The sequence below is a fragment of the Lolium perenne genome, chromosome 5, assembly GCF_019359855.2.
Source record: "Lolium perenne isolate Kyuss_39 chromosome 5, Kyuss_2.0, whole genome shotgun sequence".
Lineage (NCBI taxonomy): Eukaryota > Viridiplantae > Streptophyta > Magnoliopsida > Poales > Poaceae > Lolium > Lolium perenne.
In genome coordinates this window covers 174,003,794-174,075,882 of record NC_067248.2, presented here as the reverse complement: position 1 = coordinate 174,075,882, position 72,089 = coordinate 174,003,794, and the positions used below count along the sequence as shown (strand labels likewise).

The 72,089-nt window shown below is 44.4% G+C and overlaps 2 protein-coding genes and 1 long non-coding RNA gene across 18 annotated transcripts; 1 reads left to right on the top strand and 2 right to left on the bottom strand.

The window, feature by feature from the left end:
• Nucleotides 1-12,507: 12,507 nt before the first annotated feature.
• Nucleotides 12,508-17,802, bottom strand: LOC127300659 (probable disease resistance protein At1g61300). 9 transcript variants are annotated; one of them, XR_007851467.2, is made up of 7 exons: nt 17,553-17,801; nt 17,366-17,478; nt 17,060-17,251; nt 16,902-16,956; nt 13,886-16,744; nt 13,691-13,801; nt 12,508-12,970 (listed from the first exon to the last, which is right to left on the bottom strand). XR_007851467.2 is itself a non-coding variant. In XM_051330807.2 (6 exons), exons 4-5 carry the CDS (start codon nt 16,733-16,735, stop codon nt 13,799-13,801), a joined length of 2,853 nt encoding a protein of 950 aa, XP_051186767.1. In that variant the 5' UTR covers nt 16,736-16,744; nt 16,902-16,956; nt 17,060-17,251; nt 17,553-17,802; the 3' UTR covers nt 12,508-12,970; nt 13,772-13,798. The 9 variants fall into 9 exon arrangements, 4 of the variants coding, with proteins under 4 accessions (XP_051186767.1, XP_051186769.1, XP_051186766.1 ...); XR_007851469.2 differs by having other exon boundaries at nt 16,902-17,059; nt 17,197-17,251; XR_007851470.2 differs by lacking the exon at nt 17,366-17,478 and having other exon boundaries at nt 13,691-13,798; nt 17,553-17,802.
• Nucleotides 17,803-29,194: 11,392 nt separating this feature from the next.
• Nucleotides 29,195-35,078, top strand: LOC127300658 (uncharacterized). The gene is made up of 3 exons (XR_007851465.2): nt 29,195-29,276; nt 29,391-30,403; nt 33,333-35,078. It is a non-coding gene; the product is annotated as an uncharacterized lncRNA (long non-coding RNA).
• Nucleotides 35,079-36,952: 1,874 nt separating this feature from the next.
• On the bottom strand, nt 36,953-41,742 carry LOC127300657 (uncharacterized). 8 transcript variants are annotated; one of them, XR_007851462.2, is made up of 6 exons: nt 41,253-41,718; nt 40,784-41,175; nt 40,617-40,713; nt 38,589-40,489; nt 37,628-37,681; nt 36,953-37,524 (listed from the first exon to the last, which is right to left on the bottom strand). XR_007851462.2 is itself a non-coding variant. In XM_051330803.2 (6 exons), exons 2-6 carry the CDS (start codon nt 40,806-40,808, stop codon nt 37,490-37,492), a joined length of 324 nt encoding a protein of 107 aa, XP_051186763.1. In that variant the 5' UTR covers nt 40,809-41,175; nt 41,253-41,713; the 3' UTR covers nt 36,953-37,489. The 8 variants fall into 8 exon arrangements, 1 of the variants encoding a protein (XP_051186763.1); XR_011745293.1 differs by having other exon boundaries at nt 37,628-38,805; nt 40,363-40,489; nt 41,253-41,713; XR_007851461.2 differs by having other exon boundaries at nt 37,628-38,735; nt 40,363-40,489; nt 41,253-41,713.
• Between the last annotated feature and the right edge of the window lie 30,347 nt (nt 41,743-72,089).

Sequence of the window (72,089 nt, the reverse complement as noted above, 5' to 3'; positions counted from 1 at the left end):
CCAAAAATAATTCAAGAAAAGAAACTTGATTGTACATAGAGGATGACATGCGGGTCCCAATTAGCAGCAGCGGTATCACCGTTTGAGAGGCTGCACGGGATCGAAAGAAAAAGGCAAGTGACCAAATATCAGGAGCCAAAAAGAATCCAAGAAAAGAAATTTTATTGTACGTAGAGGAAGACCAGCGGGTCCCATTTTTGCAAAGCAGCGGTCTCAACGTTTCCAAGGCGGCACGTAACCAAAAGAAAAATGAAGTAGCCGAAATCGGGGGTGAAAAAATCCAAGAAGAAAGATTTCAATTGGGCCGCATCTTGACATCCGGGCCTTCGAACTATCCCGCTTGGCCTTTTGACTCGTACAATTTCAGCCCACTCCAAAACAGAAAGTTCCGAATTTTCTAAAAAAACAGGAAAGTCCTATGCTTCGCAAAGACAAAAAAACAAGGAGATTCAACATATAAGTTTGTTTATGTAAAAATAAAGATTTAATTATCTGTTTGAAATAGCTCAGAGCGCAATACATTGTTTATTGTCTGCAAAATAATCAAGATATCATATGTTTCTTGTACGGGGAGGCTGACATCGGGACCCATGAGCCAACAAATCGTCAACGTTTTAAAGGCGGCAGGATGGAAAGAAAAATAAACCATAAATCTGTTGGTAAAAAATCCAAGAAAAGAAACATGATAGTTCTGAGAGGATGACATGCGGGACCCATGAGGCAGCATCCTCGGCGTTTATTGTTCTTAGAGGTTGACATGTGGGACCCGTGAGCCAGCCGTCCTCAACGTTTTAAAGGCTGCACGTGATCGAAAGAAAAAATAAGCCAAAAATCGTTTGGTCAACAAAATCCAAGAAAATAAACATTTACCGTTCGAGAGGATGACATGCGGGACCCATGAGGCAGCAAAAGATCCTCAACGATTCCAAGGCGGCAGGGAAATATCCGTAAATTAATTAGGGGTTCAAAATAAATCCATCAAAGGAAACTTTTATTGTTCATAGAGGATGACATGTGGGACCGACCTGCCAACAGCGTCCTCATCGTTTCAGAGGGGGCGGAGATCAAAAGAAAAAGGCAAATAGCCGTAAATTAGGGGTTAAAATAATCCAAGAAAAGAAATTTTATTGTACGTAGAGGATGACATGCGGGACCCATGAGCCAGCAGCTTACTCAACGTTTCAAAGGCGGCATGAGATCGAAAGAAAAAGGCAAGTGACAAAATATCAGGAGCCAAAGATAATCCAAGAAAAGAAACTTTATTGTACGTAGAGGATGACATGCGGGTCCCATTTAGCAAGCAGCGGTCTCAACGTTTCAAATGCGGCTTGAGATCAAAAGAAAAGAAAGTTGATTGTACATAGAGGATGACATGCGGGTCCCATGAGTCAGCAGCCTTACCCAACGTTTCCAGGGCGGCAGGGGATCAAAAGAAAAAGGAAATAGACAAAAATCGTAGGGTGAAAAAAAAATGAAAGAAAATAAACTTTTATAGAACATAGAGGATGACATGCGGGTCCCATGAGCCAAGAGTTCCTCAACGTTTCAAACGTGGCATGAGATCGAAAGAAAAAGGCAAGTGACCAAATATGAGGAGCCAAAAATAAATCATGAAAAGAAAGTTTTATAGTACATAGAGGATGACATGCGGGTCCCATTTAGCAAGAGCGGTATCACCGTTTGAGAGGCGGCAGGGTTCAAAAGAAAAAAGAAATTGCCAAAAATCAGAGGGTGAAAAAAACAAGAAAATGAACTTTTATAGTACATAGAGGATGACATGCGGGTCCCATGAGCCAGCAGGTTCCTCAACGTTTCAAACGTGGCATGAGATCGAAAGAAAAAGGCAAGTGCCCAAATATGAGGTGCCAAAAAAAACTCCAAGAAAAGAAAGTTGATTGCTCATAGAGGATGACATGCGGGTCCCATTTAGTGCAGCGGTCTCACCGTTTGAGAGGCGGCAGGGGATCGAAAGAAAAAGGCAAGTGACCAAATATCAGGAGCCAAAAATAATTCAAGAAAAGAAAGTTTTATAGTCCATAGAGGATGACATGCGGGTCCCATTTAGCAGCAGCGGTATCACCGTTTGAGAGGCGGCAGGGGATCGAAAGAAAAAGGCAAGTGACCAAATATGAGGTGCCAAAAAAAAATCCAAGAAAAGAAAGTTTTATAGTACATAGAGGATGACATGCGGGTCCCATTTAGCAAGCGTGTATCACCGTTTCAGAGGCGGCAGGGGATCGAAAGAAAAAGGCAAGTGACCAAATATGAGGTGCCAAAAAAATCCAAGAAAAGAAAGTTTTATAGTACATAGAGGATGACATGCGGGTCCCATTTAACAGCAGCGGTATCACTGTTTGAGAGGCGGCAGGGGATCGAAAAAAAAGGCAAGTGACCAAATATGAGGTGCCAAAAAAAACTCCAAGAAAAGAAAGTTGATTGCACATAGAGGATGACATGCGGGTCCCATTTAGCAGCAGCGGTATCACCGTTTGAGAGGCGGCAGGGGATCGAAAAAAAAAAGGCAAGTGACCAAATATGAGGTGCCAAAAAAAACTCCAAGAAAAGAAAGTTGATTGCACATAGAGGATGACATGCGGGTCCCATATAGCAGCAGCGGTCTCAACGTTTCCAAGGCGGCAAGGGATCAAAAGAAAAAGGAAGTAGCCAGAAATCAGGGGGTCAAAAAAAATCCAAGAATAGAAAGAATTTTGGTTCATAGAGGATGACATGCGGGACCCATGATCCTGCATCGTAAACGGCTCGATCGGAGAACGTTGAACGAGATGGCGCGATCGAGAAAAAAAACAATGCCAGAGAGGCTGCCATCTGGGCCCTACATCCCTCGGCGGTGCGGATTTGCGTTGACTCGGCCGGCGAACCCGAGATTTCGAGATGCACCACGTCCCGGGCCACCATACGCGACGTTTTGGCCGCTTTCGTCGGGCTAGGTGGCCTCAAAAACGAGAAAAAAAAAGTTTTGACATGCACCACGGAGGGACCCAAAATCGTCGGCCATGGTACACCAGCAACCACGGCGCGACTTCAACTTCGTCGGCCATGGCAACTTTTCTTGTAGTGTAATAGGTTAGTTCCAGAAAATGCACGAATGTGACATAAAGTGTGCATAAAACATGTAGATATCATCAATAATGTGGCATGGAACATAAGAAATTATCGATACGTCGGAGACGTATCAGCATCCCCAAGCTTAGTTCCTGCTCGTCCCGAGCAGGTAAACGATAAACAAAGATAATTTCTGGAGTGACATGCCATCATAACCTTGATCATACTATTTGTAAGCATATGTAGTGAATGCAGCGATCAAAACAATGTATATGACATGAGTAAACAAGTGAATCATATAGCAAAGACTTTTCATGAATAGTACTTCAAGACAAGCATCAATAAGTCTTGCATAAGAGTTAACTCATAAAGCAATAATTCATAGTAGAGGCATTGAAGCAACACATAGGAAGATTAAGTTTCAGCTGTTGCTTTCAACTTGTAACATGTATATCTCATGGATATTGTCAACATAGAGTAATATAATAAGTGCAATATGCAAGTATGTAGGAATCAATGCACAGTTCACACAAGTGTTTGCTTCTTGAGATGGAGAGAAATAGGTGAACTGACTCAACATAAAAGTAAAAGAATGGTCCTTCAAAGAGGAAAGCATCGATTGCTATATTTGTGCTAGAGCTTTGATTTGGAAAACAAGAAACAATTTTGTCAACGGTAGTAATAAAGCATATGTGTTATGTAAATTATATCTTACAAGTTGCAAGCCTCATGCATAGTATACTAATAGTGCCCGCACCTTGTCCTAATTAGCTTGGACTACCGGGATTATCGCAATGCACATGTTTTAACCAAGTGTCACAAAGGGGTACCTCTATGCCGCCTGTACAAAGGTCTAAGGAGAAAGCTCGCATCGGATTTCTCGCTATTGATTATTCTCAACTTAGACATCCATACCGGGACAACATAGACAACAGATAATGGACTCCTCTTTTATGCATAAGCATGTAGCAACAATTAATTTTCTCATTTGAGATTGAGGATATTGTCCAAAACTGAAACTTCCACCATGGATCATGGCTTTAGTTAGCGGCCCAATGTTCTTCTCTAACAATATGCATGCTCTAACCATAAGGTGGTAGATCTCCCTTACTTCAGACAAGACAAACATGCATAGCAACTCACATGATATTCAACAAAGAGTAGTTGATGGCGTCCCTAGTGAACATGGTTATCGCACAACAAGCAACTTAATAAGAGATAAAGTGCATAAGTACATATTCAATACCACAATAGTTTTTAAGCTATTTGTCCCATGAGCTATATATTGCAAAGGTAGAGGATAGAAATTTAAAGGTAGCACTTCAAGCAATTTACTTTGGAATGGCGGAGAAATACCATGTAGTAGGTAGGTATGGTGGACACAAATGGCATAGTGGTTGGCTCAAGTATTTTGGATGCATGAGAAGTATTCTCTCTCGATACAAGGTTTAGGCTATTTGAAACAAACACAAGGATGAAGCGGTGCAGCAAAACTCACATAAAAGACATATTGAAAACATTATAAGACTCTACACCGTCTTCCTTGTTGTTCAAACTCGATACTAGAAATTATCTAGACCTTAGAGAGACCAAATATGCAAACCAAATTTTAGCATGCTCTATGTATTTCTTCATTAATGGGTGCAAAGTATATGATGCAAGAGCTTAAACATGAGCACAACAATTTCCAAGTATCACATTATCCAAGACATTATAGCAATTACTACATGTATCATTTTCCAATTCCAACCATATAACAATTTAACGAAGAAGAAACTTCGCCATGAATATTATGAGTAAAGCCTAAGGACATACTTGTCCATATGCTACAGCGGAGCGTGTCTCTCTCCCACAAAGTGAATGCTAGGATCCATTTTATTCAAACAAAACAAAAACAAAAACAAACCGACGCTCCAAGCAAAGCACATAAGATGTGATGGAATAAAAATATAGTTTCAGGGGAGGAACCTGATAATGTTGTCGATGAAGAAGGGGATGCCTTGGGCATCCCCAAGCTTAGACGCTTGAGTCTTCTTGATATATGCAGGGGTGAACCACCGGGGCATCCCCAAGCTTAGAGCTTTCACTCTCCTTGATCATGTTGTATCATCTCCCTCTCTTGATCCTTGAAAACTTCCTCCACACCAAACTTAGAACAACTCATTAGAGGGTTAGTGCACAATCAAAATATACATGTTCAGAGGTGACATAATCATTCTTAACACTTCTGGACATTGCACAAAGCTAGTGAAAGTCAACAGAATCGAAATATCCATCGAACATAACAAAACTGGCAATGCGAAATAAAAGGCAGAATCTGTCAAAACAGAACAGTTCGTATTGACGAATTTTATCGAGGCACCAGACTTGCTCAAATGAAAATGCTCAAATTGAATGAAAGTTGCGTACATATCTGAGGATCACTCACGTAAATTGGCATAATTTTCTGAGTTACCTACAGAGAATTTTGCCCAGATTCGTGACAGCAAAGAAATCTGTTTCTGCGCAGTAATCCAAATCTAGTATGAACTTTTCTATCAACGAATTTACTTGGCACAACAAAACACTAAACTAAGATAAGGAGAGGTTGCTACAGTAGTAAACAACTTCCAAGACCCAAAATAAAAATATAGTACTGTAGTAAAAAAACATGGGTTGTCTCCCATAAGCGCTTTTCTTTAACGCCTTTCAGCTAGGCGCAGAAAGTGTGTATCAAGTATTATCAAAGGGTGGTGCATCTACAGCGGGGTTTGGAGTTTTCTCAGCCAAGCATAGTATATTGGATACATAAGTTTTAGCATCTCCCTTTTCATTAGTCTTAGGCTTGCTACTCTCATCAAACAAATTTTCAGGAACAAGCGAAGCATAGTTATTTTCTAGTGCATCATTCATCGCTAGAAGCTTACATGGTATTGGTGCTTTGATCTCCCCACCATCATTAATATTATTAGTGTACTTTATTCTATCCATATCCATCTTTTCAAGGAGACTAACAAAATTGGTATAACAACCAAGCATATCATATTTAGCAAAGACCTTTCTAGCCTCCCTTGCTATTCCACCAAATTCTCTAAGAAGGGTTTCTAAAACAAAATCTTTCTTTTCCCCATCTTCCATATCACCGAGTGTGAGAAACATGTGTTGGATTATAGGATTGAGATTAACAAATTTAGTTTCCAACATGCGAACTAGAGCAGCAGCAGCAATTTCATAAGTAGGAGCAAGATCTACCAAGTGTCTATCTTCAAAATCGTCAACGGTACTAACATGGTTGAAAAATTCTTCTATATTATTTCTCCCAACTATAGACCCGCGTCCTACCGGCATGTTTTTTACGGTAAAATTAAAAGGGAACATGATGAAATAAGTAAAGTAAATACAAGTAACTAATTTTTTTTTTGTGTTTTTGATATAGAGTGCAAGATAGTAAATAAAGTAAAACTAGCAACTAATTTTTTTTGTATTTTAATTTAGTGCAGCAAACAAAGTAGTAAATAAAACTAAGCAAGACAAAAACAAAGTAAAGAGATTGGGATGTGGAGACTCCCCTTGCAGCGTGTCTTGATCTCACTTAACGGCGCCGTAAATTTAGCTTGACACGCGCGTACAAAGACGCGCGACCGTTGGGAATCCCAAGTGGAAGGTGTGATGCGTACAGCAGTAAGTTTCCCTCAGTTAGAAACCAAGGTTTATCGAACTAGTAGGAGTCAAGAAGCACGTTGAAGGTTGATGGCGGCGAGATGTAGTGCGGCGCAACACCAGGGATTCCGGCGCCAACGTGGAACCTGCACAACACAAACCAAGTACTTTGCCCCAACGAAACAGCGAGGTAGTCAATCTCACCGGCTTGCTGTAACAAAGGATTAGATGTATAGTGTGGATGATGATTGTTTGCAGAATACAAGATGAACAGATTGCAGAGATTGTATTTCAGTATAGAGAATTGGACCGGGGTCCACAGTTCACTAGAGGTGTCTCTCCCATAAGATAAACAGCATGTTGGGTGAACAAATTACAGTTGGGCAATTGACAAATAGAGAGGGCATGACCATGCACATACATATTATGATGAGTACTGTGAGATTTAATTGGGCATTACGACAAAGTACATAGACCGCTATCCAAAGATGCATCTATGCCTAAAAAGTCCACCTTCAAAGTTATCATCCGAACCCCTCCAGTATTAAGTTGCTAACAACAGACAATTGCATTAAGTATTGCGCGTAATGTAATCAGTGACTACATCCTCGAACATAGCACCAATGTTTTATCCCTAGTGGCAACAACACATCCATAATCTTAGAGGTTTCTCTCACTCCCCCAGATTCACGGAGACATGAACCCACTATCGAGCATAAATACTCCCTCTTGGAGTTACTAGCATCAACTTGGCCAGAGCATCTACTAATAACGGAGAGCATGCAAGATCATAAACAACACATAGACATAACTTTGATAATCAACATAACAAGTATTCTCTATTCATCGGATCCCAACAAACGCAACATATAGAATTACAGATAGATGATCTTGATCATGTTCGGCAGCTCACAAGACCCGACAATTAAGCACAATGGGGAGAAGACAACCATCTAGCTACTGCTATGGACCCATAGTCCAGGGGTAGACTACTCACACATCACTCCGGAGGCGACCATGGCGGCGTAGAGTCCTCCGGGAGATGATTCCCCTCTCCGGCAGGGTGCCGGAGGCGATCTCCTGAATCCCCCGAGATGGGATTGGCGGCGGCGGCATCTCTGGAAGGTTTTCCGTATCGTGGCTCTCGGTACTGGGGGTTTCGCGACGAAGACTATTTGTAGGCGGAAGGGCAGGTCAAGGGGCGTCACGAGGGGCCCACACTACAGGTCGGCGCGGCCAGGGCTTGGGTCGCGCCGCCCTGTGGTTTGGCCACCTCGTGGCCCCACTTCGTCTCCTCTTCAGTCTTCTGGAAGCTTCGTGGCAAAATAGGACCCTGGGCGTTGATTTCGTCCAATTCCGAGAATATTTCCTTACTAGGATTTCTGAAACCAAAAACAACGAAAGCAAGCGGCACTTCGGCATCTTGTTAATAGGTTAGTTCCAGAAAATGCACGAATGTGACATAAAGTGTGCATAAAACATGTAGATATCATCAATAATGTGGCATGGAACATAAGAAATTATCGATACGTTGGAGACGTATCATGTACCGTCTCATGCAAGACCGCCACTCCATCAAGGATGTTCCTTCCTTGCATAAAGGCTGTCTGTGATGGCTGGACAACATGATCCGCAACCGTATTAAGTCTAATGGTGGCCACTTTCGTGAAAATCTTGAAACTTACATTTAAGAGGCAAATAGGTCTATATTGTTGAATCCTTTCTGCCTCATTAACTTTCGGTAACAAGATTACTTCACCAAAATTTAGACGAAATAATTCTAGTTGTCCAATATGTAGGTCACTGAACAAATCTAGAAGGTCCAATTTAATCGTATCCCAGAAAGTTTGATAAAACTCCGCTGGAAAACCATCACGACCCGGTGCTTTGTTGCATTCCATTTGGAAAATTGCCTTCTGAACCTCTTCCTCAGTATAAGGTGCGGTTAGTAGACCATTTTCTTCCATAGAAACTTGGGGTATATCGTCCGTTAAGTCCTCATTAAGAGAGAAGGTGCTTTCCTCCGGAGGACCAAACAGACCTTTATAATAATTAGTAATGTAAGATTTGAGTTGCTCATGGCCTTCAATCAACTTTTCATCTTGAATAAGAGAATGAATACGTTTTTTCCGATGTCTCCCATTGGCTAAGCCATGGAAATATCGCGTATTTGAATCTCCTTCCAATATGAATTGAGCTTTGGAACGTTGATATAATTTGAGTTCCTCCTCGCGAAGAAGACTCGCCATCTGCGCATTTGATTGATTTTTAAGTTCAATCTCTTGCGTAGACAACGGTCTAACCTCCGCAACAGCCTCAAGCTCATCAATTACATTTGATAAGCGAGCCTTCTCTTTTTTAAGGATACCGGCCGTATGGGCAGCCCAACCAGAGAGATGTTTGCGCATTGTCCGCATCTTATTATTCCATCTCAAAATTGGAGTGCTGCCCCCGACCGGTCTCTCCCAAACCTTATTAACCATATCATGAAATCCCTCTCGATGTAGCCAGCCAAGTTCAAATTTGAACGGCCGTTTACAAACAGGACGGGGATTCCCAGTAGTTAGGAGGATGGGAGCATGGTCAGATAGTTTTTCAATACGTTCTAGTGCACGGACTGACACCATAGGGTATTTATTTTCCCATTCGGTATCCATCAACACGCGATCTAGTTTCTCGTATGTGGGTTCAGGCAAGCTATTGGCCCAAGTAAACTATCGACCGGACATAAACACCTCTCTTAAATCAAGGCTATCAATGACAACATTGAACAAGAAAGGCCAATGTCCATCGAAACGGCCTTTACTTTTCTCGTGAGGAAATCTCAACAAATTAAAATCGCCTCCGATTAAAATTGGATAAGGATTATCTTTTGTAAGATTTACCAACTCACGTAAAAAGTCATCCTTAAAAGCATCCTGGGCGGCACCATACACAGCAACCAGACTCCACGTGAAACCGTCTGCTTTCTTCTGAATGTCGAGCTTAATGTGATACTCTCCATCAAAACTAGCTAAGACAGTCATGGTGTCTATACGGACGCCAAGTAAAATGCCACCGGACCTACCACGAGGCGGGCAAGAAAACCACTGAAAGTTAATCCCGCCTGATAGTCGGTCGAGAAAACTTTGTGTGAAATTTCGCCTACCCGTCTCCGATATAGCAATGAAATCTAAATCATAATCTCTACAACCATCGGCAATGTGGGAATGTTTAGCCAAGTCACCAAGACCTCTGCTATTCCGAAACATGCCATTCATCGAAAAACTATTTTAGATTTAGTATTCTTGCTATATCTATGAGATTTCTTTCCAGCCGACGATCGAGAACCACGTTCAGAAGCTTGTAGATCAGAACTAAGCTCCACGTGTTCTAAATCGACTTCTGAAATATTACCAATAATAGCCGAGAGAAGCTGACCATCTAGGATGTCATCCTCTTCCTCATCGTCTACTACTGTTGTTTCATGCCCAGTGGAAACATTCGGAACAACCGTTAGACGGTCAAGCTCCGTCTGTCTCAACACATTGGCCGAAACTGAAATCTCATCAGACCTACTACCCATATTAACTCCTATGCTACTCAAATTTGAAGAAATACGAGTATCTGAAAACGAATTAAACGACATGGATGGTTGCTTATTACCTGCCGTGTCGAGGTTCTTCTCAGCCTTACGCCGCATGGCTCTCTGCATGGCGTCCTCATCCGTCGGCCCCGCCCCATCCACCGCAAGAGCGTACCTCCCACTCCGCCTCACCGTCGGTTGAACAACGGGAGGAGGGACCGTGGGTGGCGGCTGCTGCAGGGTGGATACCGGCGATGGAGAAGTCGAGGGCGGTGGAGACCAAGCCGGTGAGGGAGAAGAGGTCGTCGATCCAGGGTAGAAGGTGATGTAGCCCCCGTATCACAAAGCAGCCCCAGCGAGTCCCCCCTTCGCGGGGGAAGAGGGTGTCGAAGAAGAAGAGCCCTTCGTCCCATCGCCTGCCCCTCCGCCCATGGAGGCGGTATCACGTGCTCAACGGGTCCGTCCGCGGGACACGACGAGACCCTCAAGGTCCGCTGCCCCGCATCCGAGATGGCGCGGTAGCGTAGCGTCCTCCGCCGCACCGTGCAGCTGCGTATCGACCTCCGAAGTCGGCTGCTGCGCGACGAAGGTGGCGACATGGCCGGCTGCCGCATAGCCGGCCGGTGCATCGGCTCCAATGCCGGCGAGTTCGTGGTCACCGCGGCGGCCAGGTCACCGCGGCCGATCGCTGCATGTTGTCGATAGGGACGCAGCGGCGCCTTCGCACAGCCATCACGGCCCGACCGAACCAGGCCCATCGACTTTGCGGCCCACTAGAGGAGGCCTCCATGCCGCATCCGCCGGTTTGAATCGCGGCTCGAGACCCGCCGCGATCAACGGCCGCACCGCCGCTCCTCGGCCGTCACCGAAGGCGAAATCGCCGGCGTCGCCTCCACCACCACGCAAGGGCGAGCGGCGGCGGTGAAGATGACTGCAACGATACGGGACCTGGTCGATCTCCCGTGATCGTATGTCGTTGTCGATAGGGACGCAGCGAGGCGCCTTCTGCACAGCCATCACGGCCCGACCGAACCAGGCCCATCGACTTTGCGGCCCACTAGAGGAGGCCTCCAGTGCCGCATCCGCCGGTTTGAATCGCGGCTCGAGACCCGCCGCGATCAACGGCCGCACCGCTGGCTCCTCGGCCGTCACCGAAGGCGAAGCTGCCGGCGTCGCCTCCACCACCACGCGACTCGGCGTCGAGACGCCCCAAGCACCACGGAGGTAGCAGACCCCAACGAAGGATCCACCGCACGATCGCCGCCGGCCGACGTGTCGTGGCTGCAGCGAGGAAGTCCCCAAAGACAGGCGCCGGCGTGACTCGACGACGCGGAAGCGGGCCTCTCCAGGGCTTCATCCGCTGCATCCGAGAAAGCCGCAGGCCTACCGGCGACGAGGACGCCGCCCTCATCACAGACCTCTTGACCTTCTCCCTCGGCGGCGGCGACGCAGACCTTGCCCGCTCCAACAACCTGCACGACGAAAAACGTACCTCCGGTGACGCAGACCTTGACCATTCCCTGGACTCAGACGTCGGGAATCCGATCTTTATCCAGAAGTCTTCTCTCACCTCCTCTAGGGACAAATCCGGCAACCGCCCGATCTGCTGCACTGCTGGTTCAAACCCAAGCACCGACCACGCCGCCTCCTCCGCCGTCTCCCGCGTCTTCTCGTCGGAATCCTCGTCCTCCGCTAAGCAGCAGAATCTGGATCCAACGGTTGGCCGCGCCGGCGAGGGAGGAGCCGATGCGCCGGCGGCACGCGCAGGATCCGACCGAGCCACCCCATCACGCGCAGGCCCCATCACGCGCCACGGAACTCCAGTTCTTCGATCCGATCGAATTGCGGGCGATGGGACGGATACGTTGCCTCCACCTCGCGATCTGGACGTGCAGGGCCGGCGGGATTGGGGAGACCTGCCTGGAGTGTTGCGGAATTGTACTGCGATTGCCCCGGCTTGCCGCTGCCGGCCGGCGACGTAGGCTTCCGAGAGCGATCCTGCGCACACCTCGGAGGAGCTGGGATCGGTAGGCGGGATCTAGCCCCACCTGAGCGCCGGGCACCGGGCGAATCTGGCACTGCCGGCTCGGCGCCGTCCGGTTGCTTCGGCTCCGTTCAAGGCATGCGCGCGAGCGAGCGTCTGCGTGGCCCGGCCGGCTGGTGGTGCAGCGAGATCTCGCGTTTGGGCGAGGCCGGAGGGAAGCTCCCGTAAATCTACATGCTAGCCAAAACAATCGGAATTAATCGTCACTAGACATTCCTCTTCTCCACCGTGCTGTTCATATCCACCATAAAATAAATGAAGAAAAAACTGACAAAGGTATGTGATCAGTCGTGTTTACATATATAACCAGTGTCTTCGGAGTTGGACATCTAATCTAGAATGTTGTTCTGCTGCCAACCACAAGCATGGTGACCTCAGCTGCACTGCGACTGCATCACATGACCTCTGGACACCCCTCACTATCGTGCAATGAGATTTCTATCAAATATTTTTCCAGTTAATTTTCCTCATCATGCCTTGCTCCCATTCAGTTTATAGTGAATTTGAGCGGAGTTACTTGCCAAACGAAAAATACTAAGCTCCGACAGAAGGTGAGTTTGTCCCGCCTTGACTGCATTAGCATCGGTGTGTTTTTGGTCGTGCAGGTACAAGTAGAGCATCGGTAGGATTTTAATGCTTGGTTTGAGTAGCGATAGGATCTGCAGGCACCAAATATGAGATCAGTTGTTTGTTGGTGCAAGGAGGAAAAAGAGAAGATATATGCAAACAAAAAACGACCAGTAACAATACGAAGAAGAGACTGCAGCAGAAGATAAGATTACAAAGTTGAAGCAAAATATAAGATTACAAGACTAGAACTTCCTTTAGCTCAACAACTAAGAAAATGTGATTCTTTGTCCAAAAAAGAAGATATGATCGGCCTCTTGCAAAACTTGGCTCCAACATATCCAAAAGTGTCTTTTGAATATTTTTTTAAATTTTGATAAAGGAATATATTAATATTTGTAAAAATATTTTTTTGAATAAAAATATGACAGAGAGTACCCGCTGCAACACGCGGGGTATTCTTCTAGTATATTAATATCGCGAAGATACCAATTACACCTAGTCTCTGCACCAACAAGATGTCTAAAGACACGGATACACGCAACCAAGAAAAATAAAGAGAGAAAAAGAAAACAAAGACCCCGTCGCGGTGATGGACCACTCGCAACAGTTGCGGGAATGGGCACCCTGAGATGAAATCAATCATGCAAGAAAAAATAGTATATATCAAATAAGTAGAAACCAATCAACCAGTATCATTTACGAAAAGGAGTGATACTTGATTAATAAAATACAGCAGATAAAATGTCAGTTCGACCAGTAAAGATAGAAATTCCCAACTCAATGACAAACTACACGAATGTGCTTCTTACAATTTATTTCCTGTATTTTGGAATACTTCTGTGTTCCCACAACTGAAGGTAGCAGAACATAGGTGAGGAAGAAACATATACCATCATAGTTGGGCAGGCTCCAATTCACTACTGCAAATAAGTGAGCGGAGTCAAATTAGATTGTAAAAACAAAACTATTATGGCAGCAATAAAAATGGTAATCAGCATGCTAACCAAGTAGATAGGATTCTGCTCCAGGTAATCAGAGATGTCCGAATTGACAAGAGGCTGTATGGCACGCTTGACATCTTCATCGGCCCATTCCAGTGTCTCCCACCATTTCATCTGAACGAGGGGAACACTAATATTGCGCAATCTCTGTGGCATGCTTTTCGTCAGGAAAGGAAGTCTCTTCAACTTCGGACAAAACGATATCTCCATGGTCTCAAGTGATGGGAAAGTCACTTCAGGATCACATATGCTCGACAGCCCACGAAGACTTTGCAGTTCAAAGTATTTGAGACAAGGAAAGCTCTGAATCGCCTTTGGGCTCTCCTGTCCTTTATATTCTGTGTCAACATTGTCCTTCTTTTTAGTTCGAACAATTTGACTCATGTTACCGCAACCATTTACAAGGATTCTCTCAAGGCAAGGAAGATACATTGCCCAGGTGATGCACCTAAGACTCTGACAGTGTACAATTGCCAGGTAAGTTAACCTTGGAAAAAGAGATTCTGGAGCTACTCGCTTCCAAATTATCCGCTTTAAGCTGAGGAGGCTGTCTAACGTGAGCGATTTTAGTATGTCAAACTGGAAAATTGCTCCTCCTATACCGTTTCTAATCAGTATCTGCTGCATATAACACTTGTAGATCGTAAGATCATGTAAGCTCGTTTGCACCGAGGAGCTTGAGAAAAAACCATCCAAGAAACTGAATGATGGTGTCCCTATCAGCCTGCTCAAATGGATGGATCTAATAGGGAGTCTAGGAAACTTGCCTACCAATTCATATGTTGCATCACCTTTGACCCCAATTTCCACAGCTTTCAAGTTATCCAGCATATCCAATTCCTGGAGCAATGATAGAGTATAGGTTGCACGCGATAATACCTGAGATGACAATAAGTCCAGAACTTGCAATTCCTCAAGCCTTGATATGGTGCCCTTTGGTACTGTATGTATTGGATTACCTCTTAGATATAGGAATTTGAGCTTGATGAGGTGTTTAAGGTCCTTGGGCAATTCACTGATGTAATTGTATGACAAGTTGAGGTACTCTAGATCTCCCAAAGCACACAGTGCTAAAGGTAAAACAAAAATTTGGTTGTGACTCAAATCTAGGTATGTCAATGTAGTGAAAAGGTAAATATTTCCAAGTGCCTTCTCACTGAACTTATTATCTTGAAGAAGCAGTGTCCTAAGTTCTGTACAGCAGGAACCTAGCCAACACTTAGATCTGACACTGCCCAGACTATTTTCGTTCACACCACCATCATCACCAAGATATGGGAGTTCTTCCAGTCCATTGCCCATCATTGACAAATATTCCACTCTGTTCCAAGGGATGCACTTTCTAGATGCAGTTTTACCGATTTCTGCATGAACGACCCATTTGTTATTGTTTTCACCGCAACCACACGATATCCATATTGCCATATCACGAATCACATCATGCATTTTAAGGTGCTCACTACTGTCTTCAGTAGCTTCCAGCAATGATGCAGCTTGCAGGTGGCCTACTATGTTGTAGCCTTCACTGTAAGAACTCTGTATATCACATTTATTAAGTAGGCTTAGACCCATCCAACATTGGATCAGATCGTCTTTAGCAATAGGAGAATCCTCTGGCCACAATGAGCAAATGAGGAAACAACGTCTCATAGTATCATTCCCCAAGCTATCATAGCTAAGTTTTAACTTGAAGAAAATGGTGTTCTCCATAGACGTGGGGTCACCCACATCATGGCCAGATCGCCGCAGTAAACGAATAGCTGTTTCCCATTCACTTGGATCTTTCTTTGGATACATTGCCTTTCCGGTAGCTATTAACGCCAAGGGCAAGCCCTTTAGCTCCTTCACAAGCTCTTTTGAAAGGGCTCCAATGCGAGGATTGGAGAAAATAATCTCTTGACCAACATTTTCTTGGAAAAGCTGAAATGCCTCATCTTGTCTCAAGCAATCCACTTTTATCTCCTTTCTGACGTTCATTGCACCACACACAACTCGTGACCTTGTCGTGAGTACCACTTTCCTCTTGAATTCGCCAACAAATCCAAGAGGATATGGGACACCTGTTGCTTGTAAGTCCAACTGCTCCCAGAGGTCATCCAGTAGTACAAGAAAACTCCTCCTGCTTAGAAAGTCATAAATGATATTTGCTTGGGATTCTATGTCGTCGTCGTTCCTTAAGCCAAGTTTCTTTACTATTTCGGCCTGGATCTTTTCGGCTGAACATTCTTTTGAGGCTGTAACAAAGACAACAACGTCAAAGAAAGAGTCTCCGACAAAGGAATTGTTGATCTTCTTCAGAAGATGAGTCTTTCCCACTCCACCTAGACCCCATATACCAATCATTCCAACTGAAGAATCCCTAATGCACTGGGCAGCCTTCTGCACATTAAGCTCTTCACTGAGCAGTCCAGTGGATGAGACGGGCATTTCACGGACTGATGGTGGCAGCGGCTGGACTGCAACAACACTAATGTCAATCTTGGCACACTCTTGGGCTTTCAGAAGCTCCTTTTCTGCACTCTTGCTGATTTTGTAGTTTGACCAGCAATTTATAGAGATACAGCCAAGAACATTGCATCTGTCATCATACACTTGACTAATTGCTTCTTCATCCGACTTGATGGCATCCACATTTTCAAGCCACCTTCGCACTTCATTCTTTGCTTTCATGCCATTTCTCTCAGCAATCTCAATCTCGTGCTGGACATCGCTGCCCTTAGCAATCAAACCCTGGGTCGCTTCCTTGAGATGTTTGACATTTCTGCTAGCTGTGAATGGATACATCAAATGCTTGAAGACGATATTGTAAAGTGGCTTAATAAGAGTGTTGACTATGGCAACCACTTGTGCCATTCTGTAAGCCTGTAAGCAGTACAAAAAAAAAACAACCTTGAGAAAGCTATGCGAAACAGATAATGATGTTCTTAACTAGTTCCTATAGATGGTAAGAGTCAAGGGATAGTCTTATTTTTGCGGGTAGAGTCGGGGGATAATCGATTGTTGACGAACGTGTACTTACCTTCTCTTATGGAGTCTTTTCGTTGGTAAGTTGTTATGTTCTTCAGTGGTCAACACTGGGCATGGATATCAAGTCAGGACTGCACATGGATATAAGATGCAGAAAGTATCCGAGCTACCGATCAACACAGATAGTAGTAGAATAGGGTAGAGGAAAACCTGCAAATATGGACGAACATCATATTTCTCTTTTCTGGATAGCATAAGAGCGTCCACGAATTTCATGAGAAATCAGTTTCAGGGCTGATTATTTCCTTCGTAGAAGGCACTCAGGTGGATAATTGAGCTACGCTCACCAGATTTGGAACAGAGAAACTCAGACCCTGCCCGCTCACCAGCTATGTCCAAGAACTACGAAAAAAATAAAATACAGTGAGTGAAAGAAATATATATTGACGGCCACAAAAAGAAAATGCCCCTTTCTTACAGTAAACAAATGGTTTTATAACAAGAGAATTAACGCACTTGACAGAATCGTTTCTTTTCACACGGCGCAGATACAGTCACCGAGACAAAATGGATGCTCTATTCGTCTAGTTCATTCGCTTTTCATCGTCGGTGCAAATTAGACATGCTTCCTATGATTCATCAGAGATCACACACAAAGCCCAAAAGAAGCATCGAAGAACACACGAGCCAAGCCAAACCTTACCTGCACGATGAGTAGTCGAGTTTGGAGTTCGATCGAATGTATTCCTCGATTTTCGTCAAACTCTCTCGAGGCGGACCCAGATCTGCTCGAGGTAGCACTTTCAGAGGAAGGAGGATGCGACCCAGGCAGCAGCAGTCTGCTCGAGCGCGCGAGTCTCCGCTTTAACCCGCGCGTCGCAGCTGCTGCAAGGCCTTTGTAGGCACTGAGTCTGGGCAGAAGGTTCTGGCGTGCTGCAACCAGTGACTGGTTTACATACTGTACTACATACAGTACAGCACGTGGACGAAGAGGCTGGCAAATGAGCGGATGTAAGAGCATCTGCAGCGACGTGAACAACGCGTGCCCACCGTGGGAACACCTCCAACACACGCTCCCACAAAGGCTCGCTCCGTGTACAAAGATTCTCTTTATTTCTTTTTTGCATTTTAGCAACTCTAGCGCCGTATCTGTACTACTAAAAAAGGGGAACGCGTTCCGTCGTCAATCCTCCTGTGTTTTTTTTTTTTTTTTTGAAGCCTTCAATCCTCCTGTGTGGTACGTCCGTTCCATCGTCGCGCATCACCCGCGCTCTCAACAAATCCAAAATGGGCCAAGCCCAACATATCCAAAGCACTCTCTTCAACACGTTATCCTCTCTCTCTCTCCCGCATACCACGCTGCCTCGCGGCCGACGGCTCCGAACGCCATTGCTGACTGCTCCAGCGCTGCCCCCTCCAATCTCCGTCCTACTTCAGCGCTGCCCCCTCCGACCTCCATCCTGCTCCGTCGCGGCCTCCTCGCCACCCTGCAGCCTGCCTACCGCGGAGGTGTGCGCTCGCTTCTCTCACCGACTTGCTCCGACACCTCCTCTTGCATGGCCTCGCCCCGCCTCCTCCTGCCCCACTCATGTCGCCCACAGATCGACACCGCCACTGCCAGCCGCCCCCATCTTGAAGCCGCCTCTGCCGGTCGCGCCAAGATCAACGCCGCCGCCATTCACATGTCACATCGCAGATCAAGACGCCTGCCTCCAGACTGATTCGTTCTCAACCAGCTTCGGTTGCGGCGGCCCTACGGAACGGGAGCAGCAATCAGCGCTGGGTGAGGCGAGTATTCTCCCATGTAAACTTCATTCCGTCCTCCCTCCTGATTCCCCGCCAATCTGACAATTTTGTTCTTGCGGTATGATTCACCACCCTATCTCTGAACGTCCTCCTCGAAATAGGCTTTCGCCCCGCTTTATAAATAAAGCCGCAACGGCCGAACCGATACAAGGTGGAGAGGAGAACCTCTTGCAAAGCAGATCAAAGATAAAACAAAAGAAGAACACAGAAAACCTAAACTTGCCACTGGAGACAGATGCACGAAACCAAGTCGAGTCCGTGTAGGATAACGTTGCATAGAAAACAAAAATTTTCCTACCGCGAACACGCAATCCAAGCCAAGATGCAATCTAGAAGACGGTAGCAACGAGGGGGTATCGAGTCTCACCCTTGAAGAGATTCCAAAGCCTACAAGATGAGGCTCTTGTTGCTGCGGTAGACGATCACTTGCCGCTTGCAAAAGCGCGTAGAAGATCTTGATCACGATCGGTTCCGGCGCCACGAACGGGCAGCACCTCCGTACTCGGTCACACGTTCGGTTGTTGATGAAGACGACGTCCACCTCCCCGTTCCAGCGGGCAGCGGAAGTAGTAGCTCCTCTTGAATCCGACAGCACGACGGCGTGGTGTCGGTGGCGGTGTAGAAGTCCGGCGGAGCTTCGCTAAGCAAACCGGACAATATGAAGTGGAGGAGCAAGGCTAGGGTTTGGGAGGGGGTGGCCGGCCACTCAAGGGGGGCGGCCAAGCTATGGTCTTGGGGTGGCCGGCCCCCTCCCTTGGCCCCTCATTATATAGGTGGATCCCAAGTGTTGGTGTCCAAGTCTTCGAATAAGACCCGAAACCAAAACCTTCCATAGGAGGGGGCAAACCTAGCCCAACTAGGACTCCCACCCAAAGGTGGGATTCCCACCTCCCATGTGGGGGGGGTGGCCGGCCCCCTATGGTGGAGTCCACTTGGGACTCCACCCCCACTAGGGCTGGCCGGCCATGGAGGTGGAGTCCCTTGTGGACTCCACCTTCCTTGGTGGTTTCTTCCGGACTTTTCTAGAACCTTCTAGAACCTTCCATAGAACCTTCCGCGACATTTTATTTCACATAAAATGACATCCTATATATGAATATTATTCAAATGACCATTACTGAACTCCTCGTGATGTCAGGGATATCATCAGGGACTCCGAACAAATATTCGAACTTCATTCCATAATTCAAGAACTACCATTTCAACATCCAACTTTAAGTGTGTCACCCTACGGTTCGAGAACTATGCGGACATGGTTGAGTACTCACTCCGACCAATAACCAATAGCGGGATCGGAGATCCATAATGGCTCCCACATATTCAACGATGACTTTAGTGATCGAATGAACCATACACATATATTACCAATTCCCTTTGTCTCGCGATATTTTACTTGTCCGAGGTTTGATCTTCGGTATCACTCTATACCTTGTTCAACCTCGTCTCCCCGACAAGTACTCTTTACTCGTACCGTGGTATGTGGTCTCTTATGAACTCAAACAAATGCTTGCAAGACATTAGACGACATTCCACCGAGAGGGCCCAGAGTATATCTATCCGTCATCGGGATGGACAAATCCCACTTTGTTGATCCATATGCCTCAACTCATACTTTCCGGATACTTAATTCCACCTTTATAGCCACCCATTTACGCGGTGGTGTTTGGTGTAATCAAAGTACCTTTCCGGTATAAGTGATTTACATGATCTCATGGTCATAAGGACTAGGTAACTATGTATCGAAAGCTTATAGCAAATAACTTAATGACGAGATCTTATGCTACGCTTAATTGGGTGTGTCCATTACATCATTCACACAATGACATAACCTTGTTATTAATAACATCCAATGTTCATGATTATGAAACTAATCATCCATTAATCAACAAGCTAGTTTAAGAGGCATACTAGGGACTTCTTGTTTGTCTACATATCACACATGTACTAATGTTTCGGTTAATACAATTCTAGCATGATATATAAACATTTATCATAAACATAAAGATATAAATAATAACCACTTTATTATTGCCTCTAGGGCATATCTCCTTCAGTCTCCCACTTGCACTAGAGTCAATAATCTAGATTACATTGTAATATACCTAACACCCATGGCATTCTGGTGTTGGTCATGCTTTGCCCTAGGGAGAGCTTTAGTCAACGGATCTGCTACATTCAGATCGTGTGTACTTTGCAAATCTTTACTTCTCCATCTTCGATGTACTCGCGAATCGAGTGGTAACGCAGCTTGATATGCTTCAGCCTCTTGTGTGACCTTGGCTCTTGTGCATTGGCGATGGCACCCATGTTATCACAGTAAATGATTAATGGGTCCAATGCACTCGGAACCACACCGAGCTCTACAATGAACCTCTTCATCCATACCGCTTCGGATGAAGCCTCTGAAGCCGCTATGTACTCGATTCTGTTGAAGACTTCGCCACCGTGCACCGCTTCGAGCTTGCCCGACTTTGCAGCACCATTCAATATAAACACGTACCCAGTTGTGACTTAGAGTCATCGTGGATCGTTGTTCCAACTTGCATCGGTGTAACCGTTTACAACGAGCTCTTGGTCACCTCCATAACAAAGAAACATATCCTTAGTTCTTTTCAAGTATTTCAGGATATTCTTGACCGCTGTCCAGTGTTCCATTCCTGGATCACTTTGATATCTGCTAGTCAAACTAACAGCATGTGCTATATCCGGTCTAGTACATAGCATGGCATACATGATAGATCCTATCGCCGAGGCATAGGGATGTTACACATCCTTTCTCTTTCTTCTGCCGTAGCCGGTCCTTGAGTTTTACTCAATACCTTGCACAGTAACATAGGTAAGAACCCTTTCTTACTTTCGTCCATTCTAAACTTCTTTAGAATCTTGTCCAGATATGTACTCTGTGATAGCCCTATTAGACGTCTTGATCTATCTCTATAAATCTTGATGCCTAATATATACGATGCTTCACCAAGGTCTTTCATTGAAAAACTATTATTCAAATAACCCTTAACACTGCTTAATAGTTCTATATCATTCCCGATCAATAATATGTCATCTACATATAATATCAGGAATGCTACAGAGCTCCCACTCACTTTCTTGTAAATACGGGCCTCTCCATGACACTTGTATAAACCCGAAGTCTTTGATCACCTTATCAAAGCGTCGGTTCCAACTTCTCGATGCTTGCTTCGGTCCATAGATTGAACGCTGAAGTTTGCATACTTTGTCGCATTTTTAGGATCGACAAAACCTTTGGGTTGTATCATATACAACTCTTCCTCAATGTCTCCATTAAGGAACGCCGTTTTGACATCCATCTGCCAAATCTCATAATCGAAAAATGCAGCTATTGCTAACAAAATCCTCACAGATTTCAGCTTCGCTACAGTGAGAAAGTCTCATCGTAGTCAACTCCTTGAATTTGTCGGAAACCCTTTGCGACAAGTCGAGCTTATAGACGATAATATTACCATCAAGATCTGCTTTTCTCTTGAAGATCCATTTATTTTCGACAGCCTTTCGGCTATCGTAAGTCTACCAAAGTCCATACTTTGTTATCATACATGGATCCCATTTCGATTTCATGGCTTCTTGCCATTTGTTGGAATCTGGGCTCATCATCGCTTCTTCATACGTCAGTAGGTCCTCATCATTGTTATCCACAATCATGACATTTAGACAAGGATCATACCAATCAGGAGTGGCACGTTCCCTTGTCGATCTGCGAGGTTCGATGGTTTCCTCGTTCAAGTTTCATGATCATTATCATTAGCTTCCTCTGTTGCCGGTGTAGGCGGTACAGGTACAACTTCCGCATCGCGCTACTCGATCAACGAGTATAGATTCATCAATCTCATCGAGTTCTACTTTTCTTCCAAATACTTCTTTAGTGAGAAATTCTTTCTCAAGAAAGGTTCCGTTCTTAGCAACAAAGATTTTGCCTTCGGATCTGTGATAGAAAGTGTATCCTATAGTTTCCTTAGGATAACCTATGAAGACGCATTTCTCCGCTTTGGGTTCTAGCTTGTCCGGTTGTAACTTCTTTACATAGGCTTCGCAACCCCAAACTTTCAGAACGATGACTTAGGTTTCTTATTAAACCATAATTCATACGGTGTCGTTTCTACGGATTTTGATGGTGCTCTATTTAAAGTGAATGCGGCTGTCTCTAATGCATAACTCCAAAATGATAACGGCAAATCAGTAAGAGACATCATACTACGAACCATATCTAAGAGAGTTCGATTACGACGTTCGGACACACCGTTTCGTTGAGGTGTTCCGGCGGTGTCAATTGTGAAAGTATTCCGCATTTCTTTAAATGCATGCCAAACTCATAACTCAGATATTCACCTCCACGATCAGATCGTAGAAATTTGATCTTCTTGTTACGTTGATTTTCTACTTCACTTTGAAATTCCTTAAACTTCTTGAAAGTTTCGGATTTATGTTTCATGAAATAGATATACCCATATCTACTCAGATCATCTGTGAAGGTTAGAACATAACGATAACCACCGCGCGATGCTACGCTCATTGGTCCACATACATCGGTATGTATGATTTCCAATAAGTCGATGAGCTCGCTCCATCATACCAGAGAATGGAGTCTTTGTCATTTTTCCCATTAGACATGCTTCGCATCTATCAAGTGACTCAAAGTCAAGTGATTCAAGTAATCCATCAGTATGGAGTTTCTTCATGCGTTTCACTCCAATATGACCAAGACGACAGTGCCACATATAAGTAGAATTATCATTTAGTTTAATTCGCTTAGCATCAATGTTATGTATATGTGTATCACTACTATCGAGATCTAACAGAAATAAGCCATTCTTTTGTGGTGCTTGACCATAAAAGATATTATTCATAAAAATAGAACAACCATTATTCTCAGACTTGAATGAATAACCGTCTTGCATTAAACAAGATCCAGATATAATGTTCATGCTCAACGCAGGTACATAATAACAATTATTTAGGCTTAAAACTAATCCCGAAGGTAGATGTAGAGGAAGTGTCCCGATCGCGATCACATTGACCTTGGATCCGTTTCCAACGCGCATCGTCACTTCATCTTTCAAAGCAGTTGTCGTTTATTCTTTAGTTCCTGCTTTCGAGTTACAAATATGAGCAACCGAACCAGTATCAAATACCCAGGTACTAGAACGAGAACTAGTGAGATAAACATCTATAACATGTATATCGGATATACCTTCTTTCTTCTTCTTGACAAGGCCGCTCTTTAGATCAGCCGAGATACTGGGAGCAATTACGCTTCCAGTGTCCCTTCTCCTTGCAGTAATAGCACTCCGCATCAGGCTTAGGGCCGTTCTTAGGTTTCATAGGAGGCGTGGCAGCTTTCTTGCCACCCTTCTTGAATTTTCCCTTAGACTTGCCCTGTTTCTTGAAACTGGTGGTCTTGTTGACCATCAACACTTGGTGCTCTTTCTTGATCTCAATCTCAAGAGCTTTTAGCATGCCAAAGAGTTCGTAACTCCTTGTTCATGTTCGCATATTGTAGTTCATCACAAAGTTCTTGTAACTTGGTGGCAGTGATTGAAGGACACGATTAATCCCGATCTGTTAGGAATCACTATTCCCAAGTCAACGAGTTTCTTCGCATGCCCGGTCATGGCGAGCATGTGCTCACTAACGGAGCTGCCTTCTTCCATCATACAACTGAAGAAATGTTTCGATGCTTCATAGCATTCCATCGCCGCATGAGTCTCGAATATAGCTTTCAGCTCATTCATCAACTCATGAGGATCATGGTGCTCAAAACGTTTTTGAAGATCGGATTCCAGACTGCACAGGATGGCACACTGAACTTGAGAGTACCGAGTTTTCCGAGTTGCGTAAACAGCTTTTACTTCATCGGATTCATCTTCTGCAGGAGGGTCACCTAGCGGTGCATCAAGCACAAAGTGCAGATTTCCGCCAGAGAGGAAGATCCTCACATGACGGAACCAGTCGGTGAAGTTGCTACCGTTGCTCTTAAGTTTCTCTTTCTCTAGGAACTGATTAAAATTGATTGAGGACGCCATCTCTACAACATATATTTGCAATAGTTTAGACTAAGTTTATGACAAATTGAGTTCAAATTTTAATTCAACATAATTAAAACCCTAGGTGAACTCCCACTCAAAACAATATCCCTCGCATTGTCTTAGTGATCACACGAACCAAATCCACCGCACCTAAACCCGATCATCACGAGAAAAGGTGTGATTTCAATGGCGAACACTCATAGTGTTCATCATATCAACCATATGATTCATGCTCTACCTTTCGGTATCACGTGTTCCGAGACCATGTCCTGTACATGCTAGGCTCGTCAAGGCCACCTTAGTATCCGCATGTGCAAATCGTCTTGCACCCGTTGTATGTACTTATCGAATCTATCACACCCGATCATCACGAGATGCTTCAAACGATAAGACTTAATAACGGTGCTACTAAGGATGAACACTTTATTATCTTGAGATTTTAGTGAGGGATCATCTTATAATGCTACCGTCACGATCTAAGCAAAATAAGATGCATAAAAAGGATTAACATCACATGCAGTTCATATGTGATATGATATGGCCCTTTTGTTCTTGTGCCTTTGATCTTCATCTCCAAAGCACGGATATGATCTCCATCATCTTCGGGCATGATCTCCATCATCGTCGCGTAGCACCAAGGTCAATGGCACCGTCTTCATGTTTGTCCTCCATGTAGCAACTATTACAACTACTTTGAAATACTACTCAACATGAAATTTAAAGACAACCATAAGGCTCCTGCCGGTTGCCACAATACAATAATGATCATCTCATACATATTCATCATCATATCATGGCCATATCACATCACCAAACCCTGCAAAAAACAAGTTAGACGTCTCTAATTTGGTTTGCATATTTTACGTGGTTTAGGGTTTTCGAGAGAGATCTAATCTACCTACGAACATGAACCACAACGTTGATACTAATGTTTTCAATAGAAGAGTAAATTGAATCTTTACTATAGTAGGAGAGACAGACACCCGCAAAGCCTCTTATGCAATACAAGTTGCATGTCGAACGAGGAACAAGTCTCATGAACGCGGTCATGTAAAGTTAGTCCGAGCCGCTTCATCCCACTATGCCATAAAGATGCAAAGTACTCAAACTAAAGATAACAAGAGCATCAACGCCCACAAACCATTGTGTTCTACTCGTGCAACCATCTATGCATAGACACGGCTCTGATACCACTGTAGGATAACGTTGCATAGAAAACAAAAATTTTCCTACCGCGAACACGCAATCCAAGCCAAGATGCAATCTAGAAGACGGTAGCAACGAGGGGGTATCGAGTCTCACCCTTGAAGAGATTCCAAAGCCTACAAGATGAGGCTCTTGTTGCTGCGGTAGACGATCACTTGCCGCTTGCAAAAGCGCGTAGAAGATCTTGATCACGATCGGTTCCGGCGCCACGAACGGGCAGCACCTCCGTACTCGGTCACACGTTCGGTTGTTGATGAAGACGACGTCCACCTCCCTGCTCAGCGGGCAGCGGAAGTAGTAGCTCCTCTTGAATCCGACAGCACGACGGCGTGGTGTCGGTGGCGGTGTAGAAGTCCGGCGGAGCTTCGCTAAGCAAACCGGACAATATGAAGTGGAGGAGCAAGGCTAGGGTTTGGGAGGGGGTGGCCGGCCACTCAAGGGGGGCGGCCAAGCTATGGTCTTGGGGTGGCCGGCCCCCTCCCTTGGCCCCTCATTATATAGGTGGATCCCAAGTGTTGGTGTCCAAGTCTTCGAATAAGACCCGAAACCAAAACCTTCCATAGGAGGGGGCAAACCTAGCCCAACTAGGACTCCCACCCAAAGGTGGGATTCCCACCTCCCATGTGGGGGGGTGGCCGGCCCCCTATGGTGGAGTCCACTTGGGACTCCACCCCCACTAGGGCTGGCCGGCCATGGAGGTGGAGTCCCTTGTGGACTCCACCTTCCTTGGTGGTTTCTTCCGGACTTTTCTAGAACCTTCTAGAACCTTCCATAGAACCTTCCGCGACATTTTATTTCACATAAAATGACATCCTATATATGAATCTTATTCTCCTGGACCATTCCTAACTCCTCGTGATGTCCGGGATCTCATCCGGGACTCCGAACAAATATTCGAACTTCATTCCATAATTCAAGAACTACCATTTCAACATCCAACTTTAAGTGTGTCACCCTACGGTTCGAGAACTATGCGGACATGGTTGAGTACTCACTCCGACCAATAACCAATAGCGGGATCTGGAGATCCATAATGGCTCCCACATATTCAACGATGACTTTAGTGATCGAATGAACCATACACATATATTACCAATTCCCTTTGTCTCGCGATATTTTACTTGTCCGAGGTTTGATCTTCGGTATCACTCTATACCTTGTTCAACCTCGTCTCCTGACAAGTACTCTTTACTCGTACCGTGGTATGTGGTCTCTTATGAACTCATTCATATGCTTGCAAGACATTAGACGACATTCCACCGAGAGGGCCCAGAGTATATCTATCCGTCATCGGGATGGACAAATCCCACTGTTGATCCATATGCCTCAACTCATACTTTCCGGATACTTAATCCCACCTTTATAGCCACCCATTTACGCAGTGGTGTTTGGTGTAATCAAAGTACCTTTCCGGTATAAGTGATTTACATGATCTCATGGTCATAAGGACTAGGTAACTATGTATCGAAAGCTTATAGCAAATAACTTAATGACGAGATCTTATGCTACGCTTAATTGGGTGTGTCCATTACATCATTCACACAATGACATAACCTTGTTATTAATAACATCCAATGTTCATGATTATGAAACTAATCATCCATTAATCAACAAGCTAGTTTAAGAGGCATACTAGGGACTTCTTGTTTGTCTACATATCACACATGTACTAATGTTTCGGTTAATACAATTCTAGCATGATATATAAACATTTATCATAAACATAAAGATATAAATAATAACCACTTTATTATTGCCTCTAGGGCATATCTCCTTCAGTCCGGACTCCACAACGACGCCCCCAAGAGGGTAACGACGCAACGCGCCGCCGCCGACGAGACCGCGAGGTCTAAGGTTTTCACCCGGAGCCAAACCACGGGGCGGATACCCACAACGACGCCCCCAAGAGGGTAACGACACCCGCAGGCATCGCCGCCGTTGGCGCCGAGGCGCTGAGTTTTCACCCGGAAGCATCCGCACACCGCACCCGAAACTAAGCCGCCCTAGTCCCCAAGCTAGGCTTCCGAAACATGATCTGGGAGTTGCCAAAGCCGAAGCGCCGCCAACACCAGGATCCCCCATCGTCTGCTCCTCGCCATCCCCATGACCGAAGGGAGAGACCACCACCACCGCCACGTTGCCCGCCGTAGAGCCACCCGCGCAGTCCACCTTCCGAGGCCGCCGCCCCGGCATCCCCACGAGCTCGAGCCCATGGCATGATCAGCACACCACAACACGAAACTGGCAGGGTATGACGACACCATAGCATGCAACCGTCAAAGCAAGTGGCATCCTAGGGGAGGGGATCCACCCACCGCCACCAGAGGAGCACGCCGTCCGGACGCAGTAGCATGGCCGAGGAGGCCTAGATTAGGCCCGGCCGCCTGCCAGGCCACGATCAAGCCCCTTAGCCAAGCCGCCACGCTGCTGCGCCTAGGCTGCCGCCGCCATCCAGCTGCAGCTTCATGCCAGACCTACCCAAGCCACCACCGAGCCGCCATGTGCTAGCCAAATGCCATGGACGGCGCCGCCGCAACCTCACTCCTCGCAAGATAGCCCGGCCGAGACCGCGCACCACCGCAAAGGAGCACCCTCGCCACGACGCCCGGGGACATAGCCGCGCCGTTACTGACGCCACCACGCCGCCGGTCAAGCCGGTCAATTTGTCGGCATCCCCAAACTCGCCACCGAACAGCAGCCAAAGCACCGCCTCCACCTTCTCGGACGTAGGAGGAACCTCGCGGTTCGCGCTGCCAAGGGCTGCCGGAACCAGGCCCACCTGGCCCAGATCCGGACCAGCAATGGTGCAGCATGGGGGGGCTCCGCCGGCGTTGGCCAAATCCAGACCCACCTGGTCCAGGACGAGGCCCGTCCGGCCCAGATCGGGGCCCGCCTGGCCCCAATCCGAGCGGCGCCGCCACCAGCAACTTCCTCCGCCGCTGCCTTCCGTCGCTGCCCTCCGCCGCACGCCGCGTCCGCCCACACCTCCGCCACGAGCCGCCGTCGACCTGCCGGGCCGCCGCCGCTGGACCGAGCTCGGAGAGCCCCTAGGAGCACCGCCGCTGTCCGCTACTGCCCCGCGCAGAGCCGCACCGCGGCGGGTAAGGAGGCCCCGCCGCCGCCGGCACCGCGCGGGCTTTGCCCGGCGGCCCTCGCCGGCGGCGGCGGAGGAGGAGGGAGGAGAGGGAGTGGAGGCGAGGGGAGCTAGGGTTTCGCCCGGTCGTCGCCCGCGGGGGACGACCCGAGCGAAGCGTTTTTTGACCTGGCTCCTTCTCTCATCTCTGAACGTCCTGCCCATGTCGTTTGATCAAACTAAGTTTGTCATACCTTGATTCAAATAAAGAGCCGAGAAATTGCAGGTCTGGTTTAGTATACAGCAAAAGAATAATAATTTGCATTGTCTTAGGTGGCTGGTCTTTTGTCAGTGTCCAGAGTGTACTGCTAATGTCTTGTATTTTTATAAATCTCTGTAGGTGCAAATGAGGAGGGAATGAGGGATATATGGTATAGCAAATTTCCTAAAAAGTATAGATTTAATTGAAGAAGGCCTGAAAATATGATTTGTTGGAAGTAAGTGACACATGTTTCTGCTTTTCATGCATTTTCCTGGTCATAGTTTTTTACTGATGAAATAAACACATCAAAAGGGGATTTCACATGTTACTGCCTAAGAGGATATGGAGCACCAAACTTCTGCATTGAATGTACACTATATCTTTGCTGCTATTTTCATGCTATCTAAGCATACATTATATATGCGTTATTATGTTTTGCTTTATTCTTCACTGTTGGGAGTGGTGTTTTGGCACCCAGGAGCATATGCTCACATGTGCCAAATTGAATTTCTGTTATTATAGAGAGAAGTTTATTTTCTCATTTTTGCGCTTGCCTGTAGTTACCTGATCCTAAATTAGTATGACTTAATTCAAACCATGAGTGTAGTAGCGAAGTGTTGCTACCGAGATTTCAAGGAAATCGCTGGGAAAATTACATGCAAATTGATAGCACCCCGTGCGCTTCTACAAAGTGACATTACAACTTTAGAACTGACAAGATGGTCTATTGTCTCCCAATTCATTTGGAATTGTGATGTACCATCTAAGATCCCATGTCATTCTTTGGTTGGTATTAAACAACACAATCCTTATTAGAGACAAATTGGGAAAACACATGCATGTTATTTAGGACAGAGGTGTTATATGCTTATAAGAGATAAATTAGTCTTGCAACTTGAGTTCTCTGTTCAGAGATGTTATATGCTTCTCTTACCCAACTGGTATGGACACGGTTTCTCAAATTAATTCAATTAACTGTGGGTGATGATTTTTTTGTCAATTTCATCTCTCCGCTCAACCTATTCGTACTATGAACATTTGTATCTACATGTTAACTGAAGTATTTCTCTCTGTAGAGGTTAATTTCCTTCTCACTTATGTAGGTGTTCATTTGTCACCTATATGGAAGCTCATTTGTTCAGCAATTTTTGGTAAGTTCCACGTGAGGTATTTTGGGTTTTATATCTATACCTAATAATAAAGGAGCTAAGGTTTCTGCCAAAAATTTCGTCCAACTTTTTTTAGGACCGTTTTACCCTCCCACCAAATCGCATATTGCTATAAATTGCCATTGTACCGGTTCGGTTGTTTTGTTTGTCTGTCCGGTTCTCATCGTATTGTATGGTGGCTTCCTCCGTGTCGCCACGCCTTGCTCGTGCCCTGGGCCGGGTAGCAGCACTGCTAGGGCATGTACCATCGGAATTTCTATTTTATGGGCCGACATCTTCTGTAATCTAACCTACGTGAGAGCTTTTACCTATGCATTAAATAGTCCCACCTCGATCCCTTGTATCAATTCGCACCGATTTATATACGTAGTGTTTAGGATTGTCAACAAGCTGCGTTGGAAAGAAATAGACATCGGTATCATTGTGATGAAGAAGGAAATTGACGCTGAAAATCTGATGAATCAGACGAATTTGGGGCAAAAAGGAAACCGAAACAGAGTTGGAGTCGATAAGATCGATGGATAGAGGATGGAGGGCGCTGCTGCGGTGGGCGACTTCACGGGAGGGTAGCGCCGCCGCTTCCTGGGGGACCTGATTGTGGTGGAATCAGGCCGTCGCTGCCTGCCGGGTTGGTCAAGTTACGACGGAGGGAAGAGGTCTATTTGGGGAAAGGGACCCGAGAGAGAAGAGGTGGAAGACGAAGATGGGGTCGCGGTGCGAGTGTGTGTGCGCGCCCACGGGATGCGGCCCGGCAGACGTGTGCCTGTGTGCGTGCTGCCAATCGTGTGTATGTGCATTTTCGTCATGTCAGTTACTAACCGGCACATCAGCTAATTTAATACTAATCGTGTGTATGTGCCTTTTTTTTTGCGAGAATGTGTCACCACCTACACAAATTCTTCCTTTATTCCTCGAGCTTCATAATAATAGCTCCATCCGATTCCACGATTTAAACCGTTTCACAAACTAAAATGGAGTAGCATATTGGGTATCCCACTTATCTTATTTTGTCCACTAAAATGAATTCCAGTACTGAAATTCTTCAAGCGTAAAATACTGAAAGACAAAATATTGATACTTTTGAAGACATAAAAATATTAAATTAATCAATCTGTAGCAACATATAGTCAAACATATCAATACCTCATAATAAATGAGCTAAGTTTTCTACTAAAAAAAAATCGACCAACTTTTTTAGATCCCACCCCAATTCAATTATTATGCACATATGCCATCGTACCGGTGAAATGAAATAAAACACCCCGCCTCCTTCGTTCCCACGCCGCCAATGCCAACACGTTCAACAATGAGTACAAGCGTCAAAGTGCGGCGTCTGCGAGAGCTCGGATTCTCCGTTAGGAACCTCCATACTTTTGCCATCTTTGATAGATAAGAGCAAAACGGTGTGGGCCAACAAAATCGATGGAACATCAGGCGGCAACTCGCTGGAATGCAGGCCGCAAGAGGGAGCCAGGGCGGCGTGGCCGCAGAGGCATGATGCGGCGGTGGTGGGGCCTGTAGAGGTAGAAACACTCCTACGGCAAAACGCACCTACCCCATCCGATACCTCCACCACATCTCATCCTCACACAAATTTGATGACCAGAGCACATCAGCATGCTCTGTCGAGGCCGAGTCTTCCGGCACAACCCTGTACCAAAGAACCATGGAGTCACGGACAAGCGACCAAGGCAGTCGAAGAAACTACCAGCAAAAGAGGGTGACAACGACAGCCGGCAGACAAACGCCCCATGAGGCCTGGGCACCGGCGGCCGTGGATGAGGAGCGGGCAGTGGCGGGTGTGTTCGGGTGGTGCAGCTGGTCGAGGGGGATGGCGACACGGGGGTCAGCATGTTGATTGACCCAGACATGCTGGACTGATTCAAATCGTGGTGATTCTGGAACAACACAAAGAGTAAAAGAGGAACACGATCGATAGTCAAAGAAGATAATTTTTGGGATAAGATGGTGATGTGCTTTTTTCACCGGCACAATGTTATACCAGACAAATTTTTCTTTGGAGTTAAGCACACATTGTTGGTAGATGTGGGAAGCGGGTCATGAATCGCCCAATATTATGAAAAACCTCCAATGTGGTGTGACTTGGAGTCGAAACACATAAATTCAGCTTCACACTTCATTTCTTTCTCAGCTTTGTATTCCTATATCCAAGGTTTATCTAAAATTCGGATGTATCTAGAGTATTTAGATACATTTAAGTTTTGACAAACTTGCAACATTCTTTTATAGACAAAGGTAGTAGTATATATTGTTTATTGATGATTTCTCAGATAGGGAGTAGGAGTAGTTGTCGCTGCTCAAGTGTGGACTCGATGCTATTTAACTATTGTTTATGACCGTACAAAATATATGTTTGTTCAGGGAATCCATTGACTATGAGGTGTGCTTTGGTATTTCCCCCTACATTTCATCCACCACTAAAATTACAAGGGTAAGTTAGCACAGGAAGGGGTATCGAAAAATTCTACCCGTGCAAAGAGTGTCAAAGTTGGGAGAGGGGGTACTGAAGCAAAACCATTGTTATATGAGGTTCACACACCTTTGAACTCACGATTAGCTCTAATTTGTTTCAACATAGCGTCTTTTTCCTCGTTCTAGACTTGCATACTGGTTTCCGCGGAAGTCAAACTCGGACCAAATGCCCTAGATATGGGCTGGTTTTTTTGGGCTAGGGGCAAGCAATTAAATAAAAATTGATCGGTCTTTTTGGATTTCCACTTGGGAAGAAATGAATTTTGTACAAACTCGTTTCGATTCGATTTGATCAGTCAACATATCATAATTTAAACCCGTTGCAACGCACGGGCACTTTTGCTAGTTATATACAGATCAATGAACCACTGCCCTCACCTCTATGAAGCCTAATCCTATCTTTTTTCACCACCGTCAGTTGCAGGTCTCACAAAACCACCACCACTGGGTCGTGTGTCGGCTCCATCTCTTCACTCTTCTTGTCGCCGATGCATTAGGTAGTTGTTAGTTATCTTTTCTCCTCATAAATTATTGATTTATTCGTTTGTTTCCTTCCATTTGTTGCCTGGATTGATTCGATGTGGTCTAGAATCGGGTGGGAGAGGAACACACCGAGTGAGTTAATTTGCGGTTCTCTCCTCCACTAGCTTCTCTAATAAACAATCAGTTGTCAGTGTGTTGTGCATCTCATGGAATTTTCCAACTCAGTTTCTTGTGGCAACCGATGTATCTTACTGAGTTTTGCATTGAGAAATATTTAGTTGTGTGGGGAAGAGAGAATTTAGGTTGTCTCACCGTTCAGTTTATGTCGTTTCAAAACTTTCTTCGGCTGGGACACACTGCTCCATCATCCTCGTCCTTCCCTGCCACTATCTACTGTTTGCTTTGTCTACTAATTTAGCAACCAGGAGGTGTGCCTTTAACTGATGAGCATCAGGGCCACCTTACTTGTGTATGCCGGGCCTCTCCATTTAGAAAATGATTGTGCATCTTTGATTGCTCTGCTAAATGCCGAGGTGCCTACATATCTGCTTGTGATGGGGCTGTAGAAGATATAAAGGATTCACTGTCCTCTTTTCCAGCTTGTGTTATTTCATAAGTTAACAGAGAAGGGAACTGTGTGGCTCATCTCCTGGCCAGGTCATCGCCTCATCTTCTGTCACCTCCCTCGATTCCAACAGCACAAGCGACTAATGGTTTGGCATTTCAATCAGTTTACTTCCAAAATTTTGTAATTGGTCTGAATAGTGGAACAGAGGTATGAGAAAGACTAGACGTCAGGTTGCAAGGGATGCATAATTTTGGACCCCGCATAGAGCACCCCTGGGCTTAAACTCATATTGTTCAGTTCACGTTGATGCAATTCACGTGGTGCTTGTGAATTGACAATGCATGGATTGTACCAGGAAGTTGGTGCATTAATCATCCTTGAAGGTACACATATTTATGTGAACCTTTGAATATGGTGCTCTTGTGCATTTGTTCCAGGATGTAACTGAAATACTTTTGACTCAAGTTATAGAACCACCGAACTCGGTAGCTAGAAACTGTATAGCTGGTATCCCCTGATAGATTTGTATTCTAGATTTCTATTCCCCATCTACCACAATGCACCATAGTCACAATGCTATTCTAGGGGTTATCACCCAGAAACTGTACTAATCGATGGCTGTTGATTCTGCAGAATTGAGGGTCATGTAATTGTTACCTTTTTGTTCTTGGATAGCCACTATTATCTTGCCAAGTATCTGACGTTGGCAACCTGATGGATGGTGTATTTTATTTGTTCACATAATTATTTTCTCCTATTGTGGAACATACAAGTAAACATGCTATTTTAATATACAGATATTAGACCAAGGTTAAGTTCTGGTACCACATCAAACTCTAAAGGCATTATTGGTCATAGGATCTGGAAGAACTCGAGTGAGCAACATAGCAAGGACCATATCTTCCTCTTGGGGGAAGCCAAGCTGCTCGTGTATTACATTTTCTTTGTGAAGTGAATGAGAAAATAGAATAAATGATTTTTTAAAAGATAGTTTGCTCTATGGTGTTCCGTGTTCTGCCACTCCGTATTGTGCTGGGAAATGTTTCCATCTCCGATACCTTTGCGCCAGTTAATGATAAAGTGTTCCTTTTTAGATTAAAAATTTACTTTATTTATGTACACCTTAATATGTATAAATCAATTTTCTTTTTTGTGTCGTTATATTGCATTTTTTATTTTATTCAACTCTATTGTTGCCCGTAGCAACGCACGGGCATTTTACTAGTACTAAAAAAATATAGAACCTACTGAAAAGACTGGTAGTTCTAAGTACAAGTTGAAAAAACTAGGTCTAGAAGATACTCAAAATGCACCTTGTACAAACATTTTTTAGTATACATAGGGAAAAAACACCTCATAATGTAAAATTTGCAGTGGATGGGGGGATATTTTTAAGCTCAAAATGCAACGGTGACTGATGGAGGCGCCTAGCGGCGAGGCAGAGGAGACATTCAAGGCATCCGGTGGCAACATGAAGATAGAACATCACCGGATGGGGGTGAATAGTAAGTTGGTCATTTTCATCTTGATCCAATTTGGTGCTTTTTTTTCTATGGATCCATTTTGATACTTCGAACTTAAAAAGATGATTTGATTGTTTTCTAGCCATGTATCGTAGTTGGATCTGTGATCTAGACTGGAACGATATCCCTATGAGTTATTGCTTCAATAAAATATGTTATGGCAATAGATTACCTCGCACACTCGTCGGATTCAAGGGCAAGGATACCACCTGCTGATCCAAACGTGGTAGCAAGACCTCAAGGAAGAAGGGAGTGATTTGTCCGACTAGTAGAAACTCGAGGAGGAAGCAAGGAGGTGAAGCCAAACAAGATGTTGCCCCTTCAATTAAGGTGTGATTCATGATGTTCGCTTAACCATGTCCCAATGCGAGGAAGCAGGCCCGGTTCTGAGGTAGTGCAACCAGTGCGGTCGCACTGGGCCCTCAAATTTTTGAGGCCCCATCGCAGCGTGCACAGAAGCATCTACCTGGTCATCAAGCACTAATCGGTAAAAGATCCCAGCACTAATCTCGCTACGTCTCGCGCGCGGCAACTGCGTTTGACCATTAAATTAACTCGGCTAAATGCCGCCTCGATCGTTGCTTTAGTCTCAGTAATAGGTAGGCCAATTGAGTAGGTCATTGGCTCATTGCTGTAAATTTCATCCGCCACTAACCACTCACAAATACCGAATTGCACAGTGCAAAACAACTAAATTTATTTTTACACGGTGGTAGTATTTATTTTTGTACTTAATCAACAATTTTCCTTGGCAAATTATGCTTTTATAATTTGCATGATCAGACAAGAGGGCAGAATAATTATGTCACGTATCACCATCACCATTGTATCATATCGTATCACCGGTGGCTCCGCACACTCAAATAATATTTTACCTATTTTTTATACTTCCTCTCGCTCTAAATACTTATCGCGGAATTAGGTAAAAAGTAAACTAAAATCGATCCAGATCTATTAAACTTGTGCGAATATTTTAGATAGGAGATAGTAGTTTGTTTTAATAAAAGGACCTGATATTTTTGTTTCGCACCGGGGCCCTAAATTCGTAGGTCCGGCCCTGCGAGGTTATACTAGATGGCCATGTTTAGGTATTATTGATGATTAACAAGTATATTTATGAGTAATATAAGTATTATATACTCAAAACCATGTTTATCGTTCGTTGTTGACTTTGTATGGGAATTATGATTATGTCATTAATTATCGCCGGTAAACTTGGCCCAGTTCTAATATGGATCATTAACCTTAACCTATATTTTGGTTGATGATGACAATGGAGCAAGTTGCGAACTAATGTTACCTATAAGTGACACGGGTTTTAGTATGTACTAGGAAGTTTCAGCGCGGCGCACGCCGCGCCCGTGAGATTATGTTAACTTCCGCGAGAATATGATATATAATAAGCTAACTAATTAATAAATTGAGTTTTCCGAACCTATGAATAAGTGTGACAGCCATAATACGTGAATGCAAACATGTCATCAATCAAGAATAGAAGCAGCATCAGTCAGACTGCGTTGTATGTACACATTCTCTGAGGTGTATGTTTGAACCCATTGCACCATATGAATACAATACACTGCAGTGAAAAGAATAGGTATACAGGTATACGCATATCAGGCCTTCACACGGCGGTACACCGCGCTGGTGGGAATGTTTCGCCATGTGTTCATCTAGCAATTTTGTGTTGACCAAGTTGTTTCAAATAAAAAAGCATTTAATTGCATGCTAGTTGGAATGATCAAAAGGAAAGTTATACATATCTGATGCACTTCCGAAAGCGGGGTGAACATCATGGAAAGTAGATTATTTTCAAGCACTGAATGAATCCTTAGTTAAACAACACACCTAGGTAGGCATGTACTGTTAGTCTGGCCTGAAAATGACAGATGTGAATCTATCATGGTCCATAAAGAAAGCTCCACAGGTTCTTCCGAATTTGCATGGACTGCAGCAAAAATTCAACCATTTGGAAACCTAACGGAAGACGCAGACCTGGCCTCAAATGATGTTGTTTGCTATGAGAACAATGACACCTACATGAATTTTTACAACCAGTTGAGATTTGTTGTGACATGATATTGGCATGGAAGTGTATGTGACACCTACTATTCATATGCACCTACTATTCATACAAACCTGTAGGCGCAAATAAATCCAGAAAAGAATGGTTAAGCTTGCACTTCTTCTGACCTGCGTCGATGCACGATAAGAGTAAGTAATAAGAGCTAGTGGAAAAGGAGCGGTTCCATTCTATATGAGATGTACAGAAGAGTTGAACGGAATGGAGAAGTCAAATTTAGAAAGAATTTTTAATAATATATCTATAAGTTATATTTTTAGTTGTTATCAATATCCTTTCAGAGTTTATCAAGAATACCTACTTACCAAATTACTAAATGGGCATCTACTCTGAAAACATTGAATTATGCGGAGCCCTCAGAGAAAGTATAAAAGTTCACATGGCAGAGCAAAACATATTTACTTGCCATATCCGTGAGCAAATACCAAATTTATTTTCTGATTAGTATGGCTATTACCCTCACAACAGGAAAATAGAAGTTTATACTTTCAACAAAAGAATGTTTAGTAACATTTATAATAGTCGTAAGATAAGACATTTAATGTAACCCTTGTAAGGCACTCAACATTGTACATATGTATATGCCTTTCTATAGATGCTATGCAATTACTTCGTCTGATCCATCTGGCATCAACACTACTAAACTTTAAGTGTGCAAGAAGGTCACCTACGCAGGGTACCAATATTAAGAGCCATGGAAAGGCTAGCAGCATGGAGAGAACCAAAAGGTAAATTAGGTGAGATTATGCTTGAGCTGAATTTACCCAACATGCAATTCAATGAACATATCAGGTACTATGGTACCAGAAATACTGATCCGCTAGTAATCCTTCTAGAGAAAATTATGAATAAACTGGTGAGTTATATCATACTGTATTACACTTCCTGATCTTGGATTAAAAGTATGCCTTATGATTAATTGTTGAAGTTTTTTCTTGGTAAACCTACAACTGAAATTTATAATAGTTACTCTGAACATTCGCTTTCATGAGCAGCCTTCGAGTTTATAATAGTTACTCTGAACTTCCTGAACACTGCACGCAACCACTCTGCTCACGGTCATGTGGATGTGCTCCTACTGCAGGATCCCGCCAATGGTCGCAGCCACAGCCCCCGCGATCCGATTGCAGCCGAGTAGCTTCGATCTTGGACATGAGCCAGTGGCTACAGATTACAGAAATTAACGCCAGCAGTTCAACGAAGCATATCCCAAATCTTAATCACACAGTGTGTTCTACAAAAGAAAAAGGCAAGCTCCTGAAGGTGTATAATGCAGAGGACCAAGCTCCTCAAGGTGTACAGTGTGGAGGATTCACAGGTACATCTTCCAACAATTCTTAAGATGGAAAGCGAGGTTAGAGCTTTATTGAACAGAATATTTGGCTCCAGCTTTAAGCTTTAAAAAAACCAAAGGTTGTACTATTCCTTTAGACATGCAGATCCTAGCTTTGGTTTTCTAGATGTTTTAAACATATGGAAACATATACCATAATAGATAACTTGAACAAAGAAGACTTTTTTTTTGAACAAAGAAGACTTTAGCTATTCATAAATGTACTGGAGGTTCTATGTAGGCAAACTGGAAGGACTATGAAAATACTATCAGTGGGGTATAGGACTGATGGATAGACACTGTACCCTTATCACAAAACAGTTTCTATTCAAATAGTTAGCACATGATGAATGGAATAATAAGTAAGATCACCATCTGCGGGTGTTCAGTCAGATGTTTTTAGTTCAACTCTGGTTCTCCGCAGAAGTAGTTTGTCTGGTCACAGCATTTACAGTACTGAAATTAAGAATGCAAGGCTGATAAAATCATATAAAACTACAAAATCGAAAAGTTTGTGGCATCCAAGTTCAGTATGCTCGTTTAGGCTCGTCTCATATTTATTAACTTGACGTGCTTGCTATCTTGTAATGCATATCCTATCCAATGAAACCACGATTGAACTGACCATATATAATTTCTAGGCCACGTCCAATTTAGCCTAGAGGGCGTAAAAAGATGAGTCTATGTACACATTAATCTGAGGGACAAAGACAGATGGTACTCAACGCAATATACCTATAAACCTAAGAAATACCGGATCACCCTCTGGGATCATTAATGAGAAATATTTTATCTGAATACTGGTCCAGGTTAACAGTTCGTTTGCATGAAGAAAGATAACGGAGTGTTTTTCTTGAGCAAAAATAAAATTAACAGTGGTAAATCAGCTAATTAAGAAGAAAACTAAAATTATTAGCTCTTATACATGATAATGCATACTGACCATAAGAACTTACCCCATTATGAGTAATGTATGAGGAAAAGATATGTACTTAAGATATACTTCCTCCACACTTCCTAAACTAAGTAAGGAGTGATTTTATGCGTATAACTGAGCCAACAGTTGGTAATGCAGCTTCATTTTTATTGAAATGACCAAATAAAGAGTTGGTAATTCAGCTTATGTGTTTTTTAAACTACCATTTTTTAAGCAGTTTTTGTTTCCCCGTTTATCCTAATCATGCTACTATATAGACCCTTGCAGGTAGGAACATTTTAGCACCTATAAGGATTTTGCACTAAGCTCACCAAGTAGCAAACTCTTTATTAAGCCCATCATGAACTCTGAAACTATTTCATGTAGTACCAAAAGAAGTTGACCTATTTGTGTGAGAGCAGAGACGCGTAATTCAAAAAGTCTGAAATTCAACATATGAAGCAAAAGCAACAGAAGATACAAAACGATTAAGAACCAATGTTGGGAGGATGTGGCCAAATCCATGGAGTAAGGCAACTGACGTTTTGTACATGGAGAGAGGACCAAGGATCCCCATTTAAAAATTGACCTCGAGAACAATTGACAGAAGTCTACTTCTTGGTAATAACACCACTCTTCTTGGACTGAGCACACCATCCATCTCGCCAGCTGCAAGATATAATGGTGTATGATAAATGAAACCTAAGGATGAGTAATTTGGCTACAACAAAAAGAGAGAGAAAAGAGCAACCAAAAAAGCTGAACCTGAATTGTCAACAAAAAAAAAAAACTGAACCTTAGTACGTGTGGGACATTCCATCAAATACGTAAGGATTTGTAGCACCACCGACCTCACTGCTCCTTGTGCCTCCTGGCCGCCTGCACCTCATTAGCTGCTCCCGAGTTAGAAAAAGAGAGAAATACGTTGAGAGACAGTCAGACAGAGTAGGAGTTAAAACTTACAAAGGCACAGGCGGAGGACACGCATCTGCAGAAGAGATGGGGTCGTCTCGCGCAGCCTTTTGTATTGACGTGTGCGCCGCCGTCGCTGGCGGTGAAGGACGGCTTAATATTGCCCGTGGAGGAGACACTGGCGGAGGTCCATCTCCTAGTGTGCACTGGTCATTGCGCCGTCGTGGTCGGGGATGCGCTCGGGCCGCCGCACGCCATAGAATTGAGGGCGTGGAGCTCCAGGGTGAGCCCGCCTCTGATTCGCCACGGCCGCCCGTCGGCCCTCAAAGGCCTCCAGCGACGTATACATCCGGCTGGCGCGTCCAACGCTAGGCACCTCTGTTGTGTGGCCTCGAGCTCGTCGCTGACCCACACACACGCCAGCCGTCACGCCCTTCCTAAAACTTTTCGGACCCATGGGTGAGGAAAAAAAGAGGGGAAAGAAACGGAGATGAGAGAGCAAGGGGAGAAGATATCTCACCGAGGGAGGGGGTGTCGTAGTCCACAGAGCAGAGAGTACGGCCCCAAATTCTTGCCAGCGCTGCTGCTCGTCCCGTGGAGCTGCGTCGCCGCTGGGCGAGCTCCCATCGGCACCAAATTCTTGCCGGCGCTGCTGCTCGTCCCGTCGAGCTGCGTTGCCGGCTTGCCGCTGGGCGAGCGCCCATCGGCCCGTGTCTTCCTACCTTGCAGGTAGATGTGCCCGGCTTCCGTCGGCTGGGACCAAAATATGGCGTCGCGACGGCGGGATGAGGTGTTGTGGGCGGTGGAGGTGGCGATTGGTTAGGGAGCACTTCAATGGAGGAGGTCGTGCGGAAGAGTCCGGAGACCACGGAATTGTTCGCTGGTGGGTATAGCTACCACGGCTTTGACTGCCGATTTACGTGCCACCGCTTTGACTGCCGCTACCGATTTGCCTACCGCTTTAACTATTGTAAAGAAAATAGACGGATGAAAACGAAGATGGACTACCGGAAATCAAGGGTACGGAGGAAAAAAAGAGAAGATGCATATAGTCAGATAACCGGAAGACTACCGAAAGCTGCCGGTTTCTATGGGATTCACATGCAAAAAGAAAGGGAAACAAAACCAAGCACATTCGTAGATCTGCAGTAACAGATCTCCACCTACAGTGAAAATAGATTACGTGTCCATCGCTATGTGGATAAAATGCTACCATCAACAGTTCTCAAACTGCTAAAATTTTAGCAAAAGGGGTCATCTTTTATATATGTAATAATGTGATGATGGAAGATGATTCGAGACCCCCCATTAGTTGCAGAGGAGATGTGTTATAGTTTTCCTTTTTTATTCCTCTCTAGCGTATTAATGCTTGCGTCAAATAGAAAACACCGCATTATAAAGAGGGGTGATCTCGATGAGCTTGATAGTGATGTTTACCAAAGCCAAATACACATCCTAGCACCATATATCACCATCACACAAAGATATTAGAGTTTGGCTTTTTTGGAGAAGAAGCCATTTGAGGCGTTTCTAATGAAATCGACCAACGTCGGTCAAGGTTCGATACTAGTTCAGCCGTGACATATACTGTTGTGGGTATACTTTATGGGTATATCAACGGCATGGCCTAGATCCGGCAAGCCCGGCCCACAGATGGTTATGTGGCATGTGGCCCATCGGGCGGCCCAGTTGCTGTAGATCCTGAAGGATGAAGTCCAGCCCAGGAACAGGAAGCCGGATCCCAACCGACCTACGAAGGAGGCCGGATCCGTGAAGGCCCATGAAGTATCCGGATCCAGCACGGTCCTGAAGGAAGGCGGATCCTTGACGTACGCGGCAAGATATTATACCATAGTTAGGCAACTTGTATTCCGGCTAGGACTCTCCATGTAAATCCTAGATTCGTGCGCCTTTATAAGTCGGATCCCGGGAGCCTAGAGGCACAACCACAACTCATTGTAACAACGCGAAAGCGCCCAGATAATTCCAGACAAGCAGCAGTAGGCCTTGCCATCGTGCAGGTGTTCCGAAGCTGGGTAAATCGCGTACCACCGTCCCGTGTGCACTCCGCCCTATGGCCCCTACTTCTTCTCCCCCTCGTGAGGATCCCTCCTCCGAGGCACCGTCGAATAGGCAACGACAGTTAGCGCCCACCGTGGGGCCAGCGGCGTCTAGAGGCCAGAACCGGGAGGGTTCCGCCATGGGAAGCTACGACGACTCCATCGCTGTGGGGCGTGATCTTTACGACGGAAACTTTCCGATCGTCCCTCAGGACGAGTGCTGGATTCCGGCTAGGACCAACCCCATCAAGCTCTCCATCATCCCAGTTGGCGGCATTCACATCTTCATCGGTGAAACCATCGATTCCGACGGGAACGCACTGGTAAGTAACGCTGACGCGACCGCCGCTTAGCAGGACGCAGTCGGGAAGATCCGATCTGAGATGCTGGAACTTCCTAGCGAAGATTCCGCCTTAGATCTAGAAAAATCAAAACCCACCCTATCCGCCCCTGAGCAGGAAATAAAGGTGGAAGACCAATGCAGATCCTCCTGGGTCTCCCAGGTGTTAGAGAAGCAAAGGTGCCACTTCGTGCACTTCTTAGCCCATACCGCAGGAGCCGCCCCTCAAGAAGTAGGAGCTGGCCCCATGCAGGTTGAGGCACCGGAAAACAGCGCCGCTCCGGATCAGCAGGAGGCTGTCGGAGAAAGCGACGCTCCGGTTGAAGAATCGATCCTGGGCAACCTAAGCCCAATTTCCGGCGATACCTCTTCCATGGATACTGAAGAGTTCGATCGGAAGCTGAAGGAATTTGGAGGCGGTGATCAACCTGAAGTCGAATCCGCCCAGCCTAAGCAGGTCCTCGCAACCTTGGCGGCGCTGGACCAGCGGGAATCGGAAGATGAGAATACCCACTCCGATCCACAGCCATCCAATGCAGGATCTCCGCTATCGCGGGAACGACCGCAGAAGGAAGTCCTGTCCCCAGAAGAACTGGTTGAGCAGGCAGGCATGGATGCAATCGCACACTCGGATATCCTCAACAAACCCATAACCCCTGAAGACGCAGCAAATGCGGAAGCTCTAGAAGCCAAGAGATAGGAGATGCTGGCGACAGCCAAAAAATTCGCCACCACCGCAGCAGCAATGCTAGACGAGAGGAAGGAGGCCGCGAACTTTGTGGATAATTTTCTCAAGCGAGAGCGTCAGGTGGACGAATCATTGGCAAAGGTCAAGCAACTCCGGAAGCACTGGGAAGACAAGATCACCGAGGCTCAACAGGAGGCTGATAGAATCAGGCGAGAAGCTGTAGCTCCTCGCAAGATCACCTTCGCAACTCCCACCGAGCAACAGCCATTCGCAACTCCAAAGGATAACATGAAGAAGGCTGCAGAGATCTTAAAAAAAGAAGGATGAGGAGATCGACATTGACTACGTCTGTACACTTGTTGCCTCAGCAATGAAGCAGCAGAGCAAGGCAGATACTTCGCGCAGGTTGGAATCCAACCGGATCATTGCATCTCTACCGCGCAGAAGGACGCCTATGACAATCGTCATCGCGATGATGAATCACGGACCGGATCCTCGGAACGCAGAAGGAAAACCAGAGAACATCCAAATCCAATCCCTGTGCCATCAAAGACGCCCCCGTCAGATCTAAAGAAGGGAAAGGATGTGAAATACACTGGTAGGGACAAGTACTGTAATCCGTCACCTCCGCCCAACGGATATCCGCGTCCCCCACTACCTCGCCGCCGTAGTCCAGCCGGAAACACCAGACCCCATGGGCCTGGTGGAATCAATATCCGCGACAACGTGCCTCCTCCAACGAATGGGAACAGGGAGCGTACGCCGGAACTCCGCCGAAGCCGGAACACTGATCATGAGCCCGAGCCTAGGAGGAGTCGGAACGAGGAGCGCGACCCGGAGCCTCGCAGAAGACGAAACGACGAAGGCAGCTAGCACCATGGTGAAGGCAGCCATCGAAGCCGGAGTCAGCATCGCGAAGGGCGAGGAGAATCAGAAGGCGGAAGCAAGAGGTCGCATCGGCCCCCTCGCAGATCTCCCTCCCCACCACCTAGCGGTGGCGGCGGAGGTGGAGGTGGAGGCGGTGGCCGGAGATCACGCTCACGCTCAAAATCCCCCCGAAATGGTTCGCGTGATGCGCGGGAACGTCTCAATGAATACAAAACTGACTACATCGGCCCAAAGTGCTTTGGCAGGATGATTCGAGAGGAACCAAAGCCAAGGATGAACCTCAAGCTACCCGGAAACCTGAAGAATTATGATGGCACCGAAAGGCCGGATACCTGGATCGAGGATTACTACAATGCAGTGACCTTCGCCGGAGGAACCCCTAACATCGCTTGTCGCATGCTTCAGTTGTACCTTGTAGGTCCAGCCCGGATCTGGCTCAGCGACCTCAAAAATAACTCCATCTTTTGTTGGTTTGACATGAAGACTGCCTTCGAAAAGCACTTCAGGGGCACTGATACGCGTTCAACACGCGTCCGTTGGGAACCCCAAGAGGAAGGTGTGATGCGTACAACGGCAAGTTTCCCTCAGTATGAAACCAAGGTTATCGAACCAGTAGGAGCCAAGAAGCACGTTGAAGGTTGATGGCGGCGGGATGTAGTGCGGCGCAACACCAGGGATTCCGGCGCCAACGTGGAACCTGCACAACACAACCAAAGTACTTTGCCCCAACGAAACAGTGAGGTTGTCAATCTCACCGGCTTGTCAGAACAAAGGATTAACCGTATTGTGTGGAAGATGATTGTTTGCAGAAAATAGTAGAACAATATTGCAGTAGATTGTATTTCAGTAAAGAGAATTGGACCGGGGTCCACAGTTCACTAGAGGTGTCTCTCCCATAAGATAAACAGCATGTTGGGTGAACAAATTACAGTTGGGCAATTGACAAATAAAGAGGGCATGACCATGCACATACATATCATGATGAGTATAGTGAGATTTAATTGGGCATTACGACAAAGTACATAGACCGCCATCCAACTGCATCTATGCCTAAAAAGTCCACCTTCAGGTTATCATCTGAACCCCCTCCAGTATTAAGTTGCAAAGCAACAGACAGTTGCATTAAGTATGGTGCGTAATGTAATCAACAACTACATCCTTAGACATAGCATCAATGTTTTATCCCTAGTGGCAACAGCACAACACAACCTTAGAACTTTCTTCATCAACATGTCCGGTGTCAATGCAGGCATGAACCCACTATCGAGCATAAATACTCCCTCTTGGAGTTACAAGCATCTACTTGGCCAGAGCATCTACTAGTAACGGAGAGCATGCAAGATCATAAACAACACATAGATATAACTTTGATAATCAACATAACAAGTATTCTCTATTCATCGGATCCCAACAAACGCAACATATAGAATTACGGATAGATGATCTTGATCATGTTAGGCAGCTCACAAGATCCGACAATGATAGCACAATGGGGAGAAGACAACCATCTAGCTACCGCTATGGACCCATAGTCCAGGGGTAGACTACTCACACATCACTCCGGAGGCGACCATGGCGGCGTAGAGTCCTCCAGGAGATGATTCCCCTCTCGGCAGGGTGCCGGAGGCGATCTCTGGATCCCCCGAGATGGGATCGGCGGTGGCGGCGTCTCTGGAAGGTTTTCCGTATCGTGGCTCTCGGTCTTTGGGGGTTTTCCGTCACGGAGGCTTTAAGTAGGCGGAAGGGCAGGTCAAGAGGCGGCACGAGGGCCCCACACCACAGGGCCGCGCGGCCAAGGGGGGGGCCGCGCCGCCCTAGGGTGTGGCCCCCTCGTGGCCCCTCTTCGTCTCTTCTTCGGACTTCTGGAAGCTTCGTGGCAAAATAGGACCCTGGGCGTTGATTTCGTCCAATTCCGAGAATATTTCGTTACTAGGATTTCTGAAACCAAAAACAGCAGAAAACAAAGAATCGGCACTTCGGCATCTTGTTAATAGGTTAGTTCCGAGAAAATGCACGAATATGACATAAAGTGTGCATAAAACATGTAGATAACATCAATAATGTGGCATGGAACATAAGAAATTATCGATACGTCGGAGACGTATCAGCATCCCCAAGCTTAGTTCTGCTCGTCCCAGCAGGTAAAACGATAACACGAGATAATTTCTCGAGTGACATGCCATCATAACCTTGATCATACTATTTGTAAAGCATATGTAGTGAATGCAGCGATCAAAACAATGTATATGACATGAGTAAACAAGTGAATCATAAAGCAAAGACTTTTCATGAATAGCACTTCAAGACAAGCATCAATAAGTCTTGCATAAGAGTTAACTCATAAAGCAATAATTCAAAGTAAAGGCATTGAAGCAACACAAAGGAAGATTAAGTTTCAGCGGTTGCTTTCAACTTGTAACATGTATATCTCATGGATATTGTCAACATAGAGTAATATAACAAGTGCAATAAGCAAATATGTAGGAATCAATGCACAGTTCACACAAGTGTTTGCTTCTTGAGGTGGAGAGAAATAGGTGAACTGACTCAACATTGAAAGTAAAAGAATGGTCCTCCATAGAGGAAAAGCATCGATTGCTATATTTGTGCTAGAGCTTTGATTTTGAAAACATGAAACAATTTTGTCAACGGTAGTAATAAAGCATATGTATCATGTAAATTATATCTTACAAGTTGCAAGCCTCATGCATAGTATACTAATAGTGCCCGCACCTTGTCCTAATTAGCTTGGACTACCGGATCATCACAATGCACATGTTTTAACCAAGTGTCACAAAGGGGTACCTCTATGCCGCCTGTACAAAGGTCTAAGGAGAAAGCTCGCATTGGATTTCTCGCTATTGATTATTCTTCAACTTAGACATCCATACCGGGACAACATAGACAACAGATAATGGACTCCTCTTTTATGCATAAGCATGTAACAACAATTAATAATTTTCTCATTTGAGATTGAGGATATATGTCCAAAACTGAAACTTCCACCATGGATCATGGCTTTAGTTAGCGGCCCAATGTTCTTCTCTAACAATATGCATGCTTAACCATAAGGTGGTAGATCGCTCTTACTTCAGACAAGACGGACATGCATAGCAACTCACATGAAATTCAACAAAGAGTAGTTGATGGCGTCCCCAGTAATCATGGTTATCGCACAACAAGCAACTTAATAAGAGATAAAGTGCATAATTACATATTCAATACCACAATAGTTTTTAAGCTATTTGTCCCATGAGCTATATATTGCAAGGCGAATGATGGAATTTTAAAGGTAGCACTCAAGCAATTTACTTTGGAATGGCGGAAAATACCATGTAGTAGGTAGGTATGGTGGACACAAATGGCATAGTGGTTGGCTCAAGTATTTTGGATGCATGAGAAGTAATCCCTCTCGATACAAGGTTTAGGCTAGCAAGGCTTATTTGAAACAAACACAAGGATGAACCGGTGCAGCAAAACTCACATAAAAGACATATTGAAAACATTATAAGACTCTACACCGTCTTCATTGTTGTTCAAACTCAATACTAGAAATTATCTAGACCTTAGAGAAACCAAATATGCAAACCAAATTTTAGCATGCTCTATGTATTTCTTCATTAATGGGTGCAAAGCATATGATGCAAGAGCTTAAACATGAGCACAACAATTGCCAAGTATCACATTACCCAAGACATTTATAGCAATTACTACATGTATCATTTTCCAATTCCAACCATATAACAATTTAACGAAGAAGAAACTTCGCCATGAATACTATGAGTAGAAACCAAGGACATACTTGTCCATATGCTACAGCGGAGCGTGTCTCTCTCCCATAAAGTGAATGCTAGGATCCATTTTATTCAAACAAAACAAAAAAAACAAAAACAAACCGACACTCCAAGGAAAGCACATAAGATGTGATGGAATAAAAATATAGTTTCAGGGTAGGAACCTGATAATGTTGTCGATGAAGAAGGGGATGCCTTGGGCATCCCCAAGCTTAGACGCTTGAGTCTTCTTGACATATGCAGGGGTGAACCACCGGGGCATCCCCAAGCTTAGAGCTTTCACTCTCCTTGATCATGTTGCATCATACTCCTCTCTTGATCCTTGAAAACTTCCTCCACACCAAACTTAGAACAACTCATTAGAGGGTTAGTGCACAATAAAAATTAACATATTCAGAGGTGACACAATCATTCTTAACACTTCTGGACATTGCATAAAGCTACTGGACATTAATGGATCAAAGAAATTCATCCAACATAGCAAAAGAGGCAATGCGAAATAAAAGGCAGAATCTGTCAAAACAGAACAGTTCGTATTGACGAATTTTAAAATGGCACCAGACTTGCTCAAATGAAAATGCTCAAATTGAATGAAAGTTGCGTACATATCTGAGGATCACTCACGTAAATTGGCATAATTTTCTGAGTTACCTACAGGGGAAAACAGCCCAGATTCGTGACAGCAAAGAAATCTGTTTCTGCGCAGTAATCCAAATCTAGTATGAACTTTTCTATCAACGGCTTTACTTGGCACAATAAAACACTAAACTAAGATAAGGAGAGGTTGCTACAGTAGTAAACAACTTCCAAGACACAAAATAAAAACAAAGTACTGTAGGTAAAAACATGGGTTGTCTCCCATAAGCGCTTTTCTTTAACGCCTTTCAGCTAGGCGCAGAAAGTGTGTATCAAGTATTATCGAAGGGTGGTGCATTCTCAGCGGGGTGTGGAGCTTTCTCAACCAGGCATAGTATATTAGATACATAAGTTTTAGCATCTCCCTTTTCATTGGTCTTAGGCGTGCTACTCTCGTCAAACAAATTTTCAGGAACAAGCCAGGCATAGTTATTTTCTAGTGCATCATTCATAGCTAGGAGTTTACATGGTATTGGTGCTTTGATCTCCCCACCATCATCCATATTATTGGTGTATCTTATTCTATCCATGTCCATCTTTTCAAGGAGACTAACAAAATTAGTATGCGAACCAAGCATATTAAATTTAGCAAAGACCTTTCTAGCTTCTCTTGCTAGACAACCAAATTCTCTAAGAAGGGTTTCTAAAACAAAATCTTTCTTTTCCCCTTCTTCCATATCACCAACTGTGAGAAACATGTGTTGGATTATAGGATTAAGATTAACAAATTTAGTTTCCAACAGGCGAACTAAATGCGCAACAGCAATTTCATAAGTAGGCGCAAGGTCTACCAAGTGTTTATCTTCAAAATTTTCAATGGTACTAACATGATTGAAAAATTCTTCTATATTATTTCTCCCAACTATAGACCCACGTCCTACCGGTATGTCTTTCGTGGTAAAATTAAAAGGAAACATGATGAATCAAGTAAAGTAAATGCAAGTAACTAATTTTTTTTTTGTGTTTTTGATATAGCAAACAAGATAGCAAGTAAAGTAAAACTAGCAACTAATTTTTTTGTATTTTGATTTAGTGCAGCAAACAAAGTAGTAAATAAAACTAAGCAAGACAAAAACAAAGTAAAGAGATTGAGAAGTGGAGACTCCCCTTGCAGCGTGTCTTGATCTCCCCGGCAACGGCGCCAGAAAAAGCTGCTTGATACGCGTTCAACACGCGTCCGTTGGGAACCCCAAGAGGAAGGTGTGATGTGTACAACGGCAAGTTTCCCTCAGTATGAAACCAAGGTTATCGAACCAGTAGGAGCCAAGAAGCACGTTGAAGGTTGATGGCGGCGGGATGTAGTGCGGCGCAACACCAGGGATTCCGGCGCCAACGTGGAACCTGCACAACACAACCAAAGTACTTTGCCCCAACGAAACAGTGAGCTTGTCAATCTCACCGGCTTGCTGTAACAAAGGATTAACCGTATTGTGTGGAAGATGATTGTTTGCAGAAAACAGTAGAACAATATTGCAGTAGATTGTATTTCAGTAAAGAGAACTGGACCGGGGTCCACATTTCACTAGAGGTGTCTCTCCCATAAGATAAACAGCATGTTGGGTGAACAAATTACAGTTGGGCAATTGACAAATAAAGAGGGCATGACCATGCACATACATATCATGATGAGTATAGTGAGATTTAATTGGGCATTACGACAAAGTACATAGACCGCCATCCAACTGCATCTATGCCTAAAAGTCCACCTTCAGGTTATCATCCGAACCCCCTCCAGTATTAAGTTGCAAAGCAACAGACAATTGCATTAAGTATGGTGCGTAATGTAATCAACAACTACATCCTTAGACATAGCATCAATGTTTTATCCCTAGTGGCAACAGCACAACACAACCTTAAAACTTTATGTCAGCATGTCCCGGTGTCAATGCGAGCATGAACCCACTATCGAGCATAAATACTCCCTCTTGGAGTTACAAGCATCTACTTGGCCAGAGCATCTACTAGTAACGGAGAGCATGCAAGATCATAAACAACACATAGATATAACTTTGATAATCAACATAACAAGTATTCTCTATTCATCGGATCCCAACAAACGCAACATATAGAATTACAGATAGATGATCTTGATCATGTTAGGCAGCTCACAAGATCCGACAATGATAGCACAATGGGGAGAAGACAACCATCTAGCTACTGCTATGGACCCATAGTCCAGGGGTAGACTACTCACACATCACTCCGGAGGCGACCATGGCGGCGTAGAGTCCTCCGGGAGATGATTCCCCTCTCCGGCAGGGTGCCGGAGGCGATCTCCTGGATCCCCCGAGATGGGATCGGCGGCGGCGGCGTCTCTGGAAGGTTTTCCGTATCGTGGCTCTCGGTACTGGGGGTTTCGTCACGGAGGCTTTAAGTAGGCGGAAGGGCAGGTCAAGAGGCGGCACGAGGGCCCCACACCACAGGGCCGCGCGGCCAAGGGGGGGCCACGCCGCCCTAGGGTGTGGCCCCCTCGTGGCCCCTCTTAGTCTCTTCTTCGGACTTCTGGAAGCTTCGTGGCAAAATAGGACCCTGGGCGTTGATTTCGTCCAATTCCGAGAATATTTCGTTACTAGGATTTCTGAAACCAAAAACAGCAGAAAACAGCAACTGGCACTTCGGCATCTTGTTAATAGGTTAGTTCCAGAAAATGCACGAATATGACATAAAGTGTGCATAAAACATGTAGATAACATCAATAATGTGGCATGGAACATAAGAAATTATCGATACGTCGGAGACGTATCAGGCACCTACAAGAGACCTGCCACGACAAGCGACCTACAGGCATGTATCCAGAAGAAGGGTGAAACATCAAGAAACTTTCTCACTCGATGGTTGGCAACCAGGAACGAGTGCGAAAACGTGGATAATACCACAGCCATGCACGCCTTCATAGGTGGATTGCAGAGAGGAGGACTGCTGCGGCACAAGCTCACTTGCTTGGTCAATGCAAATAAACTGACTTTGGATGACATGATCACCATCGCCAGCGATCACACTGCCGCCGATGACGATGCCGGCGGAGATCTAGCAGCTACAGCAATTCCCCTGCATCAGCAGAAGAAGAACCGTGATAATGGTAACAGCAGAGGCACCAAGCGGAAAAATTCCCCTGATGACCAGAAGAGTGGCGGATCCGAAATGGTCGCCATGGCTTTCCAGCGCGGAGGTCAAGGAGGCGGAAGAGGTCGCGGTCACGGAGGCGGAGCTGGCAGGGGCCAGCAGCGTGGTTATGAGGTCACCGCTGCCGGAACCCGCGCCCCCCAAACCTACGAGGAGTACAGAGACATGCCCTGCCTGGCCCATCTGGATCCGGCTACGGGGAAGTCCACTCACACTAACCGCAACTGTAAGTGGGTCAACGATCTTAAAGCCGACCCCGAAGCAGGATACAAGCGAGCCCGGAAGCACCGCCCACGCGGCAAAGGAGGCAAGGGCAATAACAAGGACAAGGAGGAAGACAGTTCCGAGGAGATGGATGAGGATGATGCTTCGCCGGATCCTAAGGAAGGATCCGCAGCTAAACCCAACCCCTTAGTCAAAAAGAGCGCGGGTGTGTACCACACCTTCCTCGGAACCCCAATAGTCCGTGCCAGCAAGTCAGCTCTCAGGATCCTGAACGCCACAGTTCCGGCTGTGCCGTAGTATGTCAGGTGGTCGGAAACTCCGTGTACGTTTGATAGAAAGGATCATCCTACTGTCATCCCGAAAGAGTGCTACGCCTTGGTTGTAAGTCCCCACATTGACGGGTATGATTTCTCCAAGTGCCTCATGGACGGCGGAGCCAGCTTGAACATCATGTACCTGGAGACTCTGGAGCGGATGAACCTTACCAAGGAACAGCTCAAACACAGCACCACTGAATTTCATGGTGTGCTTCCGGGTAAAAAGGCAAACTCCCTCGGCAGCATCAGACTTCCCGTGGCCTTCGGCGATATCAATAATTTCCGCGAAGAAAAAATCACGTTTGAGGTCGTGCCTTTCAAGAGTTCCTACCACGTCATCTTCGGCAGACCCACCTACCATAAGTTTCACGCAAGAGCGTGCTACATCTACAACAAGCTCAAGATTCCGGGTCCCAATGGTATGATTACCATATCCGGAGACTACAAGAAGGCTCACGAGTGCGAGTTGGGCGAAGCCGCCTTCGCAGAGTATGTGATATCTGGAGAGGAGCTGCAAGGCTACAGAGCCGCGGTGGATCCAAAAGAGATGCACACCACTAAGAAGCAGATCTTCGAACAGAAAACCTCGTTCAAGGCCGCGATAGAGACCAAGAAGATCGACTTCAAGGAAGGAGATACCACTAAACAGGTCTCGATCGGAGCCAACATGGACCCCAAATAGGAAGACGCGCTCGTCGAGTTCCTCCGCGCTAACATGGATATCTTCGCATGGCAACCTTCTGACATGTCCGGAGTACCAAGGGAACTCGCCGAGCACTACCTCAACATAAATCCGGGGGCTAAACCGGTGAAGCAAGCTATGCGACGCTTTGGAGATAAGAAGCGCCGCGCCATAGGAATGGAATTAGCAAAGTTACTAGAGGCAGGTTTTGTAGTAGAAGTTATCCATACTGATTGGGTCACAAATCCCGTCCTTGTACCCAAAAAGAATTCTGAAATACTAAGAATGTGCATCGATTACTCCGGCTTGAATAAGCATTGTCCGAATGATCCGTTCCCCTTGCCGCGCATTGACCAGGTCATTGATTCGACGGCAGGGGCGGAACTTCTGTGTTTTCTTGACGCATATTCCGGGTATCACCAGATCCGGATGAAGAAGTCCGACCAAAAGGCGACCTCGTTCATCACCCCGTTTGGCACTTACTGCTATGTTACCATGCCTTTTGGTTTGAAAAATGCAGGTGCCACCTACCAACGTACGATGTAGGGGTGCTTGAAGGACCAAATTGGTCGGAACGTACACGCCTACGTCGACGACATCGCGGTCATGACCCGGAAATGATCCGACTTGATCAGCGACCTCACAAAAACCTTTGAGAACCTCCGATGGTACAAGATGATGTTGAATCCTCTGAAGTGCGTCTTTGGCGTTCCAGCCGGAAAAATCCTTGGCTTCATAGTCTCTCACAGGGGCATTGAAGTAAACCCGGAGAAAATCAAGGAAATCATGTGCATCAAAAGGCCAACTTGTCTCAAAGATGTGCAATGACTAACTAGTTGTGTTGCAACAATCAGTAGGTTTGTTAGCCATCTTGGCGAGAAGGCGCTACCTCTGTACAAGTTGCTGAAGAAAACAGACAAATTTGTCTGGGACGACGCAGCAGATACAGCACTCCAAGGGTTGAAGGAAATACTCACCTTCCCACCCATCCTAGCAGCTCCAGAAGAGTCAGAGCCCATGCTCCTTTACCTGGCTGCTACCAGCAGAGTCATCAGCCTCGTCATCATGGTGGAGCGAAAGGAAGAAGGTCACGAGTATGGAGTCCAAAGGCCAGTCTATTACATTAGCGAGGTACTGACGGAATCCAAACAAAAATATCCTCACTTTCAAAAGCTAGCCTATGGCGTATACCTAGGTAGCAAGAAGCTGAGGCACTACTTCCAGGAGCATCCAGTAACAGTCGTGAGCAAGGCTCCACTGTCAACGATTCTGAATAACACTGACGCAACAGGACGCACAGCAAAATGGGGCATTGAACTATCTGCCTTCGACATCAATTACAAAGCCAGGACTGCGATCAAGTCCCAGATCTTGGCAGATTTCGTCGCATATTGGACAGAAGCTCCGGATGCAAATTTGGAGCCGGAACCAGAAACATGGGTTATGCACTTCGACGGATCCAATCAGCATCAAGGCTCAGGAGCCGGAGTCACCCTGAAGTCCCCTACCGGAGAAGAACTGCAGTATGTTCTACGGATTCACTTTGAAGCTACAAATAACATGGCGGAATACGAGGCTCTACTACATGGTCTGCATATCGCTAAGGAAATTGGGATTAAGCACATCATCTGTTGCGGAGATTCCGACCTGGTGGCACAACAAGTAGCCGGAACCTGGAACGCCAGAAACTCCGTCATGGCGGCTTACAGAGACGAAGTTGACGAGATCGCCAAATGCTTCCTCGGATACGAAGTCAAGTACGTCAGGAGAGACGATAACACAACGGCAGGCATGCTATCCAAGCTCAGATCCGGCAGGAAACCAATTCCACCTGGTATTTTCCTGGAGCACCTACGGATACCCTCGGTGAAAGGCGCTAACCCGGAAAACCCAGACGTGGCAGTATCTCCGGCTAGGGAAGTGATGGCTATCATTCCGGCCTGGACACAGCCGTTCCTGGACTACCTCATCGATCAAAAGTTGCCTGAGGACGAGGTCCTCGCACGACAGATCATCAGAAGAGCACGATCCTACACAATCGTGGATGGACGGCTCTACAAACGAAGCGCAACTGGGGTATTTTTCAAATGCGTCTCCAATCAAGACAACATTGAAATCCATAGGGAGATCCATGCAGGGGATTGCAGGCATCATGCCGCCCTGATAAGTCTCAAACGTATCTATAATTTCTTATGTTTCATGCTAGTTTTATGACAATACTCACATGTTTTATATACACTTTATATCATTTTTATGCATTTTCCGGAACTAACCTATTAACAAGATGCCGAAGCGCCAGTTCCTGTTTTCTGCTGTTTTTGGTTTCAGAAATCCTACACAGGAAATATTCTCGGAATTGGACGAAACGAAAGCCCACGATCTTATTTTTCACGGAAGGTTCCAGAAGTCCGAAGGGGAGACGAAGATGGGCCAGGGGGGCCCCCAGACCACACCTAGGCGCGAGCCCAACCCGTGCCGCGCCACCAGGTGGTGAGGGCGCCTTGGTGCCCCTCCGACGCCGCCCTTTCGCCTATATATGCTCCCAGACGCGAAAACCCTATAACAATCGACGATATTCCACGAAGAGTTCCGTAGCCGCCGCCATCGCGAAGACAAGTTTTGGGGGACAGAAGTCTCTGTTCCGGCACGCCGCCGGGACGGGGAATCGCCCCCGGAGTCATGTCCATCGACACCACCGCCATCTTCATCGCCGTTGCTGTCTCATATGATGAGGAGGGAGTAGTTCTGCCCCGAGGCTGAGGGCTCTACCGGCAGCTATGTGGTTCATCTCTCTCTCCCATGTGATCTTTATGTGATCATGAGCTTTGTATCACTATTAATCTATGTGCTACTCTAGTGATGTTATTAAAGTAGTCTATTCCTCCTCCATGATGTAAAGTTGACAGTGTGTGCATTATGTAGTACTTGGCGTAGGTTATGATTGTAATCTCTTGTAGATTATGAAGTTAACTATTACTATGATAGTATTGATGTGATCTATTCCCCCTTTCATAGCTATTGTTGACAGTGTGTATGCTATGTTAGTACTCGGTCTAAATTGCAACGGTATTGTCTTGGATTATGATTTGATGAGGATATCCCTATGAATGGTGTTTGTCAAGTACTTGATGAACTTTGAGCGGAGCTTTTGTAGCCACTACATGATTAGTGATTCCAATAGGAGAGTAATTCAGAGTAGCACAAGTGAAGAGAAGTTATTTATTTATGTGATCATTGTTGAGAGTGTCCACTAGTGAAACTATGATCCCTAGGCCTTGTTTCTAAGCATTGAAACACCGTTTCCAACAAGTTCTACTATATGTTTACTTGCTGCCATCTTTATTTCAGATTGCAATTACTACTTACAATCATCCATATTACTTGTATTTCACTATCTCTTCGCCGAACTAGTGCACCTATACATCTGACAAGTGTATTAGGTGTGTTGGGGGCACAAGAGACTTCTTGTATCGTAATTGCAGGGTTGCTTGAGAGGGATATCTTTGACTTCTACCTCCCTGAGTTCGATAAACCTTGGGTGATTCACTTAAGGGAAACTTGCTGCTGTTCTACAAACCTCTGCTCTTGGAGGCCCAACACTGTCTACAAGAATAGAATCGTGCGTAGACATCAAGCTATTTTCTGGCGCCGTTGCCGGGGAGGTAAGGTAAAAGGTATTCACATCCTCCGAATACTAAGCTATTTCCTATCACTGTTGCCGGTGTGTGAGTGCTCGAAGCTATTTCCTTTAGATCCTGCAATTATATCTTTTTGTTTCTTGTTTTTATTTTCACTAGTTAGGCTTAATGGAAAACAACAAAAAAATTAGAGATCTTTATGAAATTTATATTAAATTAGGACATGATACTTTTGAAGAGAAAATTAATACACCTATGGAAGTTTGTCTTCATAATAGTGGTAGTAATGTTATTAGTATGAATGCTTTGAACACCATTGTTGCTAATGCTATGGAAAATTCTAAGCTTGGGGAAGCTGGGTTTGATGAGCATGATATTTTTAGTCCCCCAAGCATGGAGGAGAAAATTTTCTTTGATGATACTTTGCCTCCCATTTATGATGAGTATAATGATAGTGGTATTTTGGTGCCACCTACTATGGAGGATAAAGTTTATTATGATTATACCATGCCTGCAATTTATGATGATTACAATGATGGTTGTGATAGTTTTACTCCCACTATTACTAATAAAATTGCTTATGTGGAGAGTAATGATACTTTTATGCATGTGAATAAGAATGCTTTATGTGAGAGTTATATTGTTGAGTTTGTTCATGATGCTACTGAAAGTTATTATGAGAGAGGGAAACATGGTTATATGCATCTTAATAATATTAAGTTTCCCCTCTTTATGTTGAGAATCTTGAAGTTGCGCTTGTGTTGCCTTTCTATGCTTGTTGCGTTATGCTTACATGACTTGTTTATTTACAAGATTCCTTTTCATAGGAAGCCGGTTAGACTTAAAAGTGTTTCTTATTTGCTTTTGATGCTCTCTTTGCTTCAACTCTCATCCTTATGTGAGTATCATTAAAATTACTGAGCCCATCTTAATGGCTATAAAGAAAGCACTTCTTGGGAGATAACCCATGTTTTTATTTTGCTACTGTTTTGTTGTGTCTTGGAAGTTGTTACCACTGTAGCAACCTCTCCTTATCTTTATTTTATTGCATTGTTGTGCCAAGTAAAGTCTTTGATAGAGAGTTGATACTAGATTTGGATTTCTGCACAGAAACAGATTTCTTGCTGTCATGAATTTGAGTAGATCTCTCTGTAGGAAACTCAGAAAAATCTGCGAAAAATCATGAGTGATCCTCAGATATGTACGCAACTTTCATTCAATTTGAGCTTCTTCATCTGAGCATGTTAAGTGCCTCTAAAAAATTCGTCTTTACGGACTGTTCTGTTTTGATAGATTCTGCTTTTTATTTCACATTGCCTCTTTTACTGTGTTGAATGGATTTCTTTGCTCCATTAACTTTCAGTAGCTTTGGGTAATGTCCAGAAGTGTTAGGAATGATTGTGTCCTCTCTGAACATGTGAATTTTTGATTATGCACTAACCCTCTAATGAGATTGTTTTAAGTTTGGTGTGAAGGAAGTTTTCAAGGGTCAAGAGAGGAGGATGATACAATATGATCAAGAAGAGTGAAAAGTCTAAGCTTGGGGATGCCCCCGTGGGTCACCCAAGCATATTTCAAGAAGACTCAAGCATCTAAGCTTGGGGATGCCCAAGGCATCCCCTTCTTCATCGACAACTTATCAGGTCACCTCTACTGAAACTATATTTTTATTCTGTCACATCTTATGTGCTTTACTTGGAGCGTCTGTATATTTTTATTTTTGTTTGTGTTTGAATAAAATCGGATCCTAGCATTCTTTGTATGGGAGAAAGACACGCTCCGCTGTTTCATATGAACACTGGTGTTCTTAGCTTTACTTTTAATGTTCATGGCGAAGGTTGAAAACTGCTTCGTTCATTTCTATTTGGTTGGAAACAGAAAATGCTTCATGTGGTAATTGGTATATGGTCTTGAATAATTTGATACTTGGCAATTGTTTTGAGCTCTCAAATAGATCATGTTTAAGATCTTGCATCATGTAGTTTGCACCTATTAGTGGAGAACTACTGTAGAGCTTGTTGAAATTTGGTTTGCATGATTGGTCTCTCTAAAAGTCAAGATATTTTCTGGTGAAGTGTTTGAACAACAAGGAAGACAGTGTAGAGTCTTATAATGCTTGCAATATGTTCTTATGTAAGTTTTGTTGTACCGGTTCATACTTGTGTTTGCTTCAAACAACCTTGCTAGCCAAATCCTTGTACTGAGAGGGAATGCTTCTCGTGCCTCCAAAACCTTGAGCCAAAACCTATGCCATTTGTGTCCACCATAACTACCTACTATGTGGTATTTCTCTGCCATTCCAAAGTAGATTGCTTGCGTGCTACCTTTAAAATTTTATTCCTTGTCTTTGCAATATATAGCTCATGGGAAAATAACTTAAAAACTATTGTGGTAAAGAATATGTATCTTATGTATCTTATTACTTATAAGTTGCTTGTTGAGCGGTAACCATGTTTCTGGGGACGCCATCAACTGTTACACCTTTGTTGAATATCATGTGAGTTGCTATGCATGTTCGTCTTGTCCGAACTAAGGGTGATTTGTCATGATTAAATGGTTTGAGTATGCATATTGTTAGAGAAGAACATTGGGCTGCCAACCAAAGCCATGTATCATGGTGGAAGTTTCAGTTTGGACATTAATCCTCAATCTCTTATGAGAATATTATCTGTTGTTGAATGCTTAAGCATTAAAGAGGAGTCCATTATCTGTTTTCTATGTTGTCCCGGTATGGATGTCCTCAAGTTGAGATCTATCAAAAACGAGAAATCAAATGCGATCTATCTCCTTGGACCTTTGTACATGTGACATAGAGGTACCCCTTTGTGACACTTGGTTGAAACATATGTAATGCAATGATAATCCATGGAAATCCAAGCTAATTAGGACAAGGTGCGAGCACTATTGGTATTCGATGCATGAGGCTTGCACCTTATAGGATGTTTTATGCATAACACATATGAATTATTACTACGGTTGACAAAATTGTTTCCATGTTTTCAAAATAAAAGCTCTAGCACATGAGTAATCCCTGCTTCCCTCTGCGAAGGGCCTTTCTTTTACTTTATGTTGAGTCAGTTTACCTACTTCCTTCTATCTTAGAAGCAAACACTTGTGTCAACTGTGTGCATTGATTCTTACATACTTGCTTATTTGCACTCATCATATTACTTTGTGTTGACAATTATCCATGAGATATACATGTTGAAAGTTGAAAGCAACTGCGGAAACTTATATGTTCCTTTGTGTTGTTTCAAGGCCTTCTATTAATAATCTATTGCTTTATGAGTTAACTCTTATGCAAGACTTGTTGATGCTTGTCTTGAAAGTACTATTCATGAAAAGTCTTTGCTATATGATTCAGTTGTTTAGTCATTATCTTTACCATTGCTTTGAATCACTTCATTCATCTCGTATGATTTACAATAGTATTGATCAAGATTATGATAGTAGCATGTCACTTCAGAAATTATCCTTGTTATCGTTTACCTACTCGAGGGCGAGTAGGAACTAAGCTTGGGGATGCTTGATACGTCTCAAACGTATCTATAATTTCTTATGTTCCATGCTAGTTTTATGACAATACTCACATGTTTTATATACACTTTATATCGTTTTTATGCATTTTCCAGAACTAACCTATTAACAAGATGCCGAAGTGCCAGTTCCTGTTTTCTGCTGTTTTTGGTTTCAGAAATCCTACACAGGAAAATTCTCGGAATTGGACGAAACGAAAGCCCACGATCTTATTTTTCACGGAAGGTTCCAGAAGTTTGAAGGGGAGACGAAGATGGGCCAGGGGCCCCCACACCACACCTGGGCGCGGGCCCAACCCTGGCCGCGCTACCAGGTGGTGAGGGCGCCCTGGTGCCCCTCCGCCGCCGCCCTTTCGCCTATATATGCTCCCAGATGCAAAAACCCTATAACAGTCGACGATATTCCACGAAGAGTTCCGTAGCCGCCGCCATCGCGAAGACAAGTTTCGGGGGACAGAAGTCTCTATTCCGGCACGCCGCCGGGACGGGGAATTGCCCCCGGAGTCATCTCCATCGACACCACCGCCATCTTCATCGCCGTTGCTGTCTCCTATGATGAGGAGAGAGTAGTTCTCCCCCGAGGCTGAGGGCTCTACCGGTAGCTATGTGGTTCATCTCTCTCTCCCATGTGATCTTTATGTGATCATGAGCTTTGTATCACTATTAATCTATGTGCTACTCTAGTGATGTTATTAAAGTAGTCTATTCCTCCTCCATGATGTAAAGTTGACAGTGTGTGCATTATGTAGTACTTGGCGTAGGTTATGATTGTAATCTCTTGTAGATTATGAAGTTAACTATTACTATGATAGTATTGATGTGATCTATTCCCCCTTTCATAGCTATTGTTGACAGTGTGTATGCTATGTTAGTACTCGGTCTAAATTGCAACGGTATTGTCTTGGATTATGATTTGATGAGGATATCCCTATGAATGGTGTTTGTCAAGTACTTGATGAACTTTGAGCGGAGCTTTTGTAGCCACTACATGATTAGTGATTCCAATAGGAGAGTAATTCAGAGTAGCACAAGTGAAGAGAAGTTATTTATTTATGTGATCATTGTTGAGAGTGTCCACTAGTGAAACTATGATCCCTAGGCCTTGTTTCTAAGCATTGAAACACCGTTTCCAACAAGTTCTGCTACATGTTTACTTGCTGCCATCTTTATTTCAGATTGCAATTACTACTTACAATCATCCATATTACTTGTATTTCACTATCTCTTCGCCGAACTAGTGCACCTATACATCTGACAAGTGTATTAGGTGTGTTGGGGACACAAGAGACTTCTTGTATCATAATTGCAGGGTTGCTTGAAAGGGATATCTTTGACCTCTACATCCCTGAGTTCGATAAACCTTGGGTGATTCACTTAAGGGAAACTTGCTGCTGTTCTACAAACCTCTGCTCTTGGAGGCCCAACACTGTCTACAGGAATAGAAGCGTGCGTAGACATCACGCCCCCAGGTCCCTTGTTGCAAAAGCTTTTCGGCTCGGATTTTACTGGCTCACAGCTAAAGAAGACGCTGACAAGCTAGTAAAAACTTGTCGAGGTTGCCAGTACTATGCTACTCAACCAAACGCTCCAGCTCAAAAGCTGAAGACCATCCCTATCACCTGGCCATTCGCGATATGGGGGCTCGATATGGTTGGAAAATTAAAGAAATCATCTCCTGGTGGTTTTGAGTACCTCCTGATCGCTGTTGACAGATACCTTTGGTACCAGCTTTGGCAGCTTCAGTTTGGCTCGGTCCACCGACTATTAGCTTGGTTGGCCACCAACAAATCGGTACCAAAACTGGTTGACCAACTTGGGAACCGATGTTTTCAACTGAGAAGTCAGTTCCACCGAATTTCCACATATTTGCACATGCAAGATTTTCCCCAAATGGCTAGTTTACACTGAAGCTATATAATGCCTTTCTTCCTTCTTGAGGAGGAGATGTCAACCATTCATATCATTTACACTGAAGCTCTCTCTCCCACCATTGTTGAAACACAAGAACTAGAGGATATCCATTCAACCAACCAATTCCCTATGGTTGAAAGCAAGACGAGGTCCCGGTCTACAATCTCACTAAGCCCTATTTCACTCCCCCTTGGGTTCATGGATTTTTCTTGTTACTCTTGGGCTTGTTGGGAAGCCCTAGGCGGCTAAGATCGCTTGGAGGCTCTCGGCGTGCCATTTTCCCCATGGAATGTTTGTGACGGTTTGAAGGTCACTTCATGACCTACCACTAGTGGTTGAGCTATTCCTTTGTGAATAGGATCTCGGAGAAGAAGGTGAGCCTTCGTGGCATTGGGAACCCTTCGTGGGATTTCACACCTCTCCAATGTGATGTACCCCCCCCCCCAAGGAGGTAACACGGGAATCCAACTTCATCTCTTGCGAGCCTCGGTTATTTCTCTGTCTGATCTCTTCACTTGTCTTATTTACATTTGTGATAGCCATATGGAATTTGTGGGAATAATTCTTGGTGGTGGGTGCATAGTCCCTGGTGTAATCCTTGATACGTCCAAAACGTATCTACTTTCCCGAACACTTTTGCTATTGTTTTGCCTCTAATTTGTGTATTTTGGATGCAACTAACACGGACTAACGCTGTTTTCAGCAGAACTGCTCTGGTGTCTCGTTTTTGTGCAGAAATCCAACTTTCAGGAAAATCCTCGGAATTTATGCAGAAGGCCCTATTTTCCCGAAATATTGGCGGAGCCAGAAGGACAAGTCAGGTGGAGGCCCGAGGGCCCCACACCATAGGGCGGCGCGGCCCAGGGGGGGCCGCGCGGCCATGTGGTGTGGCCCCCTCGGCCGGCCTCCGACGCCCTCCTTCGGACTATTTATCGGCCTCGACCTAATAACGCACGGAGAGAAGTCGAAGTCGCCAGAAACCCTCCAGAACGGCGCCACATCGCGAAACTCCGTCGCGGGAGCCAGAAGTCTCCGTTCTGGCACTCCGCCGGGACGGGGAATTGGAGGAGATCATCGCCGCCATCATCGCCAACGCCTCTACATCAACCAGCCATGTTTCCCCCATCCATGTGTGAGTAATTCCCCCGCTGTAGGCCGAAGGGGATGGTAGGGATTGGATGAGATTGGTCATGTAATAGCATAAGATTGTTAGGGCATAGTGCCTAGTGTCCGTAATTGGTACTTTGATGATATTGTTGCAACTTGTTATGCTTAATGCTTGTCACTAGGGCCCGAGTGCCATGATCTCAGATCTGAACATGCTATTATTTCATCATGATATTCATTGTTTATGGTCTTACCTGCAAGTTGTATACACATGTCGCTGTCCGGAACCGATGGCCCCGAAGTGACAGAAATCGGGACAACCGGAGGGAATGGTAGTGATGTGAGGATCACATGTGTTCACGGAGTGTTAATGCTTTGCTCCGGTACTCTATTAAAAGGAGTACCTTAATATCCAGTAGTTTCCCTTGAGGCCCGGCTGCCACCGGCTGGTAGGACAAAAGATGTTGTGCAAGTTTCTCATTGCGAGCACGCACGACTATATATGGAACACATGCCTATTGATTGCTTTGTACTTGGACACCGTTTTATTATTATCTGCAAATGCCCTGCTATGATTGTTACATGAGTTTCTCTCATCCATGCAACGCCCGTTCATCCGTCCCCGTGCCTACAGTATTTTAATCCTGCTGTTTACTAAAATCACTACTGCTGTCTCTGTTACTCTGCTACTGTTATTTCACTACTGCTACTGCCATAAAACTGTTACTACTGATAAACTCTTGTGAGCAAGTCTGTTTCCAGGTGCAGCTGAATTGACAACTCCGCTGTTAAGGCTTCCAAGTGTTCTTTGTCTCCCCTTGTGTCGAATCAATAAATTGGGTTTTACTTCCCTCGAAGACTGTTGCGATCCCCTATACTTGTGGGTCATCAAGACTATTTTCTGGCGCCGTTGCCGGGGAGCATAGCTTTATTTGGAAGTTCACTTGGATTAATATTGTTCGCTGCAAATTCTCCATCATGGGTAAACCTCGCGATTCTAAGGTCGCCATATTACCATCCACTACAAGAAAAGGTACAATTCTGAATACCTCCGCTACACTTGATTCACCATCTGTGATTGATAAACTTGTTTCACCGCCGCATGCTTCACATGCGGGTACTTCTGCTGAATCTGAAAACTCTCATAATATTGATACTATTTCTACTGTGCTTGATGATAGTGGTTCGTTGGGATCCTTTCTAGATGCTACAATTGCTAGGTCTAGACAAATTGAAAATACTGAAACTCCTAATGCTACTACACCTGTTAATTCACCTGAACTTGATTATTTTAGTGATGATCCTGATGAAGATTATGTGGAGCTTAATGATGATTTTATTGAAAAATGCAATGCTACTACTGATGCAAGAAAAATTAAAAAGTTGCTTGCAGAACATGCTGTTAGATATAAACTGTCTCCTGATCCTAAGTTTGCCACATCTCCTATAAACATTAAGGATAAAGATTATGATTTTTCTCTTGATCTATCTCATATAGCTATTGTTGAGAAAACCCCCTTTTGTGGTACTGAAAAAGAAAGTGCTGTTGAACACATGATTGAGTTATCTACTCTAAGTAGCTTGTTTTCTGATGATGTCAAGATGCGTACTTACTTTGTTGCTAAAATCTTTCCATTCTCATTAAAGGATGACGCTAAAACTTGGTATAATAGTTTGCCACCTAATTCTATTAAAAGTCCAAAAGAATTGCTTGATGTTTTCTTCCGTAAATACTTTCCTGCTAGTGCTCAACATATTGCTTTGCAGAGAATTTATAATTTTAACCAGGAAGATGGAGAGAAATTGCCTGAGGCTTGGGCGAGATTTTGCTCTCTTATTAGAGCTCGGCCTTATCATGATTTGGAAAAGCATGATTTACTTGATATATTTTATAGTGGACTAACTATTGAGTCTAGGGCATACATGGATAGTTGTGCTGGTTGTGTTTTCAGGAAAAGAACTCCAGACGACGCTGAAGAATTATTGGCTAAAATAGGCCGGAATCATGATGATTGGACTACGCCTGAACCAACTCCAACGCCAATATTGAAGAAGAGGGGTTTAATTAAATTGAATGATGAAGATATGAGGGAAGCCAAGAAGTCTCTCAAGGAGAAAGGTATTAAATCTGAAGATGTGAAGAATCTCCCTCCCATAGAAGATATATGTGAGATAATTCCCCCTTCATCCATGATTGAGGTAAACTCCCTTCAACGCTTTACTAGGGAAGATATTCCGTATTCGAAACCTCCTGCACAATGCTTAGATGAGTTTGATAATTATATTGTTAAGCAAGAAAATTTTAATATGAGAGTAGAGAATCATTTAATGAAAAATTCTCGAGCTATTAGTGAATTGCATGATATTGTAGAGAGAACCTCCAATGATGTTAAGATGCTTGTTAAACATTTTCATATGGTTCAAACTCAAATTGATCAACTCACTAAAGTGCAAAATGACTTGTTAGGGAATAATTCTAAAGAGAAACATGCTTATGAAGTAACAACTAGAGGTGGTGTCTCTACCCAGGATCCTCTATATCCTGAAGGGCATCCCAAAAGAATTGAACAAGATTCTCAACGCATTGAACCTAGTGCTCCTTCTAAGAAGAAATGAAGAAGAAACATAAAAATGTTGTAGAATCCTCTGAACCTGCTAATGATCCTAATAGTATTTCTATTTCTGATGCTGAAACTGAAAGTGGTAATGAACATGATAAAGATAATGATAAGAATGATGCTCCTGATAAAGAAGAGGTCGAAGAAGAACCTGAAAAGCATGCTAAAAATAAAAAGTATACTAAAGAAGATTTTATTGCTGAGAAACATGGTAATGAAAGAGAACCTTGGGTGCAAAAGCAAATGCCTTTTCCTGCTAAGAAACTAAAATCAAAGGAAGAAGAACATTATAATAAATTTTGTGATTGGATGAAACCTTTATTCTTGCAAATCCCTTTGACTGATGCTATTAAATTGCCACCTTATTCGAAGTATATGAAAGATATTGTTACTAACAAAAGGAAAATCCCCAATGAGGAAATTTCCACTATGCTTGCTAATTACTCTTTCAATGGCAAAGTTCCAAAGAAATTGGGCGATCCAGGTATACCTACTATTCCTTGTTCTATTAAGAATAATTATGTTAAAACTGCTCTATGTGACTTGGGAGCCGGTGTTAGTGTTATGCCTTTTTCTCTTTATAAGAGACTTTACTTAGATAAGTTGATACCTACTGATATATCTTTGCAAATGGCTGATAAATCTACTGCTGTTCCTGTTGGTATATGTGAGGATGTTCCTGTTCAAGTTACTACTAACTGCTTAATATTAACTGATTTTGTTGTGTTGGAAATGCCTGAAGATGATAATATGTCTATTATTCTTGGGAGACCTTTTCTTAACACCGCAGGGGCTGTTATTGATTGCAATAAAGGAAAGGTTACTTTCAATGTTGATGATAGGGAGCATACCGTCTATTTCCCCAAGAAGATTGATAAAGTATGTGGAGTCAATACTATTTTTAATGTGAGAACTATCAAAGTGGGAACTATTGATTGTCCTATATATGAGCCTAAGGAAGAATATCAAACTCTTGTGATTGGATCCATATCAATACAATTCAAGGTAACATGATTGATTTGAGGTTTATTTCTTCTTATGCTATGTAAAATTTATTTGGTGACAAGACTTGATCAACCTTGTTAACGAATACCTTTTACATGCATAGAGGGGGTAAACAACATCTCTTTCTTCCTCCACTTGCTCTAGTTGTTGTAGCACTTTTAATTTGCAAAGTTCCTTAGTTAATTGGAGATTTCAAAAAATTTCCTGGCCAGTAATAATGAATTAAATACCCAGAAATGTGCATTTTTCAAAGTTTTCAAAAATTCACAAAAATTATACCGTTGGTCCTATTTTTCGACGAGGCACCTGGGAGCACCAGAGGATGACCTGTGGGTCACCAGAGGGTGCCACACCACTGGCCGGCGCGGCCAAGGAGGGGGGCGCGCCACCCTGTGGTGTGGGCCCCTCCTTGCCCCACTTTGCCATCTCTTTCTCCCAGCACCTTCTCTCTCCCGAAAAAACTCGTACCAGGTTCCTCTCACTCGCGTTTTTGCTCAAGAGCTCCAGATTTCTCGATCTCTTTGTTCAGCCCAGATTTCTTGCTAAAATTTAGCACATTTGCTCCTTGGTATGTGACTCCTCCACCCATCCAAGTAGAATTTTGTTTGGTTGAGTATATCTTGAATATTTTGCTGCTGTAGGTAACATGTTTAGTGAGCTTGCATGCTTGTTCTAAGTGGTAGAAACTAGTTTTGATGCATGATTAGTACTCTAGCAAGTTCCTATGGTAGTTCCCCTTGATTATATGTCACCAAATCAAATTTTTATATTGTTTGTTGAAAATTTCAGAGAAGAGATGAAGAAGTTCAACTTTGGAGAGTTGTTCAAGAAAGGAACAACCAGCACCGGGAGGCCTTGTAGGGCCGCCACCCGGCTTAGGCGATCGTACAACGAGGATATCATCGCGCCTAGCTTCGTGCCCGAAGAGGACAACGGGGCTCCTAATGCTTCGTCTTTTCCATGCTATGATTTTCTGAGGAATGCAGGGATATTGGAGGATTTCTCCACCCTTGTCAACAGGGCGGGCCTAACCACCTATGTGGGAGATGAAAGGGAGCAATACTACATGCTCACCAAAATCTTCGTGGAGAGCTTCAAGTTCCACAACAAGCAATATGAGCCGACAGTTGCATTCAAGATCTATGGTAATCCTGTTACTATGGGATTGGAAGATTTTTGTCGTGCATTGGATATTGCCCCTGTAGGTACAGCAAGTAGGATTGATGACAACCCCCGGGACTTGTTGGAGCTCTATCGAGGGATTACCGATGATGATTGTCGCACCATTCAGCGTGGCAAGATAAGGAACATTCAACTCCCCGCCATTAAGTATTTTGCATATTACATTGCTACTAGCATTCTTGGTAGGGAGAACACTAGCAATATTTCTAGTTACCATCTTGCTTTCTTGAATATTGCACTTACTGGTCGGACATCTTATCACCTTGGTTCTCTTATTGCTCGCCGCCTGTCTAATAAAGGGCCTATTTTTGGAGGAACTATTGCACTGCGTGTTTTAACTTATCTAAGGCTTCCTCTTGATCCTAATGATGTGCCATTGGCCCCTAGGAAACTTGATATTGCTGCTATGAAGAGTCATCATTTTGTTACCGCTAATTCTACTGTAGATAATATGGTCTATAGAATGTTGTTTTCTGACGGGGATGAGAAGGAAATCCCTCTTCCCCAACCAGGTTTGTTCAGTATTGACAGGCAATCATGGTCGTGCACTAAGGAGGAGGTGGATGAACATATGAAGATACAAGACTTCCACCAGCACCATGACTCCGAGGACGCCGAGGCCTCCCACGACTACACCGTCACGTATCCGGGTGCTTCTTCTAGCACATACCCGGAATACGATCCATCTTCGTCATACTACGGAGATATTACCTCATGGGATCGATGGGATTGAACTCCACTTAGGCCAAAGCCTAAGCTTGGGGGGAGGTATACCGGCATCACTCATTCGTTGCATATTATGATTGCTGGATACTTGTACATATTTGTTTTGTTCGTTTGAGTGGTTTTCTAATGAGAGGAAGATGATATTTGGGGAAGTGCTGCCTGAAAACAGATTCTGGACTGTTACTAGAAAAATTCGTGCGCAGAGCCAGAGCGTTATTTTGAGCTGCCAATTTTTGTGCAGGTTCCCCAGGTTGTTATCTAACTTTCATTAGTTGAACACTTTTCGAGCTGAGCAACGTAAGATTTTTGTAAAAATCGATTTCTGTACTGCTGTCAGGTTTTGGCAGATTTCTGTCATCCTGCTGTTATGTGTTTCTTTTAGTTTGCTATTTCTTGTTTTTGCTTTGTTTCCTTCCCAAAACACAAAAAGACCAAAAATATTTCTGTTGTTTCTCTTCACCATTTGTTTGCTTTGGTTTCTTGCATTTGTTTCGCTTTATTTGCTATTGCTAGTTTGCTACAAGAAAACCCAAAAAGATTTTGCTTTGTTTGCTTGTTTCCTTTTGTTCTTGTTTCTAATTCGAAAACACCAAAAATATTTGCTGTTCTTCTTTGATTTTGTAAAGTTCATCTTGAGTTCAATGGTCTTCGGTGGCTGGAGCGTGGTTTTCATTTCATATTATCCAAGCTACACAAGTGAAAAGGCAATAATGACGATCTACGACAATTGGATTGTGGTGAGAGGCTGGTATGAACTCTATTTGTTTTCATTTTTGTACATATACTCATCCATGTGAGCATGCTTAGTTGGTTCATGTGAGGTATATGTTATTTGAGAAAGTCTAGTAGTTCATGATCTCTCATGTTTAGCTCCAATTTATTAATATGAGTAGCATGTCATGGATGTTTGCTTGCATTGTTTTATTCATAAGTAAGTATGGCATTGTGGTATCCTCCTCTGAATAATTCATTTATATCGACTTGGCACATGCTCACGCATGCATATGACTGAACCAAAGTCAATTAAGCCTCAATGATTTATATTGTTTCAGAGTTCTTGTATCACTTTTATGCCTCCGTTAATTTATTTTGCCGCAAGCATGATTATGACAGTTACTGCTCTCTTGATTTGTCGCTCCCTAGTTTATTGCTAGCCTTCACCTGTACTGAGCGGGAACGCTGCTCGTGCTTCCAAACACATGAAAACCAAGTTATTCCAGAGAGTCCACCATAAATACCTATGCATGGCATTTCAAACCATTCCAAGTAAATTCTCATGCGCTACCTTTAAAACCTTCAAAATGCTTCTCAATTTGTGTTTATGTTTCATAGCTCATGAGGAAGTATGTGGTGTTTAGCTTTCAACCTTGTCATTTACTTTTGACGGACTCTCATATGGACTAGTGGCACATCCGCTTATCCAATAATTTTGCAAAAAGAGCTGGCAATGGGATTCCCAGTCCCGAATTAATTAACTTAAATAGACACTCCTCCATGGTTTGTGATTGTTGGACGGCACCCGAAGATTCGGTTAGCCATGGCTTGTGTAAGCAAAGGTTGGGGGGAGTGTCATCATCATAATAAAACTAAAATAAAAAGGCACTCCTTCATGGTATGAGATTGTTGGCAGGCACCCGAGGATTCGGTTAGCCATGGTTTGTGAAAGAAAAGTTGGAAGGAGTGCCAAGTAAATATGAAATAATTCATGGGAGCCGCTCTTGGAAGTCCGGTTGGCGAGGTAGTTGGTGTACCCATTACCATTCGTTGACAACAACAAACACCTCTCAAAATAATTTTACTCCTGATTTCAAAAATGAAAAGCTCTAGCGCATGTTAATCCCTGCTTCCCTCTGCGAAGGGTCAATCTTTTACTTCTATGTTGTGTCTCCATTATTTCTTTGAGCACTATCTTGAGAGCACAACTGTCATTCTTAGTATAATATGCTTGTCTCAAAATATGATTGATTGTGGTATAACTTTGATGCTTTTATCTTTGACAATCACTACTTCTAGTCTTTCTATGAACTCCAGAGGTGCCCGGGCATTTATGTTTTGCCAATCAAATACAGGCAAGCGAGATACCACTTTATCATACTCTCTTATGAACATTGCAATCCTGCTTATATACATGATTCATGATGCTTATTATTAATTGTTGGTACCTCTCCATGATTGACATAGCTGTTAGATGATCTTATTTGCATGTATCTCATTATGAACTGCTTAAGTATTAGCCATAGCATGAGAATATATACATCATATGAGCAAATGTGTTCGTGAAAGTTCTTTTATCGCTCAGTTGTTAACTGAATTGCTTGAGGACAAGCAATAAGCTAAGCTTGGGGGGAGTTGATACGTCCAAAATGTATCTACTTTCCCGAACACTTTTGCTATTGTTTTGCCTCTAATTTGTGTATTTTGGATGCAACTAACACGGACTAACGCTGTTTTCAGCAGAACTGCTCTGGTGTCTCGTTTTTGTGCAGAAATCCAACTTTCAGGAAAATCCTCGGAATTTATGCAGAAGGCCCTATTTTCCCGAAATATTGGCGGAGCCAGAAGGACAAGTCAGGTGGAGGCCCGAGGGCCCCACACCATAGGGCGGCGCGGCCCAGGGGGGGCCCGCACGGCCATGTGGTGTGGCCCCCTCGGCCGGCCTCCGACGCCCTCCTTCGGACTATTTACCGGCCTCGACCTAAAAACGCACGGAGAGAAGTCGAAGTCGCCAGAAACCCTCCAGAACGCCGCCACATCGCGAAACTCCGTCGTGGGAGCCAGAAGTCTCCGTTCTGGCACTCCGCCGGGACGGGGAATTGGAGGAGATCATCGCCGCCATCACCGCCAACGCCTCTACATCAACCAGCCATGTTTCCCCCATCCA

Excerpts from the sequence above, each read along its gene's own strand:
- LOC127300657 (XM_051330803.2), bottom strand. The coding sequence starts at position 40,808 with ATGCGTGTCCTCCGCCTGTGCCTTT. Across the intron at positions 37,682-40,362 it reads CCTCTCTCCATGTACAAAAC|GTCAGAAGAAGTGCAAGCTT; the intron begins GTCAGTTGCCTT and ends GCATCGACGCAG. Across the intron at positions 37,525-37,627 it reads GGATTTATTTGCGCCTACAG|GTGTCATTGTTCTCATAGCA; the intron begins GTTTGTATGAAT and ends AAATTCATGTAG.
- LOC127300659 (XM_051330807.2), bottom strand. The coding sequence starts at position 16,735 with ATGGCACAAGTGGTTGCCATAGTCAACACTCTTATTAAGCCACTTTAC.